Source organism: Staurois parvus, unplaced genomic scaffold (genome assembly GCF_062004578.1).
Source record: "Staurois parvus isolate SC_StPar_1 unplaced genomic scaffold, SC_StPar_1.0 ptg001181l, whole genome shotgun sequence".
Lineage (NCBI taxonomy): Eukaryota > Metazoa > Chordata > Amphibia > Anura > Ranidae > Staurois > Staurois parvus.
Window position 1 is genome coordinate 1,298,580 of NW_028318977.1, and position 72,089 is coordinate 1,370,668.

Below are 72,089 nucleotides of genomic sequence, written 5' to 3' on the forward strand. Positions count from 1 at the left end.
TTTGTGCTAGAGGGGGGATTGGGAGGATTTGTGCTAGGAGGGGGATTGGGAGGATTTGTGCTGGGAGAGGGGATTGGGAGGATTTGTGCTGGGAGAGGGGATTGGGAGGATTTGTGCTGGGAGAGGGGATTGGGAGGATTTGTGCTGGGAGGGGGATTGGAAGGATTTGTATTAGGAGAGGGGATTGGGAGGATTTGTGCTGGGAGAGGGGATTGGGAGGATTTGTGCTGGGAGGGGGATTGGAAGGATTTGTGCTAGGAGAGGGGATTGGGAGGATGTGTGCTAGGAGGGAGATTGGGAGGATTTATGCTAGGAGAGGGATTGGGAAGGGGAAGGGGTGTGTGCTAGAAATAGAGAACGAGGAAGATTTGTGTTAGGAGGGGTATTGGGGGGATTTTGGTGAGGAGGAAGGATTTGTGCTGGGAAGGGTAATTTGGAGGGGGTTGTGATAGGAGGGTGGATTGGGTTGGGATTTATGCTAGGAGGGGGGATTTGGGGGAGAGTGTTTGTTTTAGGAGGGGTGAAATGTATTTTGGTTGGGGGGGGGGTGTGTGTTGCAAGTAGCTGGTCTTGCCTAGGGCGCAAAAGCTAGGAGGGGGGATTGGGAGGATTTGTGCTAGGAGAGGGGAATGGGAGGATTTGTGCTAGGAGAGGGGATTGGGAGGATTTGTGCTGGGAGAGGGGATTGGGAGGATTTGTGCTGGGAGGGGGGATTGAGAGGATTTGTGCTGGGAGGGGGGATTGAGAGGATTTGTGCTGGGAGGGGGGATTGAGAGGATTTGTGCTGGGAGGGGGGATTGAGAGGATTTGTGCTGGGAGGGGGGATTGAGAGGATTTCTGCTAGGAGGGGGGATTGGGAGGATTTGTGCTAGGAGGGGGATTTGGAGGATTTGTGCTGGGAGGGGGGATTTGGAGGATTTGTGCTAGAAGGGGGGATTGGGAGGATTTTTGCTGGGAGGGAGGATTTGGAGGATTTGTGCTAGAAGGGGGGATTGGGAGGATTTTTGCTAGGAGGGGGATTGAGAGGATTTGTATTTGTACTAGGAGGGGGAATTGGGAGGATTTGTGCTAGGAGGGGGATTGGGAGGATTTGTGCTAGGAGAGGGGATTGGGAGGATTTGTGCTAGGAGGGGGGATTTGGAGGATTTGTGCTAGAAGGGGGGATTGGGAGGATTTTTGCTAGGAGGGGGATTGAGAGGATTTGTATTTGTACTAGGAGAGGGGATTGGGAGGATTTGTATTAGGAGAGGGGATTGGGAGGATTTGTGCTAGGAGGGGGGATTGGGAGGATTTGAGCTAGGAGGGGGATTGGGAGGATTTGTGCTAGGAGGGGGGATTGGGAGGATTTTTGCTAGGAGGGGGATTGAGAGGATTTGTATTTGTACTAGGAGAGGGGATTGGGAGGATTTGTACTAGGAGAGGGGATTGGGAGGATTTGTGCTAGGAGGGGGGATTGGGAGGATTTGTACTAGGAGGGGGGATTGGGAGGATTTGTGCTAGGAGAGGGGATTGGGAGGATTTGTGCTAGGAGAGGGGATTGGGAGGATTTGTATTAGGAGGGGGAATTGGGAGGATTTGTGCTAGGAGGGGGAATTTGGAGGATTTGTGCTAGGAGAGGGGATTGGGAGGATTTGTGCTAGGAGAGGGGATTGGGAGGATTTGTGCTAGGAGAGGGGATTGGGAGGATTTGTGCTAGGAGGGGGGATTGGGAGGATTTTTGCTAGGAGGGGGATTGAGAGGATTTGTATTTGTACTAGGAGAGGGGATTGGGAGGATTTGTACTAGGAGAAGGGATTGGGAGGATTTGTGCTAGGAGGGGGGATTGGGAGGATTTGAGCTAGGAGGGGGATTGGGAGGATTGTGCTAGGAGGGGGATTGGAAGGATTTGTGCTAGGAGGGGGATTGGGAGGATTTGTGCTAGGAGGGGGATTTGGAGGATTTGTGCTGGGAGGGGGGATTTGGAGGATTTGTGCTAGAAGGGGGGATTGGGAGGATTTTTGCTGGGAGGGAGAATTTGGAGGATTTGTGCTAGAAGGGGGGATTGGGAGGATTTTTGCTAGGAGGGGGATTGAGAGGATTTGTATTTGTACTAGGAGGGGGAATTGGGAGGATTTGTGCTAGGAGAGGGGATTGGGAGGATTTGTGCTAGGAGAGGGGATTGGGAGGATTTGTGCTAGGAGGGGGGATTTGGAGGATTTGTGCTAGAAGGGGGGATTGGGAGGATTTTTGCTAGGAGGGGGATTGAGAGGATTTGTATTTGTAGTAGGAGAGGGGATTGGGAGGATTTGTACTAGGAGAGGGGATTGGGAGGATTTGTACTAGGAGGGGGATTTGGAGGATTTGTGCTAGGAGGGGGGATTGGGAGGATTTGAGCTAGGAGGGGGATTGGGAGGATTTGTGCTAGGAGAGGGGTTTGGAAGGATTTGTGCTAGGAGGGGGGATTGGGAGGATTTTTGCTAGGAGGGGGATTGAGAGGATTTGTATTTGTACTAGGAGAGGGGATTGGGAGGATTTGTGCTAGGAGGGGGGATTGGTAGGATTTGTGCTAGGAGAGGGGATTGGGAGGATTTGTACTAGGAGGGGGAATTGGGAGGATTTGTGCTAGGAGGGGGAATTTGGAGGATTTGTGCTAGGAGGGGGGATTGGGAGGATTTGTGCTAGGAGGGGGAATTGGGAGGATTTGTACTAGCAGGGGGAATTTGGAGGATTTGTGCTAGGAGAGGGGATTGGGAGGATTTGTGCTAGGAGAGGGGATTGGGAGGATTTGTGCTAGGAGAGGGGATTGGGAGGATTTGTGCTAGGAGGGGGGATTGGGAGGATTTTTGCTAGGAGGGGGATTGAGAAGATTTGTATTTGTACTAGGAGAGGGGATTGGGAGGATTTGTACTAGGAGAGGGGATTGGGAGGATTTGAGCTAGGAGGGGGATTGGGAGGATTTGTGCTAGGAGAGGGGTTTGGAAGGATTTGTGCTAGGAGGGGGGTTTGGAAGGATTTGTGCTATGAGGGGGATTGGAAGGATTTGTGCTAGGAGAGGGGATTGGGAGGATTTGTGCTAGGAGGGGGATTGGAAGGATTTGTGCTAGGAGGGGGATTGGGAGGATTTGTGCTAGGAGGGGGATTGGGAGGATTTGTGCTAGGAGAGGGGTTGGGAGGATTTGTGCTAGGAGAGGGGATTGGGAGGATTTGTGCTAGGAGAGGGGATTGGGAGGATTTGTGCTAGGAGAGGGGATTGGGAGGATTTGTGCTAGGAGGGGGATTGGGAGGATTTGTGCTAGGAGGGGGATTTGGAGGATTTGTGCTGGGAGGGGGGATTTGGAGGATTTGTGCTAGAATGGGGGATTGGGAGGATTTTTGCTGGGAGGGAGGATTTGGAGGATTTTTGCTAGGAGGGGGATTGAGAGGATTTGTATTTGTACTAGGAGGGGGAATTGGGAGGATTTGTACTAGGAGAGGGGATTGGGAGGATTTGTGCTAGGAGGGGGGATTGGGAGGATTTGAGCTAGGAGGGGGATTGGGAGGATTTGTACTAGGAGGGGGGATTGGGAGGATTTTTGCTAGGAGGGGGATTGAGAGGATTTGTATTTGTACTAGGAGAGGGGATTGGGAGGATTTGTACTAGGAGAGGGGATTGGGAGGATTTGTGCTGGGAGGGGGATTGGGAGGATTTGTGCTAGGAGGGGGGATTGGGAGGATTTGAGCTAGGATGGGAATTGGGAGGATTTGTGCTAGGAGGGGGGATTGGGAGGATTTTTGCTAGGAGGGGGATTGAGAGGATTTGTATTTGTACTAGGAGAGGGGATTGGGAGGATTTGTACTAGGAGAGGGGATTGGGAGGATTTGTGCTAGGAGGGGGGATTGGGAGGATTTGTACTAGGAGGGGGGATTGGGAGGATTTGTGCTAGGACAGGGGATTGTGAGGATTTGTGCTAGGAGAGGGGATTGGGAGGATTTGTACTAGGAGGGGGAATTGGGAGGATTTGTGCTAGGAGGGGGAATTTGGAGGATTTGTGCTAGGAGAGGGGATTGGGAGGATTTGTGCTAGGAGAGGGGATTGGGAGGATTTGTGCTAGGAGGGGGGATTGGGAGGATTTTTGCTAGGAGGGGGATTGAGAGGATTTGTATTTGTACTAGGAGAGGGGATTGGGAGGATTTGTACTAGGAGGGGGGATTGGGAGGATTTGAGCTAGGAGGGGGATTGGGAGGATTGTGCTAGGAGAGGGGATTGGGAGGATTTGTGCTAGGAGAGGGGATTGGAAGGATTTGTGCTAGGAGGGGGATTGGGAGGATTTGTGCTAGGAGGGGGATTTGGAGGATTTGTGCTGGGAGGGGGGATTTGGAGGATTTGTGCTAGAAGGGGGGATTGGGAGGATTTTTGCTGGGAGGGAGAATTTGGAGGATTTGTGCTAGAAGGGGGGATTGGGAGGATTTTTGCTAGGAGGGGGATTGAGAGGATTTGTATTTGTACTAGGAGGGGGAATTGGGAGGATTTGTGCTAGGAGAGGGGATTGGGAGGATTTGTGCTAGGAGAGGGGATTGGGAGGATTTGTGCTAGGAGGGGGGATTTGGAGGATTTGTGCTAGAAGGGGGGATTGGGAGGATTTTTGCTAGGAGGGGGATTGAGAGGATTTGTATTTGTACTAGGAGAGGGGATTGGGAGGATTTGTACTAGGAGAGGGGATTGGGAGGATTTGTACTAGGAGGGGGATTGGGAGGATTTGTGCTAGGAGGGGGGATTGGGAGGATTTGAGCTAGGAGGGGGATTGGGAGGATTTGTGCTAGGAGAGGGGTTTGGAAGGATTTGTGCTAGGAGGGGGGATTGGGAGGATTTTTGCTAGGAGGGGGATTGAGAGGATTTGTATTTGTACTAGGAGAGGGGATTGGGAGGATTTGTGCTAGGAGGGGGGATTGGTAGGATTTGTGCTAGGAGAGGGGATTGGGAGGATTTGTACTAGGAGGGGGAATTGGGAGGATTTGTGCTAGGAGGGGGAATTTGGAGGATTTGTGCTAGGAGGGGGGATTGGGAGGATTTGTGCTAGGAGGGGGAATTGGGAGGATTTGTGCTAGCAGGGGGAATTTGGAGGATTTGTGCTAGGAGAGGGGATTGGGAGGATTTGTGCTAGGAGAGGGGATTGGGAGGATTTGTGCTAGGAGAGGGGATTGGGAGGATTTGTGCTAGGAGGGGGGATTGGGAGGATTTTTGCTAGGAGGGGGATTGAGAAGATTTGTATTTGTACTAGGAGAGGGGATTGGGAGGATTTGTACTAGGAGAGGGGATTGGGAGGATTTGAGCTAGGAGGGGGATTGGGAGGATTTGTGCTAGGAGAGGGGTTTGGAAGGATTTGTGCTAGGAGGGGGGATTGGGAGGATTTGTGCTATGAGGGGGATTGGAAGGATTTGTGCTAGGAGAGGGGATTGGGAGGATTTGTGCTAGGAGGGGGATTGGAAGGATTTGTGCTAGGAGGGGGATTGGGAGGATTTGTGCTAGGAGGGGGATTGGGAGGATTTGTGCTAGGAGAGGGGTTGGGAGGATTTGTGCTAGGAGAGGGGATTGGGAGGATTTGTGCTAGGAGGGGGATTGGGAGGATTTGTGCTAGGAGGGGGATTTGGAGGATTTGTGCTGGGAGGGGGGATTTGGAGGATTTGTGCTAGAATGGGGGATTGGGAGGATTTTTGCTGGGAGGGAGGATTTGGAGGATTTTTGCTAGGAGGGGGATTGAGAGGATTTGTATTTGTACTAGGAGGGGGAATTGGGAGGATTTGTACTAGGAGAGGGGATTGGGAGGATTTGTGCTAGGAGGGGGGATTGGGAGGATTTGAGCTAGGAGGGGGATTGGGAGGATTTGTGCTAGGAGGGGGGATTGGGAGGATTTTTGCTGGGAGGGAGAATTTGGAGGATTTGTGCTAGAAGGGGGGATTGGGAGGATTTTTGCTAGGAGGGGGATTGAGAGGATTTGTATTTGTACTAGGAGGGGGAATTGGGAGGATTTGTGCTAGGAGAGGGGATTGGGAGGATTTGTGCTAGGAGAGGGGATTGGGAGGATTTGTGCTAGGAGGGGGGATTTGGAGGATTTGTGCTAGAAGGGGGGATTGGGAGGATTTTTGCTAGGAGGGGGATTGAGAGGATTTGTATTTGTACTAGGAGAGGGGATTGGGAGGATTTGTACTAGGAGAGGGGATTGGGAGGATTTGTACTAGGAGGGGGATTGGGAGGATTTGTGCTAGGAGGGGGGATTGGGAGGATTTGAGCTAGGAGGGGGATTGGGAGGATTTGTGCTAGGAGAGGGGTTTGGAAGGATTTGTGCTAGGAGGGGGGATTGGGAGGATTTTTGCTAGGAGGGGGATTGAGAGGATTTGTATTTGTACTAGGAGAGGGGATTGGGAGGATTTGTGCTAGGAGGGGGGATTGGTAGGATTTGTGCTAGGAGAGGGGATTGGGAGGATTTGTACTAGGAGGGGGAATTGGGAGGATTTGTGCTAGGAGGGGGAATTTGGAGGATTTGTGCTAGGAGGGGGGATTGGGAGGATTTGTGCTAGGAGGGGGAATTGGGAGGATTTGTGCTAGCAGGGGGAATTTGGAGGATTTGTGCTAGGAGAGGGGATTGGGAGGATTTGTGCTAGGAGAGAGGATTGGGAGGATTTGTGCTAGGAGAGGGGATTGGGAGGATTTGTGCTAGGAGGGGGGATTGGGAGGATTTTTGCTAGGAGGGGGATTGAGAAGATTTGTATTTGTACTAGGAGAGGGGATTGGGAGGATTTGTACTAGGAGAGGGGATTGGGAGGATTTGAGCTAGGAGGGGGATTGGGAGGATTTGTGCTAGGAGAGGGGTTTGGAAGGATTTGTGCTAGGAGGGGGGATTGGGAGGATTTGTGCTATGAGGGGGATTGGAAGGATTTGTGCTAGGAGAGGGGATTGGGAGGATTTGTGCTAGGAGGGGGATTGGAAGGATTTGTGCTAGGAGGGGGATTGGGAGGATTTGTGCTAGGAGGGGGATTGGGAGGATTTGTGCTAGGAGAGGGGTTGGGAGGATTTGTGCTAGGAGAGGGGATTGGGAGGATTTGTGCTAGGAGGGGGATTGGGAGGATTTGTGCTAGGAGGGGGATTTGGAGGATTTGTGCTGGGAGGGGGGATTTGGAGGATTTGTGCTAGAATGGGGGATTGGGAGGATTTTTGCTGGGAGGGAGGATTTGGAGGATTTTTGCTAGGAGGGGGATTGAGAGGATTTGTATTTGTACTAGGAGGGGGAATTGGGAGGATTTGTACTAGGAGAGGGGATTGGGAGGATTTGTGCTAGGAGGGGGGATTGGGAGGATTTGAGCTAGGAGGGGGATTGGGAGGATTTGTGCTAGGAGGGGGGATTGGGAGGATTTTTGCTAGGAGGGGGATTGAGAGGATTTGTATTTGTACTAGGAGAGGGGATTGGGAGGATTTGTACTAGGAGAGGGGATTGGGAGGATTTGTGCTGGGAGGGGGATTGGGAGGATTTGTGCTAGGAGGGGGGATTGGGAGGATTTGAGCTAGGATATGGGATTGGGAGGATTTGTGCTAGGAGAGGGGATTCGGAGGATTTGTGCTAGGAGGGGGGATAGGGAGGGTGTGTGTGCTAGAAATAGAGGATGGGGAGGATTTGTGTTATGAGGGGGATTGGGGGATTTTGGTGGGGAGGAATAATTTGTGCTGGGAAGGGTAATTTGGAGGGGGTTGTGACAGGAGGGTGGATTGGGTTGGGATTTGTGCTGGGAGGGGGGAATTGGAGGGGAGTGTTTGTGCTAGGAGGGGTGAAATTTTGTTTTGGTGGTGGTGGTGGTGGTGGGGGGGGGGTGTTGCAAGTAGCTGGTCTTGCCTAGGGCGCAAAAGCGAAAAATAGTCTAGCACCGACCATGGAACTAAGCACAGATCTGTGGATGTCGGCTGCCTCCAATCCTGTCTCTTCATGTAATCCCAGGCAGACTCCATGATGGTGAGATCAGGGCTCTGAGGAGGCCAATCACTTCCAGGACTCCTTGTTCTTCCTTACACTGAAGATAGTTCTCAATGACATTGGTTGTATATTTGGGGTCATTGTCCTGCTGCAGAATAAATTTGGGGCCAATCACACGCCTCCCTGATGGTATGACATGATGGATAAGTATCTGCCTGTATTTCTCAGCATTGTGGACACCATTGATCCTGACCAAATCTCCAACTCCATTTACACAAATGCAGTCCCAGACTTGCAAGGAACCTCCACCATGCTTCACAGTTACCTGCAGACACTGATCATTGCACCGCTCTGCAGCCCTTCCATGAACAAACTGCCTTCACATTTTGACTCATCAGTCCAGAGCACCTGCTACCATTTTTCTAGGTTCATAAGTTTCCATGCATAGTTGAGTCACTTAGCCTTGTTTCCACATTGGAGGTGTGGCTTTTGAGTGCAATTCTTCCATGAAGACCACTTCTGGCCAGACTTCTCCGGACATTAGATAGGGGTACCTGGGTCCCACTGGTTTCCTCCAGTTCTGTGCTGATGGCACTGCTGGACGTCTTCTGATGCCGAATACAATAAGCATGATGTGTCTATCATCTGCTACATTACATTTCCTTGGTTGACCACTGCGTCCACCGTCCAGGGCCATCTTTAATATTGATTGAAGTGACAGAACTGAGCAGGGCGGAGTAAAGGCTGAGAAATAAAACCCTGGTGGGCAGCATGGGCTCAGGGGGCAGCTGCTTTGGGCCCCACAACAATGACTGGGCCCTAGGCAGTTGCCCCTTTTGCCCCGCATTAAAGACGGTCCTGCTGCCGTCCTCAATGTTTCCCGATCAATGTTGTCCTAAATGCTGAGAAATACAGGCAGATAATTATCCATCATGCCATAATCAAGGAGGCGTGTGATTGGCCCCAGATTTGTTCTGCAAGAGGACAACCACCACAAACATACAGCCAATGTCATGAAGAACTATCTCTATCTTCAGTGTAAAGAAGAACAAGGAGTCCTGGAAGTGATAGTTTGGCCCCCACAGAACCACGTGCTTGTATGCATGCTTGACAACGTCGGGGAATGCTCCTAATGAGACCATGGATGGTGTCCTGGGGGATATCCTCCCAGATCTGGACCAGGGCATCACTGAGCTCCTGGACAGCCTGAGGTGCAACCTGGTGGTGTCAGATGGACCAAAACATGACATCCCAGAGGTGTTCTATTGGATTTAGATCAGGCGAGTGTAAGCGTGGGGGCCATTCATTGATATCAATTCCTTCATCCTCCAGGAACTGCCTGCATACTCTCACCACATGAGGCCGGGCATTGTCGTGCACCAGGAGGAACCCAGGACCCACTGCACCAGGAGGAACCCAGGACCCACTGCACCAGGAGGAACCCAGGACCCACTGCACCAGCGTAGGGTCTGACAATGGGTCCAAGGATTTCATCCCGATACCTAATGGCAGTCAGGGTGCCATTGTCTAGCCTGTAGAGGTCTGTGTGTCCCTCCATGGATATGCCTCCCCAGACCATCACTGACCCACCACCAAAACAGTCATGCTGAACCATGTTACAGGCAGCAGAACGTTCTCCACGGCTTCTCCAGACCCTTTCATGTCTGTCACATGTGCTCAGGGTGAACCTGCTCTCATCTGTGAAAAGCAGAGCGCCAGTGGTGGACCTGCCAATTCTGGTGCAAATGCCAATCCAGCTCTATAGTGCCAGCCAGTGAGCACACTGAGGACATTGGGCAATCAGGCCCCCCCTCATGAAGTCTGTTTCTGATTGTTTGGTCAGAGACATTCACACCAGTGGCCTGCTGGAGGTCATTTTGTAGGGCTCTGGCAGGGCTCATCCTGTTCCTCCTTGCACAAAGGAGCAGATACCGGTCCTGCTGATGTGTTAAGGACCTTCTACGGCCCTGTCCAGCTCTCCTAGAGGAACTGCCTGTCTCCTGGAATCTCCTCCATGCTCCTGAGACTGTGCTGGGAGACACAGCAAACCTTCTGGCAATGGCAGGTATTTATGTGCCATCCTGGAGGAGTTGGACTGCCTGTGCAACCTCTGTAGGGTCCAGGTATGGCCTCATACTACCAGTAGTGTCACTGACCCTAGCCAACTGCAAAACTAGTCCGAAAAGTTGCGTAGCGAAAAAAATGTCAGTGGCCTCCACCTGTAAAACCATTCCTGTTTTGGGAATTGTCTCAGTGTTGCCCATCTAGTGCGCCTGTTAATTTCATTACCACCAAAGCAGCTGAAATTGATTAACAACCCCCTCTGCTACTTACCTGACCAGATCAATATCCCAGGAGTTTCATTGACTTGATGCTAGACTCTGATTAACAAGTCTTCTTTTCATTTTTTTGAGCAGTGGTTGATTAATATTATGGTCTCCCAGTGTTCTCCTGACCAGGATTTGCTGGAGGCTTGGAGCTCACACCGCGTTATAACATAAAACACGGACTCCTCAGGCATGAACAATGGCATGCCGCCATCACCACCAGAGCAATCCCATTATTCGATCAGACAGGGTGAGATGGGCAAATTCCCAAGTGTGGAGCGTGATGAAGATGCGGTGACCTCAGAGGTAACACTAGGACTGATACGTGTGAATTGGCTGCCGAAGTCATGACTGTAGGCTACCTAAACATTGGGCAATGTGCCTTTTATTTGGAAGGTTTCCATCATTTTTAACCACTTCCAGTCCGGACACTTTCACCCCCTTCCTGCCCAGGCCAATTTTCAGCTTTCAGCACTATCACACTTTGAATGACAATTGCGCGGTCATGCAACACATATGAATTTTTTAGCATTTTTTTGAGACAGATAAAACTTTATTTTGGTGGTATTTTTTCAACACTGGGATTTTTTTTTTTTGCTATATAAATGAAAAAGTCCAAAAATTTTGAAAAAAAAGTGTTTTTCTTATAATATGTAGCAAATAAATAATCTTTCTTCATAAATCTTGGCCAAATTTATTCATTTATCTTTTTAGTAAAAAAAAAAATAAACAGGGGCGGACTGACCATTTGAGCACTCGGGCACTGCCCGAGGGCCGGGGTCAGTAGGGGGCCCCATGAGATGCCCCTGGTAGCTTTTTCATAGGCTTTTTTGGGTGTGAGCAAGGACACAGGGGCCCCATGATCCCCTATTGCCCGGGGGCCCCATGAGTTGTCAGTCCACCCCTGAACCCAAATTAGTTTATAACCAGAAATGATAGATTTTCAAATTTTGTTTACATTTTTATTTTATTTTTAATTATTATATTATTATTTTTTTTTAACATACCATCACCCTAGCAGTACAGTGTCACCAGGAAGGGTGATGAAGATTTTATTTTTTTTTACTTTTTACACTGATTGCTTTTACACCCATAAAGGCTGTAAAATCAATAATTTCTCCTTCTCTCTGGCTGCAAAAGAACTGTGATTGGTCACAGCTTGTCAAATGGTACAAGGCTGTTGTGAATAGCCCTGTACCATGTGATCTCTTTGATCATTCACAGATTTCACACGTAGTAAGCAATGATGTCAGAAGTGACCTCTTGCTTACTACTCTTCATGTGATCACTGATTGGCCAATCAGTGATCACATGATCGAGACGTTACCCTGATGTCCTGTACAATGATCTGGACACAGCAGGCACCGGATCATGGTGCCGTGCGCTCACAGGGAGCGCGCACAGGCAGGGAGCGGGGAGGACGTTTATAAATGGCCACCCGCCCCTGCACTGCTCCCGTCCGGCCGTTTATATACATGGGCCAGATGGGAAGTGGTTGAGCTGAAGGTTAAAGTGATACTGAAGGGAGAAAAAACCCGTCATACTTACCTGCTTTGTGCAGTGGAGAAGCCCCGATCCTCTTCTTGGGTCACTGAAGATGCTCCTGGCTCCTCTCCCTTTGCTAAGTGCCCTGATAGCAAGCCGCTTGCTATGGGGGCACTCATACGTGCTCGCTCCTGAGCTCAGCTCTGTGTGTCTATAAGACACACAGAGTATGACTCATCCCCGCCTCCACTCCTCCTCACTGGCTGTGATTGACATCAGCAGGAGCCAATGGCTCTTGCTGTTGTTTCTGAGCCAATGAAGAAGCAGAGTCGGGAGAGCAGCTGCTTTCGTGCACATCACTGGATCGAGAACAGGCTCAGGTGAGTATTAAAGGGGGCTGGGGGGGAGAAAGAAGTTTTGTTTTTACCTTCATGTATTCAACCTTCAGTCTTTAGGACCATTTTAATCTGCATATATTTTTCCCTTCCTGGTTCCTCTGTCCCCCCTCATCAACAAGCTAATTTTTACATAAACCTTTCAAATTTCAATACACGCCATAGGTCATCACTGGCTCTTTGTGTTTCTCTATGCAATGTAAGCAGATCGTGACTGGTGGGAGGGGCCAGAAGGATGCTGTACATGCAGGTTTATTAAACCTCCAGGTTTGTGATGCATGAGTCAGGGTCAGTGTGATACCATATCTATCCCCCATCCATATCTCACTTCTGCCTCCTCCAGCCATAGTTAGCCCCCCTCCACAGCTCACCTCCCATCACAGCTCACCTGTGCACCCCCCAGCCATAGCTAACCTCCCTCCACTGCTCATCTCTGCACCCCTCAGCCATAGCCAACCTCCCTCCACGGCTCATTTCTGCACCCCTCAGCCATAGATAGCCCTCATTCACTGTTCACCTCTGCAACCTCTCAGCCATAGCTAACCTCCCTCCACGGCTCATCTCTGCACCCCTCAGCTATAGTTAACCTTCCTCCACTGCTCATCTCTGCACCCCTCAGCCTTAGCTAGCCCCCATCCATGGTGCACCTCTGCACCCCCCTGCCATAGCTTGCCCCATCCACTGTACAAAGTAAACAATGTTACTTTGTATCTCTCCATCTCCCGTCTGATCGATGTTTATAAACAATGTTACTTTGTATCTCTCCATCTCCCGTCTGATCGATGTTTATAAACAATGTTACTTTGTATCTCTCCATCTCCCGTCTGATCGATGTTTATAAACAATGTTACTTTGTATCTCTCCATCTCCCGTCTGATCGATGTTTATAAACAATGTTACTTTGTATCTCTCCATCTCCCGTCTGATCGATGTTTATAAACAATGTTACTTTGTATCTCTCCATCTCCCGTCTGATCGATGTTTCTAAACAATGTTACTTTGTATCTCTCCATCTCCCATCTGATCGATGTTTATAAACAATGTTACTTTGTATCTCTATCTCCCGTCTGATCGATGTTTATAAACAATGTTACTTTGTATCTCTCTATATCCCGTCTGATCGATGTTTATAAACAATGTTACTTTGTATCTCTTTATTTCTTGTCAAATCAGTGTTTATAAACAATGCTGCAAAGCTCTATATTTTGTTAGAACAATGTTTATAAAAAAAATTTCTTTTGTATCTTTCTATCTCCCGTCTAATCGATGTTTATAAACAATGTTACTTTGTATCTATCTCCCGTCTGATCGATGTTTATAAACAATGTTACTTTGTATCTCTCTATCTCCCGTCTGATCGATGTTTATAAACAATGTTACTTTGTATATCTCTATCTCCCGTCTGATCGATGTTTATAAACAGTGTTACTTTGTATCTCTCTATCTCCCGTCTGATCGATGTTTATAAACAGTGTTACTTTGTATCTCTCTATCTCCCGTCTGATCAATGTTTATAAACAATGTTACTTTGTATCCCTTTATTTCTTGTCAAATCAGTGTTTATAAACAATGCTGCAAAGCTCTATATTTTGTTAGAACAATGTTTATAAAAAAAATTTCTTTTGTATCTTTCTATCTCCCGTCTAATCGATGTTTATAAACAATGTTACTTTGTATCTATCTCCCGTCTGATCGATGTTTATAAACAATGTTACTTTGTATCTCTCCATCTCCCGTCTGATCGATGTTTATAAACAATGTTACTTTGTATCTCTCTATCTCCCATCTGATCGATGTTTATAAACAATATTACTTTGTATCTCACTATCTCCCATCTGATCAAAGTGTTCCTTTCATTTTGTGGAGCAGTGTACAATGTGCTGTTTGACTTGACACCATTGTATACTTTGTATAGGACAAGCTCCCAAGGACAGACCGAGGGACAGAAGGGACCCTGGAAGGGTTTATCGGTGGGGGGAGTCTGATTCTTGGAGAACACCACCATTATGTGTGCTTGGCTGGGATGCTGGCCACGTGTGATGTCTCAGGTGTTACACCAATCAGCCCATAATTGTAAATTAAAGCCACTTACTGAGAGCCAGTTGTGCCGTCATCAGAGCCGGGATTTGTTTCCGCCTGTCACCCACAGGTAATTTTCTGTCTGTTCTGTTCCCTGCCAGCCGCCACACAGAACCTGCCAGCTGGGCCGCTGACTGAAGAACTGGGGACCAGCGCTCAGAAGTATCGTCACATGTTCCGTGCGAGCACCGCGTGCGGAGGGGTAACAAACAACAACCGCGCAACATGCTGACCGTCATTTATTAGTATGCGGAGAGTCTCTTTCTTGGCACTTCAGGGGCTTTAGTATCGCTGCCACAGAAAATAATTATTTTGGTGAATTAGGAATGATCAGGATTCTGAGAATTATTTTTTTGTAACGTGTGTTTGCAGTTTTAAAATACCAACTGAGCGTAATTCAGCTGATTACCTTCCAAAATCAAAGTTTTCCTCCTTAAAGCAGCCACAGCCTGAGTAGAAAAGCCTCTGCCATGTCAGTTTGCTACAGAGAAGGATTGTTGCTCCCTGTGTGGAAGCAGTGGTCTCTCTGTGGTCTCTCTGTGGTCTCTCTGTGGAGGTCTGACATCCAGCCCTGCAGAGAACAGCAGTGAATGGAGATATGAATATTATCTGATCAAATATAACATCTCCAGCTTACAAGGTTTTCTGTGCTGAATACTTGGAGAGTATTTTTTTAACCAGATGAATGTAGTATGTAGTACACCCTTACCTCCTCGCCCCCTCCCACATGCGTACAATTGTTTATAAACATCAATCATACGGGAGATAGAGAGATACAAAGTAACATTGTTTATAAACATCAATCAGAGGGGAGGTAGAGAGGTACAAAGTAACATTGTTTATAAACATCGATCAGACGGGAGATAGAGAGATACAAAGTAACATTGTTTATAAACATCGATCAGACGGGAGATAGAGAGATACAAAGTAACATTGTTTATAAACATCGATCAGACGGGAGATAGAGAGATACAAAGTAACATTGTTTATAAACATCGTTCAGAGGGGAGATGGAGAGATACAAAGTAACATTGTTTATAAACATCGATCAGACGGGAGATGGAGAGATACAAAGTAACATTGTTTATAAACATCGATCAGACGGGAGATAGAGAGATACATAGTAACATTGCTTATAAACATCGATCAGACGGGAGACAGAGAGATGCAAAGTAACATTGTTTATAAAATCGATCAGAAGGGACATAGAGAGATACAAAGTAACATTGTTTATAAACATCAGACGGGAGATGGAGATACAAAGTAACATTGTTTATAAACATTGATCAGACAGGAGATAGAAAGATACAAAAGAAAAATAGTTTAGAAACATTGTTCAAACAAAATATAGAGCTTTGTAGCATTGTTTATAAACACTGATTAGACAAGAAATAAAGAGATACAAATTAACATTGTTTATAAACATCGGTCAGATGGGAGATAGAGAGATACAAAGTAACATTGTTTATAAACATCGATCAGAGGGGAGATAGAGAGATACAAAGTAACATTGTTTATAAACATCGATCAGAGGGGAGATAGAGAGATACAAAGTAACATTGTTTATAAACATCGTTCAGACGGGAGATAGAGAGATACATAGTAACATTGTTTATAAACATCGATCAGACGGGAGATAGAGAGATACATAGTAACATTGTTTATAAACATCGATCAGACAGGAGATAGAGAGATGCAAAGTAACATTCTTTATAAACATCGATCAGACGGTAGATAGAGAGATACAAAGTAACATTGCTTATAAACAACAATCAGACAGGAGATAGAGGGATACAAAGTAACATTGTTTATAAACATCAGACGGGAGATGGAGATACAAAGTAACATTGTTTATAAACATTAATTAAACGGGAGATAGAGAGATACAAAGTAACATTGTTTATAAGTATCGATCAGATGGGAGATAGAAAGATACAAAGTAACATTGTTTATAAACATCGATCAGACGGGAGATAGAGAGATACAAAGTAACATTGTTTATAAACATCGATCAGACGGGAGATAGAGAGATACAAAGTAACATTGTTTATAAACATTGATCAGACGGGAGATAGAGAGATACAAAGTAACATTGTTTATAAACATCGATCAGACTGGATATAGAAAGATACAAAGTAACATTGTTTATAAACATCAATCAGACGGGATATAGAAAGATACAAGGTTACATGGTTACTTTTATATTTCCTTCTTTAAATAATTTGTAGATTGAAGTGATGAGGATATGATATAACCTGGCAAGAAAAAAAATACTTTTTAAAGGTTTTATTTTTTGTATTTAACCCTTTATTAACCTATTTGTTTATCCTAATCAGCCCTTCTTCCCCTCAGCTATTAATTTTCTAATATTTTTTTTTTAATTTCTATTTTACTAACCAATAATATTTAAAAATGTTTAATACATTGTACACAAAAAACAAGTTGTATGCAGAATTCCTCATCTTACTGCAAATTTACTTCACCGCCTGTGAAAGATTGCAAAGGATGTCAATGACACGGCATCAATGGTTCACACAGAAGAAATATACAAGACAATAAAACCTGCTAAAAAAGAAAAAAAGGGAGAGAAGCAAAGAGGAGAAGAAAAAGATACCAAAAGAAATGCAAATCGTATGTACACTGCTCAAAGGGATTACAGGAAGACTTTGAAAACCCATCAGATCTCAATGGGGAGAAATCTCCTGCTGGATCTCTATACTGATATGGACGGGTAATGTGTTAGGAACAGGGGCGGACTGACCATATGGAAACTCGGGCACTGCCCGAGGGCCCGGGGTCAGTAGGGGGCCCCATGAGATGCCCCTGGTACCTTTTTCATAAGCTTTTTTGAGTTTGGGCAAGGACACAGGGGCCCCATGATCCCCTATTGCCCGGGGGCCCCATGAGTTGTCAGTCCGCCCCTGGTTAGGAATGTAAGGATGCCCCATCGTTTGATGGAAATGATCGACCTACAGAGGACTGAATTCAAAGACACCCCAAAAATCAAAGGGAAAAAATGATGCAGCAGGCGAGTCCATTTTACTGAAATGTCATTGCAGCAACTCAGAATGGTCCTCAGTAGTTTGTATGGCCCCCACATGCTTGTATGCATGCCTGACAACGTCGGGGGAGGCTCCTAATGAGATGACAGGTGGTGTCCTGGGGGATTTCCTTCCAGATCTGGACCAGGGCATCACTAAGCTCCTGGACAGTTTGAGGTGCAAACTGGCAGCGTCGGACTCCCAGAGGTGTTCTATTGGATTTAGGTCATGCAAGTGTGGGGGCCAGTCAATGGTATAAATTCCTTCATCCTCCAGGAACTGCCTGCATACTCTGCCCACATGAGGCCGGGCATTGTTGTGTACCAGGAGGAATCCAGGACCCACTGCACCAGGAGGAACCCAGGACCCACTGCACCAGGAGGAACCCAGGACCCCCTGCACCAGTATAGGGTCTGACAATGGGTCCCAAGGATTTCATCCCAATACTTAATAGCAATCAGGGTGCCATTGTCTAGCCTGTAGAGGTCTGTGCGTCCCTCCATGGATATGCCTCCCCAGACCATCACTGACCCACCACCAAATGGTCATACCTAACGATGTTACAGGCAGCAGAATGTTCTCCACGGCTTCTCCAGACCCTTTCATGTCTGTCACATGTGCTCAGGGGGAACCTGCTCTCATCTGTGAAAAGCAGAGGACGCCAGTGTTGGAACTGCCAATTCTGGTGTTCAATGGCAAATGCCAATCCAGCTCTATGGTGCCGGGCAGTGAGCACAGGGCCCACTAGAGGACGTCGGGCCCTCAGGCCACCCTCATGAAGTCTGTTTCTGACTTTCACACCAGTGGCCTGCTGGAGGTCATTTTGTAGGGCTCTGGCAGTGCTCATCCTGTTCCTCCTTGCACAAAGGACCAGATACCGGTCCTGCTGATGGGTTAAGGACCTTCTATGGTCCTGTCCAGCTCTCCTAGCGTAACTGCTTGTCTCCTGGAATCTCCTCCATGCTCTTGAAACTGTGCTGGGAGACACAGCAAACCTTCTGGCAATGGCAGGTATTGATGTGTTATCCTGGAGGAGTTGGACTGCCTGTGCAACCTCTGTAGGGTCCAGGTATGGCCTCATGCTACTTTTTTTTTGTGAATAGGTAACAGTAATATGTACCCCACACTCATTCACATGGGGAGGGGGGTCAGGATCTGATGGCCCCCTTGTTAAAGGGGGCTTCCAGATTTTGATAAGCCCCCCACCTGCAGATCCCCACAGCCACCGGCCACAGTTGTGGGTAAAGGCCCTTGTCCCTATCAACATGGGAACAAGGTGCTTTGGGGGGGGGGAGCGCCCTGCCCCAAAGCACCCCCCCATGTTGAGGGTATGTGGCTTGGTATGGTTCAGGAGGGGGGCGCTCTCTTGTCCCCCCCCTTTCCTGACCTGCGGGGCTGCATGCTCGGATAAGGGTCTGGTATGAATTTTGAGGGGGACCCGCACACCATTAAAAAAAAAAATTGGGTTCCCCTCCAAATCCATACCAGACCCAAAGGGCTTGGTATGGATATGAATTGCTGGCAACTCTTTGGAGATTCTGTGGAAAAAAGCATGTAGCGCATTTTTGCCACGTTTTTGCTGTGCATTTTATATCTTTTTGATCATTTTGTATTTTAATCTGCCTAGCAATAAGAAAAAAAAAAAGCAAAACGCATGTGCAAAAACGCAAAATGCACAGCAGAAATGGATCAAACGCAAACTGCATAGGTGTGAACCGAGCCTCATACATTCCTCTGTCAGTGGGGAACCCTGCCGACAGCTGAAATTGCGCTGCAGCAAATCGCACAGGTTAAGACATTCATTCGATGCGATTTCAGGTGAGATTTGAATTCCCAAATCGCACCGGTGTGACCGGGCACTAAATAGTAATAATCAAAAGGGTGTGCTTTGGGGCAGCAGGCTGTGAACCGCTTCTATCTGAGGCTTTTCGCACAGAGAACATAGCAAAGTGACACCCAGCCGCTGCGCGGCACCTTGTCCGCCTGTATGTAGGCTTGGTGGTGATGTAAGCGTGGTAAGGTCGCAGGAAGGTGTCTGTCACTCACCCGCACCCTCAGTCACCTCTATGTGACCTAATTTGGTGAATGAATGAAAGTGCCGGGTCATGTGACCAGCCGTCCCCGCGGACCCTCATTACTACAAACCACAAACTGCCAGACCCAACCACATCACAGGGAGCGCTAATGTCCGGAGACAGGCACACATCCATCTCCCGCCGCCAATGATTGGATTACAGCGGGCACCGCTCCACCACCACCCCTATCAATGCCAATTACTGCCAATTCCACACCGTGACCCCTACTGCGCTCTGTCAATGTCACCGCTAAAGCGTGAAGCCTGCCACAAGGTAACAATACTAATATTACACATTGATATGGCTCTGACATATACCGGAGTGCTGTACAGAGAACACTGAGCCAGTCACATCAGTCTCTGTACCAGAGGAGCTTACACTCTAATGTCCCCTCCCCCACAGTCACATCAGTTTCTGTACCAGAGGAGCTTACACTCTAATTTCCCCCCACAGTCACACACTATTATTATACATTTATATAGCTCTGACATATACCGGAGTGCTGTACAGAGAACACTGAGCCAGTCACATCAGTCTCTGTACCAGAGGAGCTTACACTCTAATGTCCCCTCCCCCACAGTCACATCAGTCTCTGTACCAGAGGAGCTTACACTCTAATTTCCCCCCACAGTCACACACTATTATTATACATTTATATAGCTCTGCCATATACTGGAGTGCTGTACAGAGAACACTGAGCCAGTCACATCAGTCTCTGTACCAGAGGAGCTTACACTCTAATGTCCCTCCCCACAGTCACATCAGTCTCTGTACCAGAGGAGCTTACAATCTAATGTCCCCCCCACAGTCACATCAGTCTCTGTACCAGAGGAGCTTACACTCTAATGTCCCCCCACAGTCACATCACTCTCTGTACCAGAGGAGCTTACACTCTAATGTCCCCCCACAGTCACACACTATTATTATACATTTATATAGCTCTGACATATACTGTAGTGCTGTACAGAGAACACTGAGCCAGTCACATCAGTCTCTGTACCAGAGGAGCTTACACTCTAATGTCCCCCCACAGTCTCATCAGTCTCTGTATCAGAGGAGCTTACACTCTAATGTCCCCCCACAGTCACACACTATTATTATTATACATTTCTATAGCTCTGACATATACCGCAGTGCTGTACAGAGAACACTGATAGAGTCACATCAGTCCCTGTACCAGAGGAGCTTACACTCTAATGTCCCCCCACAGTCACACACTATTATTAATATACATTTATATAGCTCTGACATATACCGCAGTGCTGTACAGAGAACACTGAGCCAGTCACATCAGTCTCTGTACCAGAGGAGCTTACACTCTAATGTCCCCCCACAGTCACACACTATTATTAATATACATTTATATAGCTCTGACATATACCGCAGTGCTGTACAGAGAACACTGAGCCAGTCACATCAGTCTCTGTACCAGAGGAGCTTACACTCTAATGTCCCCCCCACAGTCAAAAACTAATACTATACATTTATAGTTAGCACTTCTGCCTGACAGTACTCGGGTCGTTGCTTCAAATTCCAACCACAACACTAGCTGCCTGGAGTTTGCATGTTCTCCCTGTGACTGCGTGGGTTTCCTCTGGGTACTCTGGTTTCCTCCCACACTCCAAAGACATGCTGGTAGGTTAATTGGCTTCTGTCTAAATTGGCCCTAGTACACTATATAGCCAAAAGTATTGGCCCCGCCCTCCAAATCATGTGATTCAGGTGTTCCAATCCCCTCCATGGACACAGGTGTATACAATCATCACCTAGGCATGCAGACTGCTTCTACAAACATTGGTGAAAGAATGGGTCGCTCTCAGGAGCTCAGTGACTCCAAGCGTGGTCCCGTGATAGGTTGTCACCTGTGCAATAAGTCCATCCGTGACATTTCCTGGCTACTAAATATTCCACGCTCAACTGTTAGTGGGATTATAACAAAGTGGAAGCAACTGGGAACAACAGCAACTCAGCCACCAAGTGGTAGGCCACGTCACATGACAGAGCGGGGTCAGCGCATACTGAAGCGCACAGTGCGCAGAAGTCGCTAACTGTCTGCATAGTTAATAGCTAAAGACCTCCAAACTTAGTATGGCCTTCAGATGAGCCCAACAACAGTGCGTAGAGAGCTTCATGGAATGGGTTTCCATGGCTGAGCAGCTGCATCCAAGCCTTACATCACCAAGTGCAATGCAAGGCATCAAATGCTGTGGTGTAAAGCACACTACCACTGGACTCTAGAGCAGTGGAGGCGTGTTTTCTGGAGTGACCAATCATGCTTCTCTGGCAATCTGATGGACGTTTCTAGGTCTGGCAGTTGCCAGGAGAACGGTACTTGCCTGACTGCACTGTGCCAAGTGTAAAGTTTGGTGGAGGGGGGTTATGGTTGTTTTTTAGGGGTTGGGTTTGGCCCCCTAGTTCCAGTGAAGGGAACTCTTAAGACATCAGTATACCAAGACATTTTGGACAATTTGATGCTCCCCACTTTGTGGGAAGAGTTTGGGGATGGCCCCTTCCTGTTCCAACATGACTGCACACCAGTGTACAAAGCAAGGTCCATAAAGAAATGGAGGAGCCAGTTTGGGGTGGAGGAACTTGACTGGCCTGCACAGAGTCCTGACCTCAACCCCATAGAACACCTTTGGGATGAATTAGAGTGGAGACTGCGAGCCAGGCCTCCTCCCCCGAAATCAGTGCCTGACCTGACAAATGTGCTTCTGGAAGAATGGTCCAACCTTCCCATAGACACCCTCCTAAACCTTGTGGACGGCCTTCCCAGAAGAGTTGAAGCTGTTATACTGCAAAGGGCGGGGCCAACTCAATATTGAACCCTATGGACTAAGACTGGGGGGCCATTAAAGTTCATGTGCGTGGAAAGGCTTACCTCAACAATTTGGAATACTAAAGGGAAGGTAACAACAGTCAACTGCGCATAATACAATGGACCAATCCTCAAATAGGAAAATGCATACTAATAAATGAAGACAACAAGGACTAAGATAATAACAATTGGGAGACCCAAATATACAGTACCAGCCATAAGCGCCAAAATGCATCTCCAAAGTCTCACCAATAATGTTGAGAAATATTGCTCCGGATACGTTACTGAACAAGTATTACCATTACGTTTGGTGTATACTCAGTTGTATTTCTTTTAATATGAGACTTTTTATTGTTGAATAATAAACATTGTCATTTTTATTTTTTATCTCTTTTTCATTTATGGCAGCCTCAAAATCCTGTTCATTGTCCTCTCTATGTGAGGAGTTCATTCTCCTCTTTGTCTTCCTTTGTATCTTTTCCTTTCTTCTCTTGGCAACACGATACAAATGTTATCAATGAATTTGCAGCTCAGTGAGCAAAATAAGTATTTGATCCCCTACCAACCAACAATGATTCTGGCTCCCACAGACTGGCTCCTGCGGTACACAGATTAGTCCTGTCAATGTACGAAGGGATTCCTAGCGACAACTCATTATGTGTATAAAAGACACCTGTCCACAGAATCTCTTTATTCCTTTCAATCCTCACCACCATGGGTAAGACCAAAGAGCTGTCAGAGGAAGTAAGGGACAAGATTGTAGACATGCACAAGGATGGAATGGGCTACAAGACCATCAGCAAGAAGCTTGGTGAGAAGGATACAACTGTTGGAGCGATTATTTGCAAATGGAAGGAAAACAAAACCATCAATCTCCCTCACTCTGGAGCTCTATGCAAGATTTCACCTCATGGGGTAAAGATGATCTTGAGAAAAGTGAGGGATCAGCCCAAAACTAAACGAAAGGAGCTTGTGAATGATCTCAAGGCAGTTGGGACCACAGTCACCAAACAAACTATTGGTAACACAATAAGTCGCCATGGATTGAAATCCTGAAGTGCCCGCAAGGTCCCCTTCCTCAAGAAGGCACATGTACTGGCCTGTCTGAAGCCAATGAACATCTAAATGAGTCAGAGAAAGATTTGGAGAACGTGCTGTGGTCAGATAAGACCAAAATTGAGCTCTTGACTCACCGTGCTTGGAGGAGGAAAAATGCTGACTATGACCCTAAGAACTCCATCCCTACAGTCAAGCATGGAGGTGGAAACATTATGAGGAATGGCTCAAGAAGAAGCACATGAAGGTCATGGAGTGGCCTAGCCAGTCTCCAGACCTTAATCTTATAGAAAATATATGGAGGAAGCTGAAACTTTGAGTTACCAAGCGACAGCCAAGAAACCTTAAGGATTTAGAGAAGATCTGTATAGAAGAGTTGACCAAAATCCCTCCTGAGATGTCTGTGAACCTAGGAACCAACTACAAGGAACGTCTTACCCTTTACCTTTATAGGGGAAGGGAGAAACATTATTCTTTGGGGCTTTTTCTCTGCTAAAGGTACAGGCCAACTTTGCCGCATTCGGGGGGCCAATGGATGGGGCCATGTATTGTGAAATCTTGGATAAGAACCTTCTTCCCTCAGCCAGAACACTGAAGATGGGTCAGAGATGGGTCTTCCTGTATGACAATGACTCAAAACATACTGCCAAGGCAACAAAGAAGTGACTCAAGAAGAACCACATTAAGGTCACGGAGTGGCCTAGCCAGTCTCCAGACCTTAATCCTATAGAAAAATTATGGAGGGAGCTGACACGTCTAGTTGCCAAGCAATAGCCAAGAAACCTTAAGGATTTAGAGAAGATCTGTAAAGAAGAGTGGACCAAAATCCCTCCTGAGATGTCTGCAAACCTGGTAACCAACTACAAGGAACGTCTTACCTCCGTGCTTCCCAACAAGGGTTCCTCCACCAACTACAAGGACCATCTTACCTCTGTGCTTCCCAACAAGGGTTCTCCACCAACTACAAGGAACGTCTTACCTCTGTGCTTCCCAACAAGGTTCTACACCAACTACAAGGAACGTCTTACCTCTGTGCTTCCCAACAAGGGTTCCTCCACCAACTACAAGGAACGTCTTACCTCTGTGCTTCCCAACAAGGGTTCCTCCACCAACTACAAGGAACGTCTTACCTCTGTGCTTCCCAACAAGGTTCTCCACCCAGTACAAGGAACGTCTTACCTCCGTGCTTCCCAACAAGGGTTCCTCCACCAAGCTTTATCTTTATATTGGGGAAGGAAGGAAGAGCAATTTTGTTACTGATGATACTCTTATGTGGTTTGATGAAAGCTTATCCTCCTGTCTGTGTACATATTTTGAAAACGAGCACACAGGAAGCGAGGACAGTCTTCTCAGGGGGAATAGAACAAAAACCTGACAAAGGGTCTCAGCCACCCCCCACTCTGCAGGAAACATGAGATGGCTTAGGCTGGAGTTGTAGATGTGTTTCCAGTATGGCTGTACACAGCCAATGTGCAGTGTTGGCCTGCTGGCAGTGAAGGGGTTACATATGGAGTGACTGTCATCTGGAATTATGTAGGGGTCTGTAGAGCCTGGGGCCCCTGAGGATGCAACACACCATTACACATCTGGTGGTGGCTGTCTGCATGAGGCCACACATTCCTCGCTGCTCAGCCATGTAGGATGACATGAGATGGGGATCCTGTCCGATCTCTGCACCTCATCATCCTGAGAGATGCCATTATCCTGACTGCAGAGAGCGCACTGGTGGCATGACAGAGTACAGCCACATGATAAAGAGATACATCTCTGCACAGAGACATTGCGATGACCGGAAACCTGGAGTGTGTCTTCTCCTGGCACAAGGATATCATCAGTGTGAGGTCTAGAACCTATAGTAGCTGTCTCATCCATCTATCTATCTATCTATCTATCTATCTATCTATCTATCTATCTATCTATCTATCTATCTATCTATCATAATGATTGGATCTCCTGCAGATTTTGTACATTTCCCCACTTACAGAGAAATGAAGGGTCTATGATTTGTATCATGGTTGTATGTTAAATGATAGAGACAGAATATCAACTAAAAATCCAGAAACAACAAACGATACAAATGTTATAAATGGAGTTGCAGTTCAGTGAGGGAAATAAGTATTTGATCCCCGAGCAAAACATTACTTAGTATTTGGTGGAGGAACCCTTGTTGGGAAGCACAGAGGTCAGACGTTCCTTGTACTTGGTGGAGAACACTTGTTGGGAAGCACAGAGGTAAGACGTTCCTTGTAGTTGGTGGAGAACCCTTGTTGGGAAGCACAGAGGTCAGACATTCCTTGTACTTGGTGGAGAACACTTGTTGGAAAGCACGGAGGTAAGATGTTCCTTGTAGTTGGTGGAGGAACCCTTGTTGGGAAGCACAGAGGTCAGACGTTCCTTGTACTTGGTGGAGAACACTTGTTGGGAAGCACAGAGGTAAGACGTTCCTTGTAGTTGGTGGAGGAACCCTTGTTGGGAAGCACAGAGGTAAGACGTTCCTTGTAGTTGGTGGAGGAACCCTTGTTGGGAAGCACAGAGGTAAGACGTTCCTTGTAGTTGGTGGAGGAACCCTTGTTGGGAAGCACAGAGGTAAGACGTTCCTTGTAGTTGGTGGAGAACCCTTGTTGGGAAGCACAGAGGTAAGACGTTCCTTGTAGTTGGTGGAGAACCCTTGTTGGGAAGCACAGAGGTAAGACGTTCCTTGTAGTTGGTGGAGGAACCCTTGTTGGGAAGCACAGAGGTAAGACGTTCCTTGTAGTTGGTGGAGGAACCCTTGTTGGGAAGCACAGAGGTAAGACGTTCCTTGTAGTTGGTGGAGAACCCTTGTTGGGAAGCACAGAGGTAAGACGTTCCTTGTAGTTGGTGGAGAACCCTTGTTGGGAAGCACAGAGGTAAGATGTTCCTTGTTCCTATCTATCTATCTATCTATCTATCTATCTATCTATCTATCTATCTATCTATCTATCTAACAATCATATTATCTATCTATGTATCTAGTCACTGATTTCTGCCATAAGTCGCTGATACAAAGTAACATTGTTTATAAACATTGATCAGACAGGAGATAGAGAGATACAAAGTAACATTGTTTATAAACATCAATCAGACGAGGGATAGAGAGATACAAAGTATCTATCTATCTATCTATCTATCTATCTATCTATCTATCTATCCATCTATCTATCTAACAATCATCTTATCTATCTATGTATCTGTCACTGATCGCTGCCATAAGTCACTGATTGCTGCCATAAGTCATTGATTGCTGCCATAAGTCGCTGATCACCGCCATAAGTCACTGATTGCTGCCATAAGTCGCTGATCACCGCCATAAGTCGCTGATTGCTGCCATAAGTCGCTGATTGCAGCCATAAGTCACCGATTGCTGCCATAAGTCGCTGACCGCCGCCATAGGTCGCTGACCACCGCCATAAGTAGCTGATCGCCACCATAAGTCGCTTATCACCGCCATAAGTCACTGATTGCTGCCATAAGTCGTTGATTGCCACCATAAGTTGTTGATTGCTGCCATAAGTCACTGATTGCCACCATAAGTCGTTGATTGCTGCCATAAGTTGCTGATCACCGCCATAAGTCACTGATTGCTGACATAAGTCGCTGATTGCCGCCATAAGTCGTTGACTGCTGCCATAAGTTGCTGATCACCGCCATAAGCTGCTGATCACCGCCATAAGTCATTGATTGTCGCCATAAGTCGCTGATCGCTGCCATAAGTCGCTGATTGCTGCCATAAGTCGCTGCTCACTGTCATAAGTCATTGATTGCCGCCATAAGTCGCTGATTGCCGCCATAAGTTGCTGATCACTGCTATTATTAGTATTAAAAAACAAATTTCCCATTATCTATACCGCCATTTGCAAATGCTATAAATTTCACGTTCTATAAATTTCACGTAAACCAATTAATTTACATTCTTGGAGAATACATTTTGACCTAAATTTATGACGAAATTTGATTTTTACAATTTTTTTACTGGACATGTTTTATAGCAAAAAGTCCAAAATACTATTTTTTTTCTCAAAATTGTTGGTCTTTTTTTTTAATAGCGCAAAAAATAAAAAAACCCGCACAGCCGATCAAATACCACCGAAAGAAAGCTCAATTCGTGGGGGAAAAAAGGATGTAAATTGCACTTGGGTGCAGCGTTGCATGACCATGCAATTGTCAAAGTAACGCAGCGCCGTAACATAAACCGCTTATAAAAAGTGATCAAAAGTTTCCCTCCCCTGGAATGTTCGGCCTGGGTACAGACACACAAGGTGACACACACAGGGTACAATTGCAATTAAAGGTTAATGTCCCACATCTGTGGCTTTTTAAATTAGTGTCTGTGTATAAATAGTCCGTGAGTTTGTTAGCTCTCACGTGGATGCACTGAGCAGGCTACATACTGAGCCATGGGGAGCAGAAAAGAACTGTCAAAAGACCTGTGTAACAAGGAAACGGAACTTTATAAAGACAGAAAAGGATATAAACATATAGAAACGACTGTCAGGGGTTTTAGCTCTCCAGCCTCCAACAAAAATAGAGATGTCAGTTCTGGGTGGAGTGAACCTTGAAATGAGAATATATGACTCCTTCTCTCGTGCTGCTGGCACTCATCTTGCTGGACGATCTCGCAATGACAATTAAGGTATTTATGGTGCATTTCTGGCGTCACTCAGTGATCCACATGGAGGATGTGATGGATCAGTGTGGAGGGACGGCGTCCAATGTCACATCTCTTCCCGGCGCACAGCTGTAATCAGTGCAGAAGTGCAGACATTCTCTCATACTGTACTGGAAAATGCTCCTCCATGTATACAGCTGCCAGTGTATGGATCCAATTTACCATTCACAATTCATCATATTCCTCCTTCAGCCTCATCATACACGGTCAGCAATTCTATAGAAGTACATTCATCATCTGCCATCAAAATCCATCTGATATCTGCTTATAGTGACCTACATTACTGTGCACAATGGAAACCAGAATGAAAAGCTCTGCACTGACTTCAGATTCTAACATGTTTCAGGCACTTGGGCTTGAAGGCATTTGAGTAGCTTACAGCAGAAAAGAACCGTGTGAATAGTAGCACCACCCTCCAGTGAGGCATGGTGCAGGGGTGCGGGTGTAGATGAACAGAAATAAAAGTGTTCAATGCAATACTCTTTAGTTCAACTGTGTTTGGTTGTTTGGCTGGAGTTCAGTTTTACATAAAGCTATATTATTATTATACAGTGTTTATATAGCACCAAAGGGTATGCTTAGCACTGTACAGTAGCAAAGGGGACAGAACATGAGACAAGACAGTAACAATACAATACACGAGGGCCCTGCTCTTTCCAGCTTACAATCTAGGAGGGAGGGGAAGGTGGTACAGGAGGAAATGGCTGTGGGGGATGGAGTGGTAGGGGGAGTGGAGGAGGTTAGTTGTTAGGTGAGGTCGGGTGTTAGGTGAGGTTGGAGTAGGCTTCCCTGAAGAGGAGGGTTTTCAGGGTGCGCCTGAAGGTGAGGAGGGTAGGTGACAGTCTGATGGATTGGGGTAGGGAGTTCCAGAGGATGGGGGAAGTCCTGGAGAAGTCCTGCAATAGTTTTATTATTATTATTAGTATTATTAGTAGTATTATTGGAGTTGTAGAAATTTATTTTTATTATTTTATTATTATTATTATTATTATTATTATTATTATTAGTAGTAGTAGTAGAAATGCATTTTTATTATATTATTATGATTAGTAGTAGTAGTAGTAGTAGAAATGTATTTTTATTATTATTAGTAGTAGTATTAGAAATTTATTTTTATTAGTAGTAATAGTAGAAATGTATTTTTATTATTATTATTAGTAGTAGTAGAAATGTATTTTTATTATTAGTAGTAGTAGTAGTAGAAGAAATGTATTTTTAGTAGTAGTAGTAGTAGTAGAAATGTATTTTTAGTAGTAGTAGAAATTTATTTTTATTATTAGTAGTAGTAGTAGTGTATTTTTATTATTAGTAGTAGAAATGTATTTTTATTATTAGTAGTAGTAGTATTAGAAATGTATTTTTATTAGTAGTAATAGTAGAAATGCATTTTTATTATATTATTATGATTAGTAGTAGTAGTAGTAGTAGTAGAAATGTATTTTTATTATTATTAGTAGTAGTATTAGAAATTTATTTTTATTAGTAGTAATAGTAGAAATTTATTTTTAATATTATTATTATTATTATTAGTAGTAGTAGTAGAAATGTATTTTTATTATTAGTAGTAGTAGTAGAACTGTATTTTTATTATTATTAGTAGTAGTAGTATTAGAAATGTATTTTTATTAATAGTAATAGTAGAAATGTATTTTTATTATTATTATTATTAGTAGTAGTAGAATTAGAAATGTATTTTTATTAGTAGTAATAGTAGAAATGTATTTTTATTATTATTATAAGTAGTAGCAGTAGTAGAAATGTATTTTTAGTAGTAGCAGTAGTAGTAGAAGAAATGTATTTTTATTAATATTATTATTATTATTATTATAAGTAGTAGTAGAAATGTATTTTTATTATTATTAGTAGTAGTAGAAATGTATTTTTATTAGTAGCAGTAGTAGTAGAAATGTATTTTTATTATTATTATTAGTAGTAGAAATGTATTTTTATTATTATTATTATTATTAGTAGTAGAAGAAATTTATTTTTAGTACTAGTAGTAGTAGTAGTAGTAGAAATGTATTTTTAGTAGTAGTAGTAGTAGAAATTTATATGTAAAGTGCTGAGTAAACTGTTGGCGCTATATAAATCCTGTATAATAATAATATTTGCAGTAGTAGTAGTAGAAATGTATTTTATTAGTAGTAGTAGTAGTAGTAGTAGAAATGTATTTTATTAGTAGTAGTAATAGTAGTAGTAGTAGTAGTAGAAATGTATTTTTAGTAGTAGTAGTAGTAGAAATTTATATTGTAAAGTGCTGAGCAAACTGTTGGCGCTATATAAATCCTGTATAATAATAATAATATTTGTAGTAGTGTTAGTAGTAGAAATGTATTTGTAGTAGTAGAAATGTATTTTTATTATTATTATTAGTAGTAGTAGTAGTAGAAATTTATTTTTAGTAGTAGTAGTAGTAGTAGTAGTAGTAGAAGAAATTTATTTTTATTAGTAGTAGTAGAAATTTATTTTTAGTAGTAGTAGTAGTAGAAATTTATATTGTAAAGCGCTGAGCAAACTGCTGGCGCCATATATATCCTGTATAATAATAATAATAATATTTGTAGTAGTAGTAGTAGAAATGTATTTTTATTATCATTATTATTATTATTAGTAGTAGTAGAAATTTATTTTTAGTAGTAGTAGTAGTAGTAGTAGTAGTAGTAGTAAAAATGTATATTGTAAAGCGTTGAGCAAACTGTTGGCGCTATATAAATCCAGTACAATAATAATAATATTTGTAGTAGTAGTAGTAGAAATGTATTTTTATTATTATTATTATTAGTAGTAGTAGTAGAAGAAATTTATTTTTAGTAGTAGTAGTAGAAATTTATATTGTAAAGTGCTGAGCAAACTGTTGGCGCTATATAAATACTGTATAATAATAATAAAATTTGTAGTAGTAGTAGTAGAAATGTATTTTTATTATTAGGAGTAGCAGTAGTAGTAGCAGTAGTAGTGGTACAAATGTACTTTTTTATTATTAATATTATTATTATTGTTAGTAGTAGTAGCGTTAGTACACATTTATTAGTATTAACATTATATTCATATACATATATTATCTTTCCATTGTTATTATTATTACTATTATTATTATTGTGTCCTCTCCTCTGGGGTTCTCAGTACCCTTGACCCTTGTCTCCCCTCCTTTGAGGGGGTCTCAGTCTCCGGGCCCCTGAGTCCACTCCTCTAGGGGCCTTAGCCTCTGGAGCCCCTGTGTCTTCTTCTGTGGGGATCTCGATCTCTTGGGCTCCTGTGTCCTCTCCTCTTGGGGCTCTCAGTCTCCAGAGCCCCTGTATGCTCTCCTCTAGGGAGTCTCCATCTCATTGGACCCTTTCTCCTCCACTCCAGATTGGTCAAGTCTCTGTGGCCCCTGTGGCTCCTCCTCTGGGGTTTTTTGTTTCCAGGCCCGCTGTCTCCTCACTTTTGGGGAGTCTCAGTCTCTGGGGCCCCTGTCTCATCTCTTCTGGGGGTCTTTGAGGTCCCTGTCTCTTCTCCTCTGGGGGGGTCGGGGGGTCTCAGTCTCTGGGGTCACTGTCTCCTCTTCTCTGAGAGGGAGGTCTCAGTCTCTGGGGTCCCTATCTTCTCTCCTCTGGGGGTCTTTGTTTCTGGGCCCCCTGTCTCCTCACCTTTGGGGAGTCTCAGTCTCTGGGGTCATATCTCTTCTCCTCTTGGTCTTTGGGGTCCCTGTATTTTCTCCTTTGGTGGGAGGTCTTAGTCTCTGGGGTCCTGTCTCCTCTCTTCTGGTGGGTCTTGGTGTCTGGGGTTTCTATCTCCTCTCCTATGGGGGGGTCTCAGTCTCTGGGGTCCCTTTCTTCTCTCCTCTGAGGTGTCTCAATCTCTGGGGTCCCTGTCTCCTCTCCTTTGGGGTGGTCCTGGTCTCTGAGGTCCCTGTCTCCTCTCTTCTGGGGGGGGTCTCAGTCTCTCAGACCCCTGTCTCCTCTCCCTTGGGGGGTCTGTCTCTGGGGTCCCTGTCTCCTGTCTTCTGGGGGTCTCAATCTCTGGGGACCCGTCTCCTCTCTTCTGGAGGTCTCAGTCTCTGGGGTCCCTACCTCCTCTTCTCTGGAGGTCTCAGTCTCTGGGGTCCCTGTCTCCTCTCCTCTGAGGTGTCTCAATCTTTGGGGTCCCTGTCTCCTCTCCTTTGGGGGGGGGTCTCGGTCTGTGGGGTTCCTGTCTTCTTTCTTCTGGGTGTCTCAGTCTCTGGGGACCCTGTCTCCTCTCCTGCGTGTGTGTGTGTGGGGGGGGGTCTCAGTTTCTGGGGTCCCTGTCTCCTCTCTTCTGGGGGGATCTCAGTCTCTGCGGTCCCTGTCTCCTCTGCTTAGGGAGGTCTGTATCTCTAGGCCCCCTGCCTCCTCTACTTTGGGAAGTCTTGGTCTCTGGGGACCCTGTGTCCTCTCCTCTGGGGGTTCTAAGTCTCTGGAGTCCCAGTCTTCTCTCTTCTGGGGGGGGGGGGGGGGTTTCAGTCTCTAAGATCCCTGTCCCTTCTCCTCTGAGGGATTTAGCTTTTGGGATGCTTGCCTCTACTCCTCTGGGGGTCTTAGTCTCTGGAGCTCCTGTATTATCTCCTCTAAGGGTCTCAGTCTCTGGGGCCGCTGTCTCCTCTCCTCTTGGGGAGATCTCAGTCTCTGGAGTCCCTGTCTCCTCTCCTCTACGGGGTTCTTAGTCCCTGGGATTCCTGTCTCCTCTCATTTGTGAGAGTCTCAGTCTTTGTGGTCCCTGTCTCCTCTCCTGTGGGGGTTCTAAGTTTCTGGCATCCTTGTCTCCTCTCCTCTGGGAGGGTCTTATTCTCTGGGGCTCCTGTCTCCTTTCCTCTGGTGGAGATCTCAGTTTCTAAGGACCCTGTATCTTCTCTCCTTTGGGATCCCTGTCCTCTTCTCTGGGGGTCTCATTCTCTGGGTCCCCTGTCTTTTCTCCTCTGGGGGAGATCTCAGTCTCCTGGGTCCCTGTCTCCTCTCTTCTAGGGGTTCTGAATCTCCTGGGTCCCTGTCTCCTATCCTCTGGAGGGGTCTCTGGGGCCCCTTTCTCCTCTCCTCTGGGGGGAAGTGGGAGTCTCTGGAGCCTTAGTCTCCTTTGCTCTGTCCCCTGGCAGACTTTGTGATCAGACATGTAGAGATGTCTCTGATTAGGTGTATGGAGAGAGGAGGGTGGTGGTGGTGGGGGGTATGATGCAGTGACTCCCCGGTGTGCAGTCAGTTGGTGAGGTGATGAAGGATGATGCTCAGAGCTGTGACGTCAGTGTGGGAGAATTCTAATATATAAGTGGTTAGCAGAGAGCAGAGCTCAGTACCTGTCTGTCCTGATCTTATCTTCATCTGGATCACAACTTTCTTACTGCCTGGCTGCAGACTGACCTCATCCCTCCTGCACCTGTCTACCTGCCTGCAGCTGTCTGCCTGCCTGCACCTGTCTACCTGCCTGCTTCTCCTGCACCTGGGGACCATCCTGCCTTCCAGCTGCGCTCTGCACCTCCAAACCCAGGTAAGATAGGAGCCAAGAGAGAAGGGGAGTCTAGAGTGCAGAAAGAGGCAGAAAAGGGGGTGTAAAGGGGTGTGGAGTACTTATTGAGGACTCTATAGGGCAGAAGGAGAAGAAAGGGAGGTGTATTAGGGGTTTGGGGTATTTATTTATGAGTCTGCAGGGCAGAAGAAGGAGGAACAAGGGGTGTATGGGTGTTCCAGGAACTTATTTAGAACTCTCAGATAGGCAGAAGGAAGAGTTGAAATGGGGTATATGGGGGATTGGGGTACTTACCTGGGGCTGAAGAAGGGGGAGGAAGAAAGGGTGTATGGGGTAGTTATCTAGGACTGTAAATGGAGGATGAAGTATGGGGGATTGGGTACTCATCTAGAGTTGTAAATGGAAGATGAAGTATGGGGGATTGGGGTACTCATCTAGGGTTGTAAATGGAGGATGAAGTATGGGGGATTGGGTACTTATCTAGGGTTGTAAATGGAGGATGAAGTATGGGGGATTGGGTACTCATCTAGGGTTGTAAATTAGGATGAAGTATGGGGGATTGGGTACTCATCTAGAGTTGTAAATGGAGGATGAAGTATGGGGGATTGGGTACTCATCTAGAGTTGTAAATGGAAGATGAAGTATGGGGGATTGGGGTACTCATCTAGGGTTGTAAATGGAGGATGAAGTATGGGGGATTGGGTACTTATCTAGGGTTGTAAATGGAGGATGAAGTATGGGGGATTGGGTACTCATCTAGGGTTGTAAATTAGGATGAAGTATGGGGGATTGGGTACTCACCTAGGGTTGTAAATGGAGGATGAAGTATGGGGGATTGGGGTACTCATCTAGGGTTGTAAATGGAGGATGAAGTATGGGGGATTGGGGTACTCATCTAGGGTTGTAAATGGAGGATGAAGTATGGGGGACTGGGTACTCATCTAGGGTTGTAAATGGAGGATGAAGTATGGGGGATTGGGGTACTCATCTAGGGTTGTAAATGGAGGATGAAGTAAGGGGATTGGGGTACAGTTCTAGGGTTGTAAATGTAGGATGAAGTAGGGGGATTGGGGTTCTCACCTAGGGTTGCAAATGTAGGGTGAAGTAGGGGTATTGGGGTACTCATCTAGGGTTGTAAATGGAGGATGAAGTATGGTGTATTTGGGGTACTGTTCTAGGGTTGTAAATGTAGGAAGAAGTATGGGGAATTGGGATACTCATTTAGGGTTGTAAATTGAGGATGAAGTATGGGGTATTATGGTACTCATCTAGGGTTGTAAATGTAGGATGAAGAATGGGGGATTGGGGTACTCATCTAGGGTTGTAAATGTAGGATGAAGAATGGGGGATTGGGGTACTCATCTAGGGTTGTAAATGTAGGATGAAGTATGGGGTATTGGGGTACTCATCTATGGTTGTAAATGTAGGATGAAGTATAGGGGATTGGGGTACTCATCTAGGGTTGTAAATGTAGGATGAAGAATGGGGGATTGGGGTACTCATCTAGGGTTGTAAATGTAGGATGAAGTATGGGGTATTGGGGTACTCATCTAGGGTTGTAAATGTAGGATGAAGTATGGGGGATTGGGGTACTCATCTAGGGTTGTAAATGTAGGATGAAGAATGGGGGATTGGGGTACTCATCTAGGATTGTAAATGTAGGATGAAGTATGGGGATTGGGGTACTCATCTAGGATTGTAAATGGAGGATGACGTATGGGAGATTGGGGTACTCATCTTGGGTTGTCAATATAGGATGAAGTATGGGGGATTAGGGTACTCATCTAGGATTGTAAATGGAGGAAGAAGTATGGGAGATTGGGGTACTCATCTAGGGTTGTCAATGTAGGATGAAGTATGAGGGATTTGGGTACTCATCTAAGGTTGTAAATGGAGGATGAAGTATGGGGTATTGGGGTGCTCATCTAGGGTTGTCAATGTAAGATGAAGTAGGGGGATTGGGGTACTGTTCTAGGGTTGTAAATGTAGGATGACGTATGGGGGATTGGGGTACTCACCTAGGGTTGCAAATGTAGGGTGAAGTAGGGGAATTGGGGTACTCATCTAGGGTTGTAAATGGAGGATGAGGTATGGGGGTTGGGGTACTTATCTAGGGTTGTAAATGGAGGATGAAGTAGGGGGATTGGGGTACTGTTCTAGGGTTGTAAATGTAGAATGAAGTAGGGGGATTGGGGTTCTCACCTAGGGTTGCAAATGTAGGGTGAAGTAGGGGGATTAGGGTACTCATCTAGGGTTGTAAATGGAGGATGAAGTATGGTGTATTTGGGGTACTCATCTAGGGTTGTAAATGTAGGACGAAGTATTGGGAATTGGGGTACCTATCTAGGGTTGTAAATGGAGGATGAAGTATGGGGGATTGGAGTACTCATCTAGGGTTGTAAATGGAGGATGAAGTAAGGGGGATTGGGGTACTCATCTAGGCTTGTAAATGTAGGACGAAGTATGGGGTATTATGGTATTCATCTAGGGTTGTAAATGTAGGATGAAGAATAGGGGATTGGGGTACTCATTTAGGGTTGCAAATGAAGGATAAAGTATGGGGGATTGGGGTACTCATCTAGGCTTGTAAATGTAGGATGAAGTATGAAGTATTATGGTACTCATCTAGGGTTGTAAATGTAGGCTGAAGAATGGGGGATTGGGGTACTCATCTAGGGATGTAAATGTAGGATGAAGTATGGGGGATTGGGGTACTCATCTAGTAATGTAAATGGAGGATGAAGTATGGGAGATTGGGGTACTCATCCAGGGTTGTCAACGTAGGATGAAGCATGGGGGATTGGGGTACTCATTTAGGGTTGTCAATGTAGGATGAAGTATGAGGGATTTGGGTACTCATCTAAGGTTGTAAATGGAGGATGAAGTATGGGGTATTGGGGTACTCATCTAGGGTTGTCAATGTAGGATGAAGTATGGGGGATTGGGGTACTCATCTAGGGTTGTCAATGTAGGATGAAGTATAGGGGATTGGGGTACTCATCTTGGGTTGCCAATGTTGGATGAAGTAGGAGGGATTTGGGTACTCATCTAGGGTTGTCAATGTAGGATGAAGTATAGGGGATTGGGGTACCCATCTAGGGTTGTAAATGGAGAAGGAAGAGGGGATGTATAGAGGTGTGGGGTATTTATTTAGGGCTGTAGAAATAGGAGAAGGGGAGGGAGAATGTCTTTAAAGGGTACTTCCTAAAGCTGTGCAAGGATAAGGAAGATGGGGTGTATTGGGGTGTGGGGTATTTATTTACAGCTGTAGGAGGAAGTAGAGGAGGTATATGGGGTGACTGTAGAAAGAAGGGTAAAAAGGGTGCATAGGAGTGTGGGGTACCTAGTTATGGTTGTAAAAATGAGAGGGAAGAGGAGTGGTAGGGGGGTATGGGGTTCTTATCTTGGGCTGTAGAATAAGGGGGAAGAGAAGGTGTAGGGGTTTGTGCGGTGCTTAACTTTAGGATTGGAGGAGGAAGAGTGGTTGTATGGGATTGAGGGGTACTTATCTTGGATTGTAGAAGGAGGGGGGAGAGGGGGTATATGGGGTACTTATCTAGGGCTGTGGAAGGAGGTAGAGGAGGTCTATGGAGGTGTAGGGTGCTTATCTATAGGGATGTAGAAGGAGGGTGTAGGGGAGGTGTGTTACTTACCTACTGTATAGGGCTGTAAAAAGGGGTGGTAGGGGAGGTATATATGGTACTTATATAAGGTTGTAGAAGGAGGAAGTAAATGGGGTACTTATCTATAGGGCTGCTGAAGGAGGAGGTAGAGCAGGTATACAGAGTACTTATCTGGGACTGTAACAAGAGAAGGTGGAGGAGGTACAGTATATGAGGTACTTATCTAGAGCTATAGGATGAGGGGTATAGAAGGTATATAGGATTCTTACCTATAGGTCTATAGAAGGAGGGGTAGAGGTGTTATATAGGGTACTTATCTAGGGCTATAGGAGGAGGGGTAGAGGAGGTATATGGGGTACTTATCTAGGGCTATAGGAGAAGGGGTAGAGGAGGTATATGGGGTACTTATCTAGGGCTATAGGAGGAGGGGTAGAGGAGGTATATGGGGTACTTGCCTACAGGTCTATAGAAAAATGGGTAGAACAGTTAAATAAAGTACTTACTTAAGGGGCTGTAGAAGGAGAAGGTAGAGGAGGTATATGGGGTATTTATCTATAGGACTGTGGGAGGAGGGGGTAGGGTAGTTATATTGAGTACTTACCTATAGGTCAATAGAAGGAGGGGGTAGAAGAGGTAAATAGGGTACTTATCTAGGGCTGTAGAAGGAGGAAGTGGGTAGGTAGTACAGAAGGTACCTGGGTTACTGTATTAGACATTCTGTAATTTAATGTTATAAGGAGGGGGTAGGGGAGGTATATGGGGTACTTATCTAGGGCTGTACAAGGAGGGGGTAGGGGAGGTATGTGGGGTACTTATCTAAGGCTGTATAAGGAGGTGGTAGGGGAGGTATATGGGGTATTTATCTAGAGCTGTACAAGGAGGGGGTAGAGAAGGTATATGGGGTACTTATCTAGGGTTGTACAAGGAGGGGGTAAAGGAGGTATATTTGGTACTTATCTAGGGCAGTACAAGGAGGGGGTAGAGGAGGTATATGGGGTACTTATCTAGGGCTGTACAAGGAGGTGGTAGAGGAGGTATATGGGGTATTTATCTAGAGCTGTACAAGGAGGGGGTAGAGAAGGTATATGGGGTACTTATCTAGGGTTGTACAAGGAGGGGGTAAAGGAGGTATATTTGGTACTTATCTAGGGCAGTACAAGGAGGGGGTAGAGGAGGTATATGGGTACTTATCTAGGGCTGTACAAGGAGGGGTAGAGGAGGTATATGGGGTACGTATCTAGAGCTGTACAAGGAGGGAGTAGAGGAGGTATATGGGGTACTTATCTAGGGCTGTACAAAGAGGGGTAGGGGAGGTATATAGGGTACATGGCTATAGGGCTGTAGGAGAAGGAGTGGGGAGGTATATAGGGTACTTAGCTAGGGCTGTAGGAAGAGGGGTAGAGGAGGTATATAGGGTACTTATCTATAGGTCTATAGAAGGAGGGGTAGATGAGTAATATAGGGTATTAATCTACAGGACTGTAGGAGGAGGGGTAGAGGAGGTATATGGGGTACTTATCTATAGGTCTATAGAAGGAAGGGTAGAGGAGTTATATAGGGTATTTATCTATAGGACTGTAGGAGGAGGGGGTAGGGTAGTTATATTGAGTACTTACCTATAGGTCTATAGAAGGAGGGGGTAGAAGAGGTAAACAGGGTACTTATCTAGGGCTGTAGAAGGAGGAAGTGGGTAGGTAGTACAGAAGGTACCTGGGTTACTGTATTAGACATTCTGTAATTTAATGTTATAAGGAGGAGGTAGGGGAGGTATATTGGGTACTTATCTAGGGCTGTACAAGGAGGGGGTAGGGGAGGTATGTGGGGTACTTATCTAGGGCTGTACAAGGAGGTGGTAGGGGAGGTATATGGGGTATATATCTAGAGCTGTACAAGGAGGGGGTAGAGAAGGTATATGGGGTACTTATCTAGGGTTGTACAAGGAGGGGGTAAAGGAGGTATATTTGGTACTTATCTAGGGCAGTACAAGGAGGGGGTAGAGGAGGTATATGGGGTATGTATCTAGAGCTGTACAAGGAGGGAGTAGAGGAGGTATATGGGGTACTTATCTAGGGCTGTACAAAGAGGGGTAGGGGAGGTATATGGGGTACTTATATTGGGCTGTACAAGGAGGGGGTAGGGGAGGTATATGGGGTACTTATATAGGGCTGTACAATGAGGTGGTAGGGAAGGTATATGGGTACTTATCTAGGGCTGTACAAGGAGGGGGTAGAGGAGGTATATGGGGTACTTATCTAGGGCTGTACAAGGAGGGGGTAGAGGAGGTATATGGGGTACTTATCTAGGGCTGTACAAGGAGGGGGTAGAGGAGGTATATGGGGTACTTATCTAGGGCTGTACAAGAAGGGGTAGAGGAGGTATATGGGGTACTTATCTAGGGCTGTACAAGGAGGGGGTAAGGAAGGTATATGGGGTACTTATCTAGGGCTGTACAAGGAGGGGGGTAGGGGAGGTATATGGGGTACTTATCTAGAGCTGTACAAGGAGGGGGTAGAGTTGGTATATGGGGTACTTATCTAGAGCTGTACAAGGTGGGGGTAGAGGAGGTATATGGGGTACTTATCTAGGGCTGTACAAGGAGGAGGTAGGGGAGGTATATGGGGTACTTATCTAGGGCTGTACAAGGAGGAGGTAGGGGAGGTATATGGGGTACTTATCTAGAGCTGTACAAGGAGAAGGTAGAGGAGGTATATGGGGTACTTATCTAGAGCTGTACAAGGAGGGGGTAGAGGAGGTATTGGGTACTTATCTAGAGCTGAGCAAGGAGGGGGTAGAGGAGGTATATGGGGTACTTATCTAGGGCTGTACAAGGAGGAGGTAGGGGAGGTACATGGGGTACATATCTAGAGCTGTACAAGGAGGGGGTAGAGGAGGTATATGGGGTACATATCTAGGGCTGTACAAGGAGGGGGTAGAGGAGGTATATGGGGTACTTATCTAGGACTGTACAAGGAGGAGTTAGGGGAGGTATATGGGGTACTTATCTAGAGTTGAACAAGGAGGGGGTAGAGGAGGTATATGGGGTATCTATCTAGGCATGTACAAGGAGGGGGTAGAGGAGGTATATGGGGTACTTATCTAGGGCTGTGCAAGGAGGGGGTAGAGGAGGTATATGCAGTACTTATCTGTAGAGCTGTACAAGGAAGGGGTAGAGGAGGTATATGGGGTATTTATCTAGGGCTGTACAAGGAGGGGGTAGAGGAGGTATATGGGGTACTTATCTAGGGCTGTACAAGGAGGGGGTAGAGGAGGTATATGGGGTATTTATCTAGGGCTGTACAAGGAGGGGGTAGAGGAGGTATATGGGGTACTTATCTAGGGCTGTACAAAGAGGGGGTAGGGGAGGTATATGGGAAACTTATCTAGAGCTGTACAAGGAGGGGGTAGAGGAGGTATATGGGGTACTTATCTAGGGCTGTACAAAGAGGGGTAGGGGAGGTATATGGGGTACTTATATTGGGCTGTACAAGGAGGGGGTAGGGGAGGTATATGGGGTACTTATATAGGGCTGTACAATGAGGTGGTAGGGAAGGTATATGGGTACTTATCTAGGGCTGTACAAGGAGGGGGTAGAGGAGGTATATGGGGTACTTATCTAGGGCTGTACAAGGAGGGGGTAGAGGAGGTATATGGGGTACTTATCTAGGGCTGTACAAGGAGGGGGTAGAGGAGGTATATGGGGTACTTATCTAGGGCTGTACAAGGAGGGGTAGAGGAGGTATATGGGGTACTTATCTAGGGCTGTACAAGGAGGGGGTAAGGAAGGTATATGGGGTACTTATCTAGGGCTGTACAAGGAGGGGGGTAGGGGAGGTATATGGGGTACTTATCTAGAGCTGTACAAGGAGGGGGTAGTGTTGGTATATGGGGACATATCTAGAGCTGTACAAGGAGGGGGTAGAGGAGGTATATGGGGTACTTATCTAGGGCTGTACAAGGAGGAGGTAGGGGAGGTATATGGGGTACTTATCTAGGGCTGTACAAGGAGGAGGTAGAGGAGGTATATGGGGTACTTATCTAGAGCTGTACAAGGAGGGGGTAGAGGAGGTATTGGGTACTTATCTAGAGCTGAGCAAGGAGGGGGTAGAGGAGGTATATGGGGTACTTATCTAGGGCTGTACAAGGAGGAGGTAGGGGAGGTACATGGGGTACATATCTAGAGCTGTACAAGGAGGGGGTAGAGGAGGTATATGGGGTACTTATCTAGGGCTGTACAAGGAGGGGGTAGAGGAGGTATATGGGGTACTTATCTAGGGCTGTACAAGGAGGAGTTAGGGGAGGTATATGGGGTACTTATCTAGAGTTGAACAAGGAGGGGGTAGAGGAGGTATATGGGGTATCTATCTAGGCATGTACAAGGAGGGGGTAGAGGAGGTATATGGGGTACTTATCTAGGGCTGTGCAAGGAGGGGGTAGAGGAGGTATATGCAGTACTTATCTGTAGAGCTGTACAAGGAAGGGGTAGAGGAGGTATATGGGGTATTTATCTAGGGCTGTACAAGGAGGGGGTAGAGGAGGTATATGGGGTACTTATCTAGGGCTGTACAAGGAGGGGGTAGAGGAGGTATATGGGGTATTTATCTAGGGCTGTACAAGGAGGGGGTAGAGGAGGTATATGGGGTACTTATCTAGGGCTGTACAAAGAGGGGGTAGGGGAGGTATATGGGAAACTTATCTAGAGCTGTACAAGGAGGGGGTAGAGGAGGTATATGGGGTACCTATCTAGGGCTGTACAAAGAGGGGGTAGGGGAGGTATATAGGGTACTTATCTAGGCATGTACAAGGAGGGGGTAGAGGAGGTATATGGGGTACTTATCTAGGCATGTATAAGGAGGGGTAGAGGAGGTATATGGGTACTTATCTAGGGCTGAACAAGGAGGGGGTAGAGGAGGTATATGGGGTACTTATCTAGGGCTGTACAAGGAGGGGGTAGAGGAGGTATATGGGTACTTATCTAGAGCTGTACAAGGAGAAGGTAGAGGAGGTATATGGGGTACTTATCTAGAGCTGTACAAGGAGGGGGTAGAGGAGGTATTGGGTACTTATCTAGAGCTGAGCAAGGAGGGGGTAGAGGAGGTATATTTGGTACTTATCTAGGGCTGTACAAGGAGGGGGTAGAGGAGGTATATGGGGTACTTATCTAGGGCTGTGCAAGGAGGGGGTAGAGGAGGTATATGCAGTACTTATCTGTAGAGCTGTACAAGGAAGGGGTAGAGGAGGTATATGGGGTATTTATCTAGGGCTGTACAAGGAGGGGGTAGAGGAGGTATATGGGGTACTTATCTAGGGCTGTACAAGGAGGGGGTAGAGGAGGTATATGGGGTATTTATCTAGGGCTGTACAAGGAGGGGGTAGAGGAGGTATATGGGGTACTTATCTAGGGCTGTACAAAGAGGGGGTAGGGGAGGTATATGGGAAACTTATCTAGAGCTGTACAAGGAGGGGGTAGAGGAGGTATATGGGGTACCTATCTAGGGCTGTACAAAGAGGGGGTAGGGGAGGTATATAGGGTACTTATCTAGGCATGTACAAGGAGGGGGTAGAGGAGGTATATGGGGTACTTATCTAGGCATGTATAAGGAGGGGTAGAGGAGGTATATGGGTACTTATCTAGGGCTGAACAAGGAGGGGGTAGAGGAGGTATATGGGGTACTTATCTAGGGCTGTACAAGGAGGGGGTAGAGGAGGTATATGGGTACTTATCTAGAGCTGTACAAGGAGAAGGTAGAGGAGGTATATGGGGTACTTATCTAGAGCTGTACAAGGAGGGGGTAGAGGAGGTATTGGGTACTTATCTAGAGCTGAGCAAGGAGGGGGTAGAGGAGGTATATTTGGTACTTATCTAGGGCTGTACAAGGAGGGGGTAGAGGAGGTATATGGGGTACTTATCTAGGGCTGTACAAGGAGGGGGTAGAGGAGGTATATGGGGTACTTATCTAGGGCTGTACAAGGAGGAGGTAGGGGAGGTACATGGGGTACTTATCTAGAGTTGAACAAGGAGGGGGTAGAGGAGGTATATGGGGTATCTATCTAGGCATGTACAAGGAGGGGGTAGAGGAGGTATATGGGGTACTTATCTAGGGCTGTGCAAGGAGGGGGTAGAGGAGGTATATGCAGTACTTATCTGTAGAGCTGTACAAGGAAGGGGTAGAGGAGGTATATGGGGTATTTATCTAGGGCTGTACAAGGAGGGGGTAGAGGAGGTATATGGGGTACTTATCTAGGGCTGTACAAAGAGGGGGTAGGGGAGGTATATGTGGTACTTATCTAGAGCTGTACAAGGAGGGGGTAGAGGAGGTATATGGGGTACTTATCTAGGGCTGTACAAGGAGGGGGTAGAGGAGGTATATGGGTACTTATCTAGGGCTGTACAAGGAGGGGGTAGAGGAGGTATATGGGGTATCTATCTAGGCATGTACAAGGAGGGGGTAGAGGAGGTATATGGGGTACTTATCTAGGGCTGTACAAAGAGGGGGTAGGGGAGGTATATGGGGTACTTATCTAGAGCTGTACAAGGAGGGGGTAGAGGAGGTATATGGGGTACCTATCTAGGGCTGTACAAAGAGGGGGTAGGGGAGGTATATAGGGTACTTATCTAGGCATGTACAAGGAGGGGGTAGAGGAGGTATATGGGGTACTTATCTAGGCATGTATAAGGAGGGGGTAGAGGAGGTATATGGGTACTTATCTAGGGCTGAACAAGGAGGGGGTAGAGGAGTTATATGGGGTACTTATCTAGGGCTGTACAAGGAGGGGGTAGAGGAGGTATATGGGGTACTTATCTAGGGCTGAACAAGGAGGAGGTAGGGGAGGTATATGGGGTACTTATCTAGAGCTGTACAAGGAGGGGGTAGAGGAGGTATATGGGGTACTTATCTAGAGCTGTACAAGGAGAATGTAGAGGAGGTATATGGGGTACTTATCTAGAGCTGTACAAGGAGGGGGTAGAGAAGGTATTGGGTACTTATCTAGAGCTGAGCAAGGAGGGGGTAGAGGAGGTATATTTGGTACTTATCTAGGGCTGTACAAGGAGGGGGTAGAGTTGGTATATGGGGTACTTATCTAGGGCTGTACAAGGAGGGGGTAGAGGAGGTATATGGGGTACTTATCTAGGGCTGTACAAGGAGGAGGTAGGGGAGGTACATGGGGTACTTATCTAGAGCTGTACAAGGAGGGGGTAGAGGAGGTATATGGGGTACTTATCTAGGGCTGTACAAGGAGGGGGTAGAGGAGGTATATGGGGTACTTATCTAGGACTGTACAAGGAGGAGTTAGGGGAGGTATATGGGGTACTTATCTAGAGTTGAACAAGGAGGGGGTAGAGGAGGTATATGGGGTATCTATCTAGGCATGTACAAGGAGGGGGTAGAGGAGGTATATGGGGTACTTATCTAGGGCTGTGCAAGGAGGGGGTAGAGGAGGTATATGGGGTACTTATCTAGGGCTGTGCAAGGAGGGGGTAGAGGAGGTATATGGGGTACTTATCTAGGGCTGTAGAAGGAGGGGGTAGAGGAGGTATATGCAGTACTTATCTGTAGAGCTGTACAAGGAAGGGGTAGAGGAGGTATATGGGGTATTTATCTAGGGCTGTACAAGGAGGGGGTAGAGGAGGTATATGGGGTACTTATCTAGGGCTGTACAAAGAGGGGGTAGGGGAGGTATATGGGGTACTTATCTAGAGCTGTACAAGGAGGGGGTAGAGGAGGTATATGGGGTACTTATCTAGGGCTGTGCAAGGAGGGGGTAGAGGAGGTATATGGGGTACTTATCTAGGGCTGTACAAGGAGGAGTTAGGGGAGGTATATGGGGTACTTATCTAGAGTTGAACAAGGAGGGGGTAGAGGAGGTATATGGGGTATCTATCTAGGCATGTACAAGGAGGGGGTAGAGGAGGTATATGGGGTACTTATCTAGGGCTGTGCAAGGAGGGGGTAGAGGAGGTATATGCAGTACTTATCTGTAGAGCTGTACAAGGAAGGGGTAGAGGAGGTATATGGGGTATTTATCTAGGGCTGTACAAGGAGGGGGTAGAGGAGGTATATGGGGTACTTATCTAGGGCTGTACAAGGAGGGGGTAGAGGAGGTATATGGGGTATTTATCTAGGGCTGTACAAGGAGGGGGTAGAGGAGGTATATGGGGTACTTATCTAGGGCTGTACAAAGAGGGGGTAGGGGAGGTATATGGGAAACTTATCTAGAGCTGTACAAGGAGGGGGTAGAGGAGGTATATGGGGTACCTATCTAGGGCTGTACAAAGAGGGGGTAGGGGAGGTATATAGGGTACTTATCTAGGCATGTACAAGGAGGGGGTAGAGGAGGTATATGGGGTACTTATCTAGGCATGTATAAGGAGGGGTAGAGGAGGTATATGGGTACTTATCTAGGGCTGAACAAGGAGGGGGTAGAGGAGGTATATGGGGTACTTATCTAGGGCTGTACAAGGAGGGGGTAGAGGAGGTATATGGGTACTTATCTAGAGCTGTACAAGGAGAAGGTAGAGGAGGTATATGGGGTACTTATCTAGAGCTGTACAAGGAGGGGGTAGAGGAGGTATTGGGTACTTATCTAGAGCTGAGCAAGGAGGGGTAGAGGAGGTATATTTGTTACTTATCTAGGGCTGTACAAGGAGGGGGTAGAGGAGGTATATGGGGTACTTATCTAGGGCTGTACAAGGAGGGGGTAGAGGAGGTATATGGGGTACTTATCTAGGGCTGTACAAGGAGGAGGTAGGGGAGGTACATGGGTACTTATCTAGAGTTGAACAAGGAGGGGGTAGAGGAGGTATATGGGGTATCTATCTAGGCATGTACAAGGAGGGGGTAGAGGAGGTATATGGGGTACTTATCTAGGGCTGTGCAAGGAGGGGGTAGAGGAGGTATATGCAGTACTTATCTGTAGAGCTGTACAAGGAAGGGGTAGAGGAGGTATATGGGGTATTTATCTAGGGCTGTACAAGGAGGGGGTAGAGGAGGTATATGGGGTACTTATCTAGGGCTGTACAAAGAGGGGGTAGGGGAGGTATATGTGGTACTTATCTAGAGCTGTACAAGGAGGGGGTAGAGGAGGTATATGGGGTACTTATCTAGGGCTGTACAAGGAGGGGGTAGAGGAGGTATATGGGTACTTATCTAGGGCTGTACAAGGAGGGGGTAGAGGAGGTATATGGGGTATCTATCTAGGCATGTACAAGGAGGGGGTAGAGGAGGTATATGGGGTCCTTATCTAGGGCTGTACAAAGAGGGGGTAGGGGAGGTATATGGGGTACTTATCTAGAGCTGTACAAGGAGGGGGTAGAGGAGGTATATGGGGTACCTATCTAGGGCTGTACAAAGAGGGGGTAGGGGAGGTATATAGGGTACTTATCTAGGCATGTACAAGGAGGGGGTAGAGGAGGTATATGGGGTACTTATCTAGGCATGTGATAAGGAGGGGGTAGAGGAGGTATATGGGTACTTATCTAGGGCTGAACAAGGAGGGGGTAGAGGAGGTATATGGGGTACTTATCTAGGGCTGTACAAGGAGGGGGTAGAGGAGGTATATGGGTACTTATCTAGGGCTGAACAAGGAGGAGGTAGGGGAGGTATATGGGGTACTTATCTAGAGCTGTACAAGGAGGGGGTAGAGGAGGTATATGGGGTACTTATCTAGAGCTGTACAAGGAGAATGTAGAGGAGGTATATGGGGTACTTATCTAGAGCTGTACAAGGAGGGGGTAGAGAAGGTATTGGGTACTTATCTAGAGCTGAGCAAGGAGGGGGTAGAGGAGGTATATTTGGTACTTATCTAGGGCTGTACAAGGAGGGGGTAGAGTTGGTATATGGGGTACTTATCTAGGGCTGTACAAGGAGGGGGTAGAGGAGGTATATGGGGTACTTATCTAGGGCTGTACAAGGAGGAGGTAGGGGAGGTACATGGGGTACTTATCTAGAGCTGTACAAGGAGGGGGTAGAGGAGGTATATGGGGTACTTATCTAGGGCTGTACAAGGAGGGGGTAGAGGAGGTATATGGGGTACTTATCTAGGACTGTACAAGGAGGAGTTAGGGGAGGTATATGGGGTACTTATCTAGAGTTGAACAAGGAGGGGGTAGAGGAGGTATATGGGGTATCTATCTAGGCATGTACAAGGAGGGGGTAGAGGAGGTATATGGGGTACTTATCTAGGGCTGTGCAAGGAGGGGGTAGAGGAGGTATATGGGGTACTTATCTAGGGCTGTGCAAGGAGGGGGTAGAGGAGGTATATGGGGTACTTATCTAGGGCTGTAGAAGGAGGGGGTAGAGGAGGTATATGCAGTACTTATCTGTAGAGCTGTACAAGGAAGGGGTAGAGGAGGTATATGGGGTATTTATCTAGGGCTGTACAAGGAGGGGGTAGAGGAGGTATATGGGGTACTTATCTAGAGCTGTACAAGGAGGGGGTAGAGGAGGTATATGGGGTACTTATCTAGGGCTGTACAAAGAGGGGGTAGGGGAGGTATATAGGGTACTTATCTAGAGCTGTACAAGGAGGGGGTAGAGGAGGTATATGGGGTACTTATCTAGGGCTGTACAAAGAGGGGGTAGGGGAGGTATATAGGGTACTTATCTAGGCTGTACAAGGAGGGGGTAGAGGAGGTATATGGGGTACTTATCTAGGGCTGTACAAGGAGGGGGTAGAGGAGGTATATGGGGTACTTATCTAGAGCTGTACAAGGAGGGGGTAGAGGAGGTATATGGGGTACTTATCTAGGGCTGTACAAAGAGGGGGTAGGGGAGGTATATAGGGTACTTATCTAGGCATGTACAAGGAGGGGGTAGAGGAGGTATATGGGGTACTTATCTAGGGCTGTACAAGGAGGGGGTAGAGGAGGTATATGGGGTACTTATCTAGGGCTGTACAAGGAGGGTGTAGAGGAGGTATATGGGGTATTTATCTAGGCATGTATAAGGAGGGGGTAGAGGAGGTATATGGGGTACTTATCTAGGGCTGTACAAGGAGGGGGTAGAGGAGGTATATGGGTACTTATCTAGGGCTGAACAAGGAGGGGGTAGAGGAGGTATATGGGGTACTTATCTAGGGCTGTGCAAGGTGGGGGTAGAGAAGGTATATGGGGTACTTATCTAGGGCTGTATAAGGAGGAATTGTCACCTGAAGTGATTGACCCCACATGTGTCATAGACCTCCCATGATGGACATCCAAGACACCACAAATCCTTCACGAGGACGTTACTCTCTTCTGTCCCCCCAATAGTTTCCGGATCTTCCTGTACACGTCTCTATGTTGTCTGCTTGTCTTCACTTCCCCGTATTGGGATTCTTGGACCACACGCCTACCCAGAGTAATGTCAGACAGGCAGGGAGTCCCATGTATACACTGATAGCAATTCTTACATGCAGGCAGGGGTCCCTGTATGGGGGGATTACAAGTCCCTAGGCAGGCAGGGAGCTCTTTGTATACATTGGCAGGGGTGGGGGTCCCTGCATACATTGGCAGGGTGGGGGTCCCTGTATACATTGGCAGGGGTGGGGGTCCCTGTATATACTAGTTCTCGGCCAGTTCCTTAGCTGGTCCTGTAGTGTGAAATGACCTTCCCAAACTATATACTGAGCAACCTGGATAGAATTGGGATAGGCTACCAACTTCACAGAAACATTACCAGTTAAATATCTGCATACCTGCTGTGCCCACTACAAGGGGTTCCCACAATCCCTGTGCTGCGTTCCCGGGTCTGTACACCTGCTGGCCCCATTATGAGGGGTTCCCACCATCCCTCTGCTGAGTTCCCGGGTCTGTACACCTGCTGTGTCCATTATGAGGGGTTCCCACCATCCCTGTGCTGAGTTCCTGGGTCTGTACACCCGCTGTACCCATTATGAGGGGTTCCCACCATCCCTGTGCTGAGTTCCCGGGTCTGTACACCTGCTGTGCCCATTATGAGGGGTTCCCACCATTCCTGTGCTGAGTTCCAGGTTTGCACACTTGCTGTGCCCATATTGAGGGGCTTCCCCGAACCTCATCCTTTAACAGTTAAAGTTAGGTATACCCCAAGGTGGAAAAAGAACATCTGAAACATTAATATGGGTGGGAAGGGCGAGGAAATTGGGGCTACCAAGACCAAAGACATTGAATGACTTAACCCACCACCTTGACATCTACTTTGGTTGGACTGACCACATAACACTTTACATCTGTTCTTCTCAGTGTCTTTTCTATTTCCCTTACCTCATAGGTCCCAGAGGCCACTCCGCCATGAAGGCAGCTCCATTCATGCTTCTTGCCTGCTACCTGATTGTGAGGCTCAGGTCAAAGCTCGGCCCATGACAGGAGTCTGTTTGAAGGACCAAGGTTAAGTCTGGACGGGTTAATAAACAATGAGGGTGCTCAGGCTCTTCTCTATTTTCTGAAGGAGAGAGAGTTGAATACGGGTGATTCTCGTGTACAGTTGAGGCTCAGTAAGGGTTCCCTGTCTACTGACCACCCAATGACTGTCCAGGACCTGGCACCCATCCTGGATGTTCTCCAGACCCTCTACCAGGAGAACCGGCCAGAGGAATCTGGTAGGACCTTCCTGGAAGTCTTCTCTGACCGCTTGAAGAGAGAAGACCCTCCGATCTCCATTGACTTGACATTTCACATTCTCCGACAGATGATCGAGATTGCAAAGAACCAGAACCAGAAGCAGCAGGCCGAGCAGACCGCATCATTTTCGATTCAGTAGGGAAGTGACCATCGATGGTGCAGGGCCTCAACTCCAAAAATAAGACAAAAACTCCCTTCTTATCCAAATCTGGGATGTGCATTACCCTACACAGCAAAGACTTCAGCCCGCCAGGTGGTAGAGTGGGCATGTGCCAAATTCAGGAACTTGCAGGGACAGAGGGAGGGTTTGGTTCTAGGTGTCCTTCACTGATGAGTCTCCAAATGTGGACATCTCCTTCCATTCATTGTCCTGTTGTCTCCATCTCCAATCTGACATTAGTGCGGGATTAGTTTATTTATAAAACTCCTGTCTGAATTAACTTTGTGTGATTCCAGTTTTGGTGATAACTCTGATTCATGTCCCACCAAAAAACTTTTGGCCTGCCGTCTTTGGTCAGAACAGTTTTTAGCAATTTAAATGAATCTGGCATTTTACCCTTCAGATTCTCAGGACAGGCCTGCTGATACCCACCTTTTTTGCATTCCCCTGCTACTCCGTTCACCTGTGAGAGAACTCTGAAAAAGATGGTACTTCTAGGTATAGGAGGAGCATGTGACCTTCTCCTCTCTTCCCAGGATACAGTGTTCAGTAGGGGGGGGGTCATTAAAGCCTGTGTAAGCTTCAATACCGAGTTCCCAGGTCTGTACACCTGCTGTGTCCACTATGAGAGATTCCCATCATGCCTAGTTCCTAAGTCTGTACACCTGCTGTGCCCATTATGAGGGCTTCCTATGATGCCTAGTTCCTGGGTCTGTATACCTGCTGTGCCCATTATGAGAGATTCCCATCATGCCTAGTTCCTGGGTTTGTACACCTGCTGTGCCCATTATGAGGGGTTCCTACGATGCCTAGTTCCTGGGTCTGTATACCTGCTGTGCCCATTACGAGGGGTTCCTAAGATGCCTAGTTCCTGGGTCTGTACACCTGCTGTGCCCATTATGAGGGGTTCCTAAGATGCCTAGTTCCTGGGTCTGTACACCTGCTGTGCCCATTATGAGGGGTTCTTACCATGCCTTGTAGGCTTATATTGCGACCTATGTTCCCATAAGGTAGATTCTATCTCACTCTGAGGGATTAGTCATCATGTCTAATGTTTTTTTGCTAGACAGAATGGTGTCCAGCGTTCCCACCCAGTGTACCTACCCAAGCAGGGCTCTGCATGTGTGACTCCCACAAGATGGTGTCCTGTGTTCCCACCCAGTATACCCACCCAAGCAGGGCTCTACATGGGTGACTCCCACAAGATGGTGTCTAGGGTTCCCACCCAGTGTACCTGCCCAAACAGATCTCTACATGAGTGACTCCCTCAAGATGGTGTTCAGGATTCCCACCCAGTATACCTGCCCAAGCAGGGCTCTATATGGGTGACTCCCACAAGTTGGTGTCCAGCGTGCCCACCCAGTGTACCCACCCAAGCAGGGCTCTACATGGTTGACTGCCACAAGATGGTGTCCAGCGTTCCTACTCAGTCAACCTGGTCAAGCAGGGCTCTGCAAGGGTGACTCCCCCAAGATGGTGTCCTTTGTTCCCACCCAGTGTATCCACCCAAGCAGGGCTCTACATGGGTGACTCCCACCAGATGCTGTCCAGCGTTTCTACTCAGTGTACCTGCCCAAGCAGGGCTCTGCAAGGGTGACTCCCCCGAGATGATGTCCTGTGTTCCCACCCAGTATATCCACCCAATCAGAGGTCTACATGGGTGACTCCAACAAGATGGTGTCCAGGATTAACACCCAGTGTATCCACCCGAGCAGGGCACTACGTGGGTGACTCCCACAAGATAGTGTACAGCGCTCCTACCTAGTGTACCCACCTAAGCAGGGCTCTACATGGATGACTCCCACAAATTGGTGTCCAGGGTGCCCACCCAGTATGCCCACCCAAGCAGGGCTCTGCAAGGGTGACTCCCACAAGATGGTGTTCAGAATTAGAAATCAGAAGGTGACTTTTGTACTGAGATGGTATATAGTGGCCCAGCTGTGTCCAGCCCTGATCAGTGACTGAAGAGTCATTGTATAAGATAAAATCCAGCCAGCAACTCAGTGTCATCAAGATGAAGTAACTTTTATTGGCTACACATAAAAACCTAATTACTTGCATAGTGGATCTCCAGCCAGAATGACCTACCATGTTACCAGGTCTATATACCGATAGATGCCCCCCCACCTACAAAATAGGTGGTGCCAGATGTCCACCACCTATGAAGCAACCCTGCCAGATGTTCCACACCTATAAAATGACCCTGTGAGGTGTCCCTGCCTATGAAGCAACCCTGCCAGATTCCCCCACTTATGAAATGACCCTGCTATATGTCCCACCTATGAAATGACCCAACCAGACACCCCTTCATCTATGAAATGATTCTGCCAGATGCCCACCACCAATGAAGCGTCTCTGCAAGATGCCCACCACCAATGAAGTGACTTTTCCAGATACCTACCACCTATGAAATGACCCTGCCAAATGCCCACCACCTATGAAGTGACCCTTACAATGTCTACCACCTATGGCACAACCTTGCTAGATGCCCACCACCTATGGAATGACCCTGCCAGATGTCCACCACCAAGGAAGCAACCCGACCAGATGCTCACCACCTAGGAAGTGACCCTGACAATTTCTGCCACCTATGACGTTACCCTGCCACATGTCCACCATTAATGAAATGACCCTGCCAGATGTTCACCACCTGTGAAATGACCCTGCCAGGTGCCCACCACCTATGAAGTGATCTTGCCAATGTTCACCACCTATGAAGTGACCCTGCCAATGTTCACCACTTATGCAATGAATCCTGCCAGATGTCCACCACCTATGAAATGACCCTGCTAGATGACCACCACCTACGAAGTGACCCTGTCAATGTTCACCATTTATGTAATGAATCCTGCCAGATGTCCACCACCTATGAAATGACCCTGCCAGATGTCCACCACCTATGCAATGACCCTGCCAGTAGCCCCCAGCTGTAAAGCAACTCTCCTAGATGTTCACTAATTATGAAATAACCCAGCCACACACCCGCACCTATGAAGCAGCTCTTCCCTTGCTCTCCATCTATGGAGAAGCTCTCCCCATGCTCACAATATATGAAGCAGCTCTCCCCATGTTCCCCATTATGAAGCAGTTCTCCTCGTGTTCTCCATCTATGAAGCAGCTCTTCCCATGCTCTCCATCTATGAAGCAGCTCTTCCCATGCTCTCCATCTATGAAGCAGTTCTCCTCATGTTCTCAATCTATGAAGCAGCTCTCCCCATGCTCTCCATCTATGAAGCAGCTCTTCCCATGCTCTCCATCTATGAAGCAGCTCTCCTCATAATCTCCATCTATGAAGCAGCCCTCCTCATGTTCTCCATCTATGAAGCAGTTCTCCTCAAGTTCTCCATCTATGAAGCAGCTCTCCCCATATTCTCCATCTATGAAGCAGTTCTCCTCATCCATCTATGAAGCAGTTCTCCTCATGTTCTCCATCTATGAAGCACTCTTCCCATGCTCTCCATCTATAAAGCAGCTCTCCCCATGCTCTCCATCTATGAAGCAGCTCTTCCCATGCTCTCCATCTATGAAGCAGTTCTCCTCCTGTTCTCCATCTATGAAGCAGCTCTCCCCGTGCTCTCCATATATGAAGCAGCTCTTCCGAAGCTCTCTATCTATGAAGCAGCTCTCCTCATACTCACCATCTGTGAAGCAGCCCTCCCCATGTTCTCCATCTATGAAGCAGCTTTCCCCATGCTCTCCATCTATGAAGCAGTTCTCCTCATGTTCTCCATCTCTGAAGCAGCCCTCCCCATGTTCTCCATCTATAAAGCAGCTCTCCCCATGCTCTCCATCTATGAAGCAGTTCTCCTCATGTTCTCCATCTATGAAGCAGCTCTCCCCGTGCTCTCCATATATGAAGCAGCTCTTCCCATGCTCTCTATCTATGAAGCAGCTCTCCTCATGCTCACCATCTGTGAAGCAGCTCTCCCCATGTTCTCCATCTATGAAGCAGCTCTTCCCATGTTCTCCATCTATGAAGCAGCTTTCCCCATGCTCTCCATCTATGAAGCAGTTCTCCTCATGTTCTCCATCTCTGAAGCAGCCCTCCCCATGTTCTCCATCTATAAAGCAGCTCTCCCCATGCTCTCCATCTATGAATCAGTTCTCTTCATGTTCTCCATCTCTGAAGCAGCCCTCCCCATGTTCTCCATCTATAAAGCAGCTCTCCCCGTGCTCTCCATCTATGAAGCAGTTCTCCTCATGTTCTCCATCTATGAAGCAGCTTTCCCCGTGCTCTCCATATATGAAGCAGCTCTTCCCATGCTCTCTATCTATGAAGCAGCTCTCCTCATGCTCACCATCTGTGAAGCAGCTCTCCCCATTTTCTCCATCTATCAAGCAGCTCTTCCCATGTTCTCCATCTATGAAGTAGCTTTCCCCATGCTTTCCATCTATGAAGCAGTTCTCCTCATGTTCTCCATCTCTGAAGCAGCCCTCCCCATGTTCTCCATCTATGAAGCAGCTCTCCCCATGTTCTCCATCTATGAAGCAGCTCTTCCCATGCTGATCCCCATGAGAGCCTGGAGTAGGCAAGCCGAGGTGGAGGTATGGAGGGCTAATAAAGGACCTACTGTAGTAAATTGTAGCAGGGACAGGCTCCACTGACGTGTCTTGTACTATATATTGTATGTCACTGCGTACAATAAAAAATGTTGCACTGACCACCCATTGTGTGTCTCTTAAACGGGAATTCCACCTCAAATCACATGGTTTCAAAGTCCTGTACAGAGAAAGGATGAATTGTGAGCGTGATTGGAGGATAAAATACATGCAAAGTGGCCAGCTTGCCCAGCCTTTCCTAGATGCCCCCTGTGTCATCTAGTGGCTGCAAGTGTGCTCCTGTGTCTCCATGTATCCTCAAATATGAAACGTCATCATCTCAAAGTCCTTCTCTCAGAAGATGCAGACCTCTGTCCATCACACCAAATGCTCTTCTGTCGGTTATGAGGGTGAAGGGATTTAACTTTCTACCTCTAGAAGGATTTGGGGGACCCTAGGCTTCATCAATGCTAACCTTGGCTAGGGTTGTGGTGACCTATCCAGAGCTACAAAGGTTTCAAGGTCTGGAGTAGACTCTGCGGAGGTGGGACTGGGCTCAGTCACAGTCAAACCCCCCTGAGGAGCTGCCATTTACTGTCTCCTTTGGTGGCTTGATCAACAGTGGCTTGAGAGGTTTACTCCAGCCAGAGGCAAAAATATTATAGGAGGAGCAAGCTGGGCGCAGCAGGTGTACAGACCGGGAACTCAGCACGGGGATGGTGGGAACCCCTCATAATGGGCACTGCGGGCATACAGACCTGGGAACTCAGCACACGGATGGTGGGAACCCCTCACAATGGGCACAGCAGGTGTACAGACCCAGGCACTCAGCACAGGGATGGCGGGAACCCTTCATAATGGGCACAGCGGGTGTACAGACCCTGGAATTTAGCACGGGGATGGTGGGAACCCCTCATAATGGGCACTGCGGGCATACAGACCCGGGAACTCAGCACGTGGATGGTGGGAATCCCTCATAATGGGCACAGCAGGTGTACAGACCCAGGCACTCAGCACAGGGATGGCGGGAACCCTTCATAATGGGCACAGCGGGTGTACAGACCCTGGAATTTAGCACGTAGATGGTGGGATCCCCTCATAATGGGCACAGTGGGTGTACAGACCCTGGAACTCAGCACGTGGATGGTGGGAATCCCTCATAAAGGGCACAGTGGGTGTACAGACCCTGGAACCCAGCACGGGGATGGTGGGAATCCCTCATAACGGGCACAGCGGGTAAACAGACCCTGGAACTCAGCACGTAGATGGTGGGAATCCCTCATAATGGGCACAGCGGGTGTACAGACCCGGGTACTCAGAGCGGGGATGGTGGGAACCCCTCATAATGGGCACAGCGGTTGTACAGACCCGGGAACTCAGCGCGGGGATGGTGGGAACCCCTCATAATGGGCACAGCGGGTGTACAGACCCAGGAACTCAGCACGGGGATGGTGGGAACCCCTCATAATGGGCACAGCGGACGTACAGACCCGGGAACTCAGCACGGGGATGGTGGGAACCCCTCATAATGGACACAGTGGGTGTACAGACCCGGGAACTCAGCACAGGGATGGTGGGAAACCCTCCAAATGGGCACAGCAGATTTATTCTATGAAATGATGGCTTCGGTCAGTTGATTTCTCGGGGGATTATGAGGAGCCCCCTTTCCTGCATCTACAGGTGGAGAGCCCTGTAATGGTGACACGGGCGGGGCCAGGACTAGGTAAGGCTAATCCATGGCTTCTCCTGTAATCTCCCATGATCCTCTCATCCTGGTTTGCACAGGCTGAGGGGGATGGGAGGTGATGAGATCTCAGATATGGCTGCCACAATAGTCGTGGCGATGTAGTGAGTGTCACCTATAAGAAGCCCTCTATCCCCCTATGGATCAATGCCAGTGTAGCTGGGACAACGTCTGTCTGACCTCCTATGACAACTCTCTGACCACAGCCAACAGGAACAACAACGAAAAAATCTATTCTGGGATCATGAATATTTTTTTTTTTCCATAAAGTTTATTAATAAACTCAGAGCATACAATAAGTACAGGTAATACAAGGTATCAGTCGGAAATACAATAGGAGGTAATATACATACAGCAAACAACAAGATACATAGCAATACATAGACAAAGAATCAGACGTAAGTCATCCCAGGGAAAAGAAAACGGTAAAATGAGAACATGCGAGTGCAGGAACATTAAAGGCATATCTGGTCTCAAGCCCTTATTCAGCATATTGGAATCACAGCACTGGCAGGGTCGATGATGTACAGTGGGGCAAAAAAGTATTTAGTCAGCCACCAATTGTGCAAGTTCTCCCACTTAAAAAGATGAGAGAGGTCTGTAATTGGCATCATAGGTAGACCTCAACTATGAGAGACAAAATGAGAAAACAAATCCAGACAATCACATTGGCTGATCTGGAAAGAATTTATTTGCAAATTATGGTGGAAAATAAGTATTTGGTAAATATGAAAAGTTCATCTCAATACTTTGTTATATATCCTTTGTTGGCAATGACAGAGGTCAAACGTTTCCTGTAAGTCTTCACAAGGTTGGCACACACTGTTGCTGGTATGTTGGCCCATCCTCCATGCAGATCTCCTCTAGAGCAGTGATGTTTTGGGGCTGTCGCTGGGCAACACGGACTTTCAACTCCCTCCAAAGGTTTTCTATGGGGTTGAGATCTGGAGACTGGCTAGGCCACTCCAGGACCTTGAAATGCTTTTTACGAAGCCACTCCTTCGTTGCTCGGGCGGTATGTTTGGGATCATTGTCATGTTGGAAGACCCAGCCACGTTTCATCTTCAATGCCCTTGCTGATGGAAGGAGGTTTGCACTCAAAATCTCACGATACATGGCCCCATTCATTCTGTCCTGTACATGGATCAGTCGTCCTGGTCCCTTTGCGGAGAAATGGCCCCAAAGCATGATGTTGCCACCCCCATGCTTCACAGTAGGTATGGTGTTCTTTGGATGCAACTCAGCATTCTCTCTCCTCCAAACACGACGAGTTGTGTTTCTACCAAACAGTTCTATTTTGGTTTCATCTGACCATATGACATTCTCCCAATCCTCTTCTGGATCATCCAAATGCTCTCTAGCAAACTTCAGACAAGCCCGGACATGTACTGACGGACGGGGAGGAGGTGTGGAGGAGTAGGAGGGTAGGTAAGTCACCTTTACTCTAGACTCCCAGGACATGAGAGATATGCGCAACCCTGGCAGAGAAGCGAGCTGGGGACAGTTGCAGGCGTATCAGGGTGCCAAGCGTAGCTTGCTGCAAGCAGTACAGGACATCGAGACAAAGGACCTCAATTACAACCTTGAAAAAACAGAGAGCCGATATATCGCCAGAAACACTACGGGGTATCAGAGAGATTCAGAATCAATCAGCAAGGCCCATGAAAGAACGATATTCAGGGGTCGTTTGGAAGTGAATCCAACAGGACCACGTATGAGAAAATTTAGTAGGGTTATCCAGAGAAGAAGCAATCAGCTCTTCCATTTCAGCAATTCTGTTCAAGCGTATGAACCAATCTCACACTGTGGGGGGGGGGGGGGGGGGGGTGAACAGACCCCCAGAGAACTGGTAAGCAGAGTTTGGCCGAGATCTGAAATATAGACGTTTGGGAAGCGGAGTGTGGTGGAGGAGGTGTTGGGCCGGAGAGAACTCAACAGGGGCGGACTGACCATTGGGGAACTCGGGCACTGCCCGAGGGCCCGGGGTCAGTAGGGGGCCCCATGAGATGTCCCTGGTAACTTTCATAGGCTTTTTTGGGTGTGGGCGAGGACACAGGGGCCCCATGACCGCCTATTGCCCGGGGGCCCCATGAGATGTCAGTCCGCCCCTGGAACTCAATATCAAGAGTAGACACCGAAGAAGGAATCTGATGTACAGTTGTGTTGTGTACTTGATTAAAAAGTTGATTGGAGAGGGGAAAACATAAAGAAGTGCAGAAAATGATCGGCTGCTCAGCTAAAATGATCGCAAATGCTTTAAAATGGCAACCAAAACCTGAAAGACGTGGAAGGAAGCGAAAAACTACCATTCAAATGGATAGAAGAATAGCCAAAATGGGGCGGACTCAGCCAACAATCAGCTCCAGGAAGATGAAAGAAGGTGTGACGTTCCCTGTGAGGACTGTTACAATTAGAAGACGCCGATGTGAAGCCAAGCTATCTGCAAGAAGCCCCCGCAAAGTCCCACTGTTGGGAAAAAGACATGTGCTGAAGAGGTTACAATCTGCCAAAGAGCACATTGACTGGCCTAAAGAGAAATGGCGCAACATTTTGTGGACTGACGAAAGTAAGATTGTTCTTTTTGGGTCTAGTGGGCGGAGACAGTTTGTCAGACGACCCCAAACACTGAATTTAAGCCACAGTACACTGAGAAGACAGTGAAGCATGGTGGTGCAAGCATCATGATATGGGGATGTTTCTCATACTACGGTGTTGGGCCTATTTATCGCATACCAGGGATCATGGATCAGTTTGAATACATCAGAATACTTGAAGAGGTCATGCTGCATTATGCTGAAGAGGAAATGCCCTTGAAATGGGTGTTCCAACAAGACAACGACCCCAAACACACCAGTAAACGTGCAACATCTTGGTTCCAGACCAACAAGATTGACGTTATGGAGTGGCCAGCCCAATCCCCGGATCTTAATCCAATAGAAAACTTGTGGGTGACATAAAAAATGCAGTTTCTGAGGCAAAACCAAGAAATAGAGAAGAACTGTGGAATGTCGTCCAATCATCCTGGGCTGGAATACCTGATCACAGGGGCCAGAAGTTGGGTGACTCCATGCAACACAGATGTACAGCAGTTCTCAGAAACAGTGCGACTACAACCAAATATTCATTAAGTCATTCAAAGGAAAGCAAAATCTTCAAACATTTTTCAGTTTATATAGTGAATGTTTGAGTTTGTAAAGAAGAATACAAACACTGCGATTTTTTTGAACCATCTAATATTCACTTTTCTTCAATTTTTTTTAGAGGAACAACACAAATTTTATGTATTTTTCTTCATGTTTTGATTTGGAATAGAATGTGTAGTGTTCCCCAGGGGCGGACTGACCATTTGGGAACTCGGGCACTGCCCGAGGGCCTGGGGTCAGTAGGGGGCCCCATGAGATGCCCTGGTACCTTTTTCATAGGCATTTTTGAGTTTGGGCAAGGACGCAGGGGTCCCATGATCCCCTATTGCCCGGGGGCCCCATGAGTTGTCAGTCCGCCCCTGGTGTTCCCAATGCATTTGTGTGTATGGAAATAAAAGCTATTAGAAGTATTTTCAGCTTTATTCACTTTTTTCAACACACTGCTATTTTTTTTAACACAACTGTACCTCCTGCCAAAAGGGCTGAACCATAGGGCAGTCCCACCAGATATGAAGAAGAGATCCAACAGGAGCCCCACATCTCCAACAAATACTGGATCTGGATGGATTAAAATGATGGATTCTAGAAGGTATATTGTACCAAAGTGTTGCCAACTTGTATCCGTTTTCTTGTGCCGAAACATTCAAGGAGCACTTATGAGAAAAGGTAAAGGTCCCAATCAGAGGAAGAAAAGTCAATGTTTAAGTCTCTTTTCTAAGCTTTGCAGGCGGGAAGTGAATCAGAGGTTCTGTCACCAAGAAGAAGCAGATAGGTCAATGATACTAAATGCCTCCGTGGTTCAGAGTGACTCAAAGGAGATGAGAGGGTGGACCCATTTATGGAGATATGCAGGAGAGAGAAGAAAATGTCTGATTTGAAGATAGGCCCAAAAGGGAAAGGTGAGATCACCCATAGTACTTGCCAGGGAAGAACAAGACTTCAGCTGGCCATTGTGAAAAAAATGGTTTGCCAATACTTGACTTTGTGGCCAATGTGCCAATGGAAAGGACTTATGCATACCGGGAGGGAAGTCCGGATTGAGGCGGAGAAGTTAGTGGGTTCGGGGCATCGGAAATGGAGGCCGATTTACAGGCTAAGCGAAAGGTTTTAAGGGAAGGACCGATTATTGGATGTAGGAGGAGGTCTTGAGGAATGTGGTCAAAAGCCACGAGATCGATGCCAAGGGGGAAGTGGAACAAGAGTGTTCCAGGTGGACCCACACTTTGGTGGTAAAGTGAATATTCCAATCGGTGATCCTAGTAAGATGGCAGGCCCGATGGTAACGTTGCAGGTCAGGTAGTCCAATCCCCCCTTTGGATTTGGGGAGCACAAGTTGGGAGAAGGAAATACGTGGCCGTTTATGATTCCAGAGAAAAAGAGAGCACATTCTTCTGCATGAAACGAAGAAGGCGGGTGGTAGATGGATAGGTAAGGTTTGAAATAGATAGAGGAGGCGTGGGAGGATATTCATTTTTAGTATAGCACCCCTACCAAACCAGGAGAAGCATGGGAGATGCCACCTAGTTAGGTCTGCTCAGATGCCACCAAGGGGTGGAAGAAAGTTTTTGACCAGGGGCGGACTGACCATTTGGAAACTCAGGCACTGCCCGAGGGCCCGGGGTCAGTAGAGGGCCCCATGAGAGGCCCCTGGTACCTTTTTAATAGGCTTTTTTGAGTTTGGGCAAGGACACAGGGGCCCCATGATCCCCTATTGCCCGGGGGCCCCATGAGTTGTCAGTCCGCCCCTGTTTTTGACATAAAGATCAGAGAGGTTACTCGTAAGCTGTATTCCCAGATAGGTAAGGGAGTCCCTTTCCCATTGCAAATGAATATTTTATATGATTGTGATTAGGGGAGGGGCTAGAGGATCAAATAAATGCCCCCCCCCCTTCATCAGAGAGGTGAAAGTTCAGCACTGTCAGGACCTGGAAAGTATCACCACCATTATTGGCTCTGCCGAAAAGAATGGCATCCAATCACCGGACATGACCTGACGTGAGCAGCCCCCCTCCCTCCGCTGGGAAATCCCAATTCTGCTATGATGTAACATGTAAAAATAAATACATATATATATATATATATATATATATATAAAAAAAAAATTAAAATGTTTAAAAAATGTAAAAATCAAAATCAAAATATATATTAACATTTTTTAAAAATCATATTACAAAGGTAATGTGCAGCCTCTAGTACCAGCGCGGCTTCCAGTGTCATTGTAGCCTTTGGTGTCAGTGTGACCTCCAATGTCAGTGCAGCCTCTAGTGTCAGTTCAGCCTCTGATGACAGTGAAGCCTCTGATGACAGTGAAGCCTCCAATGACAGTGCAGCCTCAAGTGTCAGTGCATCCTCTGATATCAGTGCAGTCTCTGGTTTTAGAGTTGCTAGAGTAGAGTTTTTAGAGTAGCTACCAGTGTCGGTACATCCTCCAATGACAGTGAAGCCTCTAGTGTCAGTGCATCCTCCAATGACAGTGAAGCCTCTAGTGTCAGTGCATCCTCCAATGACAGTGAAGCCTCAAGTGTCAGTTCAGCCTCCAATGACAGTGAAGCCTCTAGTGTCAGTTCAGCCTCTAATGACAGTGATGCCTCTAGTGTCAGTACATCCTCCAATGACAGTGACGCCTCTAGTGTCAGTTCAGCCTCCAATGACAGTGAAGCCTCTAGTGTAAGTTCATCCTCTTATATCAGTGCAGCCTCTAGTGTCAGTTCATCCTCTTATATCAGTGCAGCCTCTAGTGTCAGTTCATCCTCCAATGACAGTGAAGCCTCTAGTGTAAGTTCATCCTCTTATATCAGTGCAGCCTCTAGTGTCAGTTCATCCTCTTATATCAGTGCAGCCTCTAGTGTCAGTTCATCCTCCAATGACAGTGAAGCCTCTAGTGTAAGTTCATCCTCTTATATCAGTGCAGCCTCTAGTGTCAGTTCATCCTCTTATATCAGTGCAGAATCTAGTGTCAGTTCATCCTCCAATGTCAGTGCAGCCTCTAGTGTCAGTTCATCCTCTTATATCAGTGCAGAATCTAGTGTCAATTGATCCTCCAATGACAGTGAAGCCTCTAGTGTCAGTTCATCCTCTTATATCAGTGCAGCCTCTAGTGTCAGTACATCCTCCAATGTCTGTGCAGCCTCTAGTGTCAGTTCATCCTCCAATGACAGTGAAGCCTCTAGTGTCAGTTCATCCTCTTATATCAGTGCAGCCTCTAGTGTCAGTTCATCCTCCAATGACAGTGAAGCCTCTAGTGTCAGTTCATCCTCATATCAGTGCAGCCTCTAGTGTCAGTTCATCCTCCAATGACAGTGAAGCCTCTAGTGTCAGTTCATCCTCATATCAGTGCAGCCTCTAGTGTCAGTACATCCTCCAATGTCACTGCAGCCTCTAGTGTCAGTTCAGACTCCAATGACAGTACAGCCTCCAGTGTCAGTGCATTTTTTGATGTCAGTGTGTTTGTACTGGTCAGCCCCCCTCCTCATCCAATCAGAGATGAAGAAGACACTCAGATAACAGAAAAGAACAGTTCCAGCTGAATGGGACTAACTTTTACTAGACACTGACTAACTGACACTTCCACCTATGGCCATTAGTAGTGCAGAACTATCAGAGGAGGGGGATGGGAGGACACTGAAAAAGATCACCCCTCCCCCTCCCAGATCTCCTGCACAGACTGGGGTGATGTCAATCTGTTCAGAAAGCTGATATGTGAGTGCCATCTAGTGGCTGATAATGTGAGGTGCAGCTCTGAGGGCAGTATACTGTCATTATTTCAGGTACTTATATAGCGCCATCAATTTACACAGCACTTTACATATATATTGTACATTCCCATCAGTCCCTAACCCTCAAGGGGTGTACAATCTAAGGTCCCTAACTCACATTCATACATACACATACTAGGGACAATTTAGACAGGAGCCAATTCACCTTCCAGCATGTCTTTGGCGTGTGGGAGAAAACCAGAGTACCCAGAGGAAACCCACACAGAGAGAACATGCAAACTCCAGGCAGGTGGGATTCAAACCAACAACCTGAGTGCTGCTAGGCGGATGTGCTAACCACTTAGCCACTGTTCTGCCCTTCCATTTGGGATTTGGGGGGGATTGAGTATCCTGGGTTTCTATTGCTGTGTCCCCGCTGGGGAGATCACCATTGGAGTCACCATTGTGACATTTTGGGAAATCCAAATATTTGAGTTGTCATGGGAATGGGTGAGGGGAAATGTATCACTGCTTAGGCCAGTTCTGGGGGAAGATGTCTAACGAGGGACGTCCCATCACTTTGAGGAGATCTCCTCTTGGGAAGAGGATGACATCATTATGTTGTACAAGGCGTGGGATCGTAGTGGTCCTCTGTAACCAATCAGTGATTAAACAGCTCAGTCCTAAAAAACCTTTTCAAACTCTTTTCTCTGTATTACCCAGAAGGAGTGGATGTCAGAATGAAGGCGGCAGATTCTGTATACCATGACACTTCCACATAGACTGGAGGTGTCACTGAGGAAATACAATGGAGCAATATATTTGTACATTGTTATTGCCATTTCATTCATATGCTATTCATTCTTTCTTTCTCCTGTCTCATCAATGTTTATAAACAATGTTACTTTGTATCTATCTTCCGTCTCATCGATCTTTATAAACAATGTTACTTTGTATCTATCTTCCGTCTGATCGGTGTTTACAAACAATGCTACTTTGTATCTCTCTATCTCCCGTCTGATCGATGTTTATAAACAATGCTACTTTGTATCTCTCTATCTCCCGTCTCATCGATGTTGATAAACAATGTTACTTTGTACCTCTCTATCTCCCGTCTGATCGATGTTTATAAACAATGTTACTTTGTATCTCTCCATCTCCCGTCTCATCGATGTTTATAAACAATGTTACTTTCTCTCTCTCTCTTTCTTTCTTTCTTTCTTTCTTTCTTTCTTTCTTTCTTTCTTTCTTATCGATGTTTATAAACAATGTTACTTTGTATCTCTCTATCTCCCGTCTGATCGATGTTTATAAACAATGTTACTTTGTATCTCTCTATCTCCCGTCTGATCGATGTTTATAAACAATGTTACTTTGTATCTCTCTATCTCCCCTCTGATCGATGTTTATAAACAATGTTACTTTGTATCTCTCTATCTCCCGTCTGATCGATGTTTATAAACAATGTTACTTTGTATCTCTCTATCTCCCGTCTGATCAATGTTTATAAACAATGTTACTTTGTATCTCTCCATCTCCCGTCTGATCGATGTTTATAAACAATGTTACTTTGTATCTCTCCATCTCCCATCTGATCGATGTTTATAAACAATGTTACTTTCTTTCTTTCTTTCTTTCTTTCTTTCTCTCCCTCTCCCCCTCTCCCCCCCCTCTCTCTCTCTTTCTTTCCTTCTCCGGTCTGATCGATGTTTATAAACAATGTTACTATGTATCTCTCTATCTTTCATATGATTGATGTTTATAAACAATGTTACTTTGTATCTCTCTATCTCCCGTCTGATCGATGTTTATAAACAATGTTTCTTTCTTTCTTTCTTTCTTTCTTTCTTTCTTTCTTTCTCTCCCTCTCCCCTCCCCCCTCTCTCTCTCTCTCTCTTTCTTTCTTTCCTTCTCCGGTCTGATCGATGTTTATAAACAATGTCACTTTGTACCTCTCTATCTCCCGTCTGATCGATGTTTATAAACAATGTTACTTTGTATCTCTCCATCTCCCATCTGATCGATGTTTATAAACAGTGTTTCTTTCTTTCTTTCTTTCTTTCTTTCTTTCTCTCTTTCTTTCTTTCCTTCTTTTTTTCCTTCTCCGGTCTGATCGATGTTTATAAACAATGTTACTTTGTATCTCTCTATCTCCCGTCTGATCGATGTTTATAAACAATGTTACTTTGTATCTCTCTATCTCCCGTCTGATCGATGTTTATAAACAATGTTACTTTGTATCTTTCTATCTCCCGTCTGATCGATGTTTATAAACAATGTTACTTTGTATCTCTCTATCTCCCGTCTGATCGATGTTTATAAACAATGTTACTTTGTATCTCTTTATTTCCCGTCTCATCGATGTATATAAGCAATCTTACTTTATCTCTCTGTTTCTTTCTTTCTGTCTGATCAATGTTTATAAACAATGTTACTTTGTATCTCTCTATCTCCCGTCTGATGTTTATAAACAATGTTACTTTGTACCTCTCTATCTCCCGTCTGATCGATGTTTATAAACAATGTTACTTTGTATCTCTCTATCTCCCGTCTGATCGATGTTTATAAACAATGTTACTTTGTATCTCTCTATCTCCCGTCTGATCCATGTTTATAAACAATGTTACTTTGTATCTCTCTATCTCCCGTCTGATCGATGTTTATATACAGTGTTACTTTGTATCTCTCCGTCTCCCGTCTGATCGATGTTTATATACAATGTTACTTTGTATCTCTCCGTCTCCCGTCTGATCGATGTTTATATACAATGTTACTTTGTATCTCTCCGTCTCCCGTCTGATCGATGTTTATAAACAATGTTACTTTGTATCTCTCCGTCTCCCGTCTGATCGATGTTTATAAACAATGTTACTTTGTATCTCTCTATCTCCCGTCTGATCGATGTTTATAAACAATGTTACTTTGTATCTCTCTATCTCCCGTCTGATGTTTATAAACAATGTTACTTTGTACCTCTCTATCTCCCGTCTGATCGATGTTTATAAACAATGTTACTTTGTATCTCTCTATCTCCCGTCTGATGTTTATAAACAATGTTACTTTGTACTTCTCTATCTCCCGTCTGATCGATGTTTATAAACAATGTTACTTTGTATCTCTCTATCTCCCGTCTGATCGATGTTTATATACAATGTTACTTTGTATCTCTCCGTCTCCCGTCTGATCGGTGTTTATAAACAATGTTACTTTGTATCTCTCTATCTCCCGTCTGATCGATGTTTATAAACAATGTTACTTTGTATCTCTCTATCTCCCGTCTGATCGATGTTTATAAACAATGTTACTTTGTGTTTCTTACTCTCCTGTCTATGTCATGGGGTCAGTTTTTTCATTCAGTCATACATGTTCATACAGTTGCTGAGTTCTCATAGAGTAACAGGCGGCTACACAAACAAACTGCTCATTCACACTGTATGGGCCAGAGAACCCATGCGAATGAGCCCCCAATTTTTTAAAACTATTCTGTACAATTTACATTTTTTATGTCTTTAAAATTAGTTTGTTGCATTTTTCAAAATAATTTTTTCTTCATTTTTTTTGGGGTGGTGGGGGGGGGGGGTTAGGTTGTCTTGTCCCTTTCTCTGTCTCAGTTTTGAGACAAAGAAACGGACTGAAGAAATACATTCCCTGGCACAGAATGAATGAACAGGAAGCCTTCTTGTTCATTCGTAAACCGAAGCATAGTAAACACAGTTTACTATGCTTCAGGTATGAATAAACAAAGTTAATGATCGTTACTAATAACTCGCTGTATTCATTCATGGGGAATCTGACAGAGGACAGGAGGGGGTGATCTGTACGGCGGGGAAGGGAACAGACTCCGGTATGGCTCTTTGTGCAGCAACTGAAAGCAGTGGGAAGGAGAAGAGGAGGAAATGCCTTTCAGCTACTGCAGGCTGAGTCATACATGGAATAACCCCCCCATGCAAAATTTTATGTAACAGGGAGGCTGCACAGGCCCCCTGGAGCATAGGTGGGTTTGCCATTGCGACCCCTGTGACCCCTGAAGCTCCAGCAGAGATAATGACTACTCCTGTGCATCTGATGTCTGTTCTTCTCACACAAGAGACTTCACAGGAGGTTCACAGTCAGCAGTTGCTGGATTAGATAGCTGACCCATACTGTATACCCCAGTCATTGACTCATTTCTGTGGCCCCAAAGCAGTCAATAGGGTGTGAGAGCTTCATAACTTAGCCACTCACTATAAAAGTTGGTGATAGCAGACAGGGAGAGCTTTGTCAAAGGGGAAGATTAGTGGAGATGGGTCAGGGCACCCTTGCCAGTACCTTGCATGGCTGCAGAAGTTCACATCGGCTCAAATTTGGAGCCAAACACCCTTTATAAGGAAGCCCTGCACTACTCTCAGGTGCTGGTTGATCTCTGGCTCCCTAGTACCTTTGTTCCCTTGCTATCCTGACTTGTGATTTGTTAACAACTCGGTTTGCTCCTGGACCTGTCTGCTCTGTTTAACCCCGACCTGACCCCAGCTTGTCTAACGGATCTTCATTCCTGCTCTCTGTGTATGACCTCGGCTATCCCTTTTGACTATGTCTGCTCCGATCCCCACCTGGCACCTGACCTTGGCTCAAACTGCTTATCCTGTGATCCTATGTTCTCTGGAAGACCTGCATACCTCGCACAGGCACCCCCTGCCAGCAGCCCCCATCTCAGCGCATCAGCCGTGCTCCTGGGTGGACCACCAAACAAGCACTCCCACAGGCGACCTGTGCTACTCTGGGCCTGACTCCTGGTGTCCCACCTTCAGGGGAGTCCGGAAAATAGCCGCAAGGGAAGCCCTCTCTCCATTGGCCTCTGTCACCAGGTACATGATAAGATGATGTAGTGAACTGTGCTTGAAGTTTGTGTATTGCAGAGAAGGGCCCCCCTGGAGCATGGGTGGGTTTGCCATTGTGACCCCTGTGACCCCTGAAGCTTCACCAGAGATAATGACTCCTCCTGTGCATCTGAAGTCTGTTCTTCTTATACAGGAGAATTCATAGGAGGTTCAGAGTCAGCAGTTGCTGGATTAGATAGCTGACCCATAATGTCTCACCCAGTCATTGACCCATTTCTGTGGCCCCAAAGCAGTCAATAGGGTGTGAGAGCTTCATAACTTGGCCCCCCACTATAAAAGGCGATGATAGTTAGCAGACAGGGAGAGCTCAATCAATAGGGTAAGATTAGTGGAGAAGATTTAATAAACTGTGCTTATAGTTTGTGTATTGCAGAGAAGGGACCCCTGGAGCATGGGTGGGTTTGCCATTGTGACCCCTGTGACCCCTTAGCTTCACCAGAGATAATGACTCCTCCTGTGCATCTGATATCTGTTCTTCTCAGGGGCGGACTGACCATTTGGAAACTCGGGCACTGCCCGTGAGCCCGGGGTCAGTAGGGGGCCCCATGAGATGCCCCTGGTACCTTTTCATAGGCTTTTTTGAGTTTGGGCAAGGACACAGGGGCCCCATGATCCCCTATTGCCCGGGGGCCCCATGAGTTGTCAGTCCGCCCCTGGTTCTTCTCATACAGAAGACTTCACAGGAGGTTCGGAGTCAGCAGTTGCTGGATTAGATAGCTGACCCGTAATGTCTCATCCAGTCATTGACCCATTTCTGTGGCCCCAAAGCAGTCAATAGGGTGTGAGAGCTTCATAGCTTAGCTCCCCACTATAAAAGGTGGTGATAGCAGAAAGGGAGAACTCTATCAATAGGGGAAGATTAATGGAGATGATTTAGTGAACTGTGCTTGAAGTTTGTGTATTGCAGAGAAGGGCCCCCCTGGAGCATGGGTGGGTTTGCCATTGCAACCCCTGTGACCCCTGAAGCTCCATAATGACTCCTCCTGTGCATCTGATGTCTGTTCTTCTCATACAGGAGACTTCACAGGAGGTTTAGTGAACTGTGCTTGACGTTTGTGTATTGCTGAGGTGGGGTACATTGTACATCATCCCCCTTCCCCCCATCACTACTGAACCCAACTGAGCCGGATCAGCAGCAAAATACCCGTATTGTCAGGCCAGATGTGGAAGGTTCTTAGGTACAACGTATGTACATAAGATGTGTTTTCCAGGCACCTATCTGATCTGCACAGAAATGATCAAGGGCTGCACACTCTTTCCTTTTCTTTTTTTATTACAAATGTATTGTTCAAGCTACAGCATTTTAAGAGATTGTGTATTTTTCTGCACATGGGATCGTTCCAGAGAAAGTTATTTTGTGTATATTCCAGCTATCTCCATATAACGACCCTTTTGTAAGCAGTATAGAAATAGCTGAAGGCTCAGCCTCACCCTTTGTAGGAATGTGTAGAGCCAGTTAGGCTGGTTTCTCGGTTTGATACAATTTTCACTTTCGTTTCTGTCTCCTACTGTTGGCGGGGGGGGGGGGGGGGGGGGGGTTATGTGGGGGTGGAGCTGGACTTCCCCTAAATTCTAGACATTTCTATAGTACCTCTTAGATGTGGGTGAGACTTCTTCCGGGTACGTACTTATCGTCTGCTGGATATATTTGAGGAGTCCGGAGCCTATTCCTGTCCTGAATGAAGAAAAAAAAGTTTATTATTCATCCTTTACTGCAAAGAAATATATTTCTGCTCAATATAGTTCAACGTCACCTATCTACACTGATGAGGAAGTAACCAAGTTCCGCTGCTTATGTCGTCTTCGATCTGCTGCTGGTTCCCTGGGTGCAGCTTCTCTGTTTGATAACCATCTGAGAGTCCACATCAAGCCACCAGAGCGCATCTAATCTTATCTTCAACCTCACGACTTCCATGGAGAATGGAAAAAGCTTTGTCAACCAAGAGTATTACTTCAGTGAAGACTTCCCCTGTATCTGTAGTTGGGCCCGAGGACACTGGAGGAAGCAGGAAGGGATGCCAGATGAAACCTCTGAAAGGGTGATAGAAACAAAATGGATTACATTGAACATTGAGGAAGTCACCAGACGTCTACAGGAACCCAGAAGACAGCGAGGTAAAGCAACTAGTGAAACCGAGCGAGCCAGGGAACAAACTTTATCGAATGTTGAGGAAGTCACCAGATGTCTACAGGAACCCATCAGAAGAGCGGAAGGTAAAGCAGCTAGTGAAATAGAGCAAGTCAGGGAACTGACTTCATCGAACGTTGAGGATGTCACCAGATGTCTACAGGAACCCAGTAGAAGAGCGCAAGGTAAAGCAGCTAGTGAAACAGAGCAACCCAGGGCATTAATTATAATGAACATTGAAGACGTCACCAGGTATCTACAAGAATCCAGGAGAAAAGTGAAAGATAAAGCAGCTAGTGAAACAGTGCGAGCCAAGACTATAAGTTCAGACTTCAGAAGATGGTTGAAAGACCTGAAAGAGACAATTCTGAATGGCATCTCCAGCCAGGAACAGATCTCAGTCTCTGATTTGATCCACCAGCTGGAAATAAAAAATGAGGAACTGTTCAAAAAGACTGGTCACATCGAGGAGCAGGTTGACATGATGGATCCATTGACTGTCCTACAGGAATCAGACAGACAGACAATACCAGTATCAGACAACGTTACTGAGGATGGAGATGATGAGGGCAGTGAGAGACACGATGAACTTCTTCATAGTGGAGTTGGTTGGGATAAGGCTGGGGTCTCACACACCTTACACACAGGTTTACCTGATATAATAACAGGGGGGAATGGACAAATTGACCTACAAGAACCGGTAGACATATTACTGGATGTGAACACAGTTTATAATTACCTGCATCTATTGGATGACGGGAAGGCTGCATCCTTGTCATTTATAAACAAGAATCTTCCAGACACTCCAGAGAGGTTTGAGTTTCGTCCTCAGGTATTGAGCAGTCAGAGATTCTCCACTGGGTGCCATTGCTGGGATGTTGAGGTCCAAGAGTCAGATAACTGGAGAATAGGGATGTGTTACCCCAGTATAGACAGGAAAGGTGGGATTCAGTCAGTGATTGGAAATAATAGGAAGTCCTGGTGTTTATCTAGGAATCATGATCGCTATTCCGTGATACATGACCGTAAAGAGACCTGCTTATTTGGGAGCATCTCCAGTGGCACCATAAGGGTGTCTCTGGATTATGAATCTGGGCTGATCTCCTTTTACGAATTGGGTATCTCAGTCCCACACCTCTACACCTTCACCGCCACCTTCACCGAACCCCTTCATGCTGTGATAGGCGTATGGAGGGGGTGTATAAAGATATCTGGAGGCAAATCATGAGGGGCAGAAAATTTAAAAGAAAGGAGACATTTGGTGGAGTAATGATCCAATATAATGAAGTGGTGGGTGGAGCCTTCTGTAGGGTATCCCAATATGGAGGGTGGGAAATTTAAAATAAAGGAGAACTCTGGTGGATTAGCAATCCAATGGGCTGAAGCAGCAGGTGGAGACTACTGTAGGGTATCTCAATATAGATACAATTTATATCTGTGAACTTCCTGTTTCTCCTGTGCTGACCACTGTGACTGGCTGTAAAAGCGTTGGGGTGAAGGGGGTTGAATATTTATTGAGCTCCTCCCACTGGTCATTGGTAGTGTCACTGACATAATCAATGTACTTTTTGGGTTGGGTATCTCAGTTTGATACCTCCACAGCTTCACCAACACCTTCACCGAACACTTTCATGCCATGATAGGTGTATGGAGGCGATGTATAACGATATCTGGGGGCAAATCAGGAGGAGTCAGATATTTAAAAGAAAGGACTCCGCCCACCATGGGCTAAAATGGTGAGTGGAAACTTCTGTAGGGTACCCCAATATAGATACAATTTATATCTGCCATCTTCCTGTCTCTCCTGTGCTGACCACTGTGATTGACCGTGAAAGCGTTGGGGCGAAGGGGGTTGTATATTTATTGAACTCTTCCCACTGGTCATTGGTAGTGTCACTAAGATAATCAATTTACTATTTTGGAATACAGCTCAAAACATAGCACTAACGATGGAAGCCACCCAAAACAGGCTGCACTTCTTCTCCAGGTTTCCCAAATCTTACTATCTATTGGCTTAGGCAAGCAATAGATGATTCCATATATATGTAAAGGGAGGGAGGTGCAGCGCTATATATGCAGACAAATGATGAATAAACACCGATAATGCACAATAATAAACGGTGACTGTAAGTTAATAACGCCACTAAATGGTGGCTAAGGTGAGAAAAGTAAACAGTCCAATGAAGGAGTGCTCTTAAGATCCAGGGTGATCTTCAGACGTCCAGTAAAAGGACCATCGGGTGATAAAATATAAAGACTGCGCA

General features: G+C 46.4%; 2 protein-coding genes across 2 annotated transcripts; both read left to right on the forward strand.

Annotated features, from left to right (window-relative positions):
• The first annotated feature begins 33,187 nt into the window (after positions 1 to 33,187).
• Positions 33,188 to 49,881, forward strand: UCN (urocortin). The gene is given in 4 exon segments (XM_089659708.1): positions 33,188 to 33,360; positions 49,190 to 49,277; positions 49,279 to 49,652; positions 49,655 to 49,881. Coding segments are annotated over 3 exon segments (474 nt in total). The 5' UTR covers positions 33,188 to 33,360; positions 49,190 to 49,209; the 3' UTR covers positions 49,687 to 49,881.
• Positions 49,882 to 69,294: 19,413 nt separating this feature from the next.
• Positions 69,295 to 71,848, forward strand: LOC149438559 (uncharacterized). Its single transcript, XM_089659688.1, has one exon. The coding sequence runs from the start codon at positions 69,611 to 69,613 to the stop codon at positions 71,051 to 71,053; it is 1,443 nt and encodes a 480-aa protein (XP_089515814.1). The 5' UTR covers positions 69,295 to 69,610; the 3' UTR covers positions 71,054 to 71,848.
• Positions 71,849 to 72,089: the final 241 nt, after the last annotated feature.

Coding starts and splice junctions, on each gene's coding strand:
- LOC149438559 (XM_089659688.1), top strand. CDS start 69,611: ATGGAGAATGGAAAAAGCTTTGTCAACCAAGAGTATTACTTCAGTGAA.